General features: G+C 42.6%; 1 protein-coding gene and 1 long non-coding RNA gene across 3 annotated transcripts; one reads left to right on the top strand and one right to left on the bottom strand.

Annotated features, from left to right (window-relative positions):
• Positions 1-17,709: 17,709 nt before the first annotated feature.
• On the bottom strand, positions 17,710-46,035 carry LOC111925187 (uncharacterized). The gene is made up of 2 exons (XR_002862099.2): positions 45,600-46,035; positions 17,710-19,388 (listed from the first exon to the last, which is right to left on the bottom strand). It is a non-coding gene; the product is annotated as an uncharacterized LOC111925187 (long non-coding RNA).
• On the top strand, positions 34,035-37,768 carry LOC111925188 (uncharacterized). 2 transcript variants are annotated; one of them, XR_015283249.1, is made up of 3 exons: positions 34,035-34,644; positions 34,928-37,130; positions 37,482-37,768. XR_015283249.1 is itself a non-coding variant. In XM_086877207.1 (2 exons), exons 1-2 carry the CDS (start codon positions 34,423-34,425, stop codon positions 36,986-36,988), a joined length of 2,283 nt encoding a protein of 760 aa, XP_086733333.1. In that variant the 5' UTR covers positions 34,035-34,422; the 3' UTR covers positions 36,989-37,768. The 2 variants fall into 2 exon arrangements, 1 of the variants encoding a protein (XP_086733333.1); XM_086877207.1 differs by having other exon boundaries at positions 34,928-37,768.
• Positions 46,036-71,879: the final 25,844 nt, after the last annotated feature.

Here is a 71,879-nt window from a genome sequence, read left to right as displayed (position 1 = left end):
CAATATTTTGAAAGACAAGTGTGTTCTTTTTTTTTTCAAGTCAATCATTTATTGCATCTTATCTGGGTTTATTAATTCAGTTTTTACTACTCCATAAAATCCCTTAGATGCTGGAGAGGAAAGATGTCTGGTAGATTTGTCTAGGTAAGTGCAGAAAATAGAAATATTCCTGCTTTGTAAAGATGCCAAGCACAGTGCTGTTTTGTAATTTTACTCTTAGTTTTGCAATAGATGAGTTTTTTTCCTGATACATCCAACTCCTAGGACCCTCTAACCCATTCTCAGGCTTCATGATCAAAAATAAGTTCTAGCTGAGGAATACAAGGTGGAAATACAGCAGAAAGCCAAGGGTGAGAAACCAAGGTTGTTGGTGCTTCTGTTTTTGTTATTATTATTCATAAATATCAAATTCTCTTGTGGTTTTCAAGCAGGGCATATGGGTTTTAGGGCCTGACTCAGGATTTTTCAGTGTCTGGGGCTGACTGGAATGCCAGTCACCACAGTGGGAGCAGTGAGCACAACCAAGCACAGATTTTAGCTTCCATCAGTTAATTTCTTTCTTGGCACATAGGTTGATAAATATGACATTACTAATCATTAATAAAACATGCCAATTGTAGGGTTCATATAAATCTGAAAATTTTCTGCTGACATGGGTTTGTTTATGAACAGGAAGCCTTAAATAAGGCTGCTGCTTATTTCCAAAAGTATGAAAGATTTTCTATAAAATTAATTTTTCAATTAATTAAAGGCATTTAGCTGAAATTCTTGTATGTGCTACACCCCCATCAGGCAAATATACTTGGGATTCAGTGTACATGTCTGTCTTTCTGCTCTCTCCCTTCTGTGGTCTTCAGGTCTCTGATGCACAAATATCTGCCAAAATCCTGGAATAGCACATCTGCCTCCCTGAGGAAATCCAAGGCCAAGCAGGGAGACAGTTGTTTCATTTTTCTTGTAAATGACCCCTCTCTTTTCAGACCTGAATATCTTCATGGTACAGCCCCAGATCATGACTTTAGTCCTGAATCCTCTGATTTTACTTCATGGGGGTTTGTAAGGTCCTGTTTGTGCTGGTAAAGCCCAGGGAAAACAAGGAAGATGCGGAGCCATCCCACTGGAGAGCAGGCACACTCCTGGCTCCTCAAGAGATGGTGCTTCTCCAGCCTGGAAAACATCCTGTGTCTTTTGCTCCTTGTCCTCTCTCACCCATCCAAGCTTTTTGCTAGAGTTGAGGTCATTTTCCTGGTTTGTCCCAAGTTCTTTGGTATCTGCCTGTCCAGGGCTCGTCTGGGAAGAGGTCACGGCTCATGGCTGTGATGTGATGAATCCTGCCTGCTTTCACCCTCAGATAACACCACCATTCTACCTCTCTGAAATGTCAACATTCCCCTCTGGACAATCCTCCCTCTGTGCCTTCCCACATTTCCAAGGCCTTTGCTCCTTGCTGATGTCACTTTTTAGGAGCAGGGTCCTGATGGGGGCAGCCACATTTCATCTGCTGAGCAGGTGAGTTCGGACCAGGAGGATTGGAGGGAGCTGCTGCTGGGATGCTCTGCAGTGGATGAACACCTGGGAAGACCTGTTCTCTGGCTCTTTTCCCACTTCCAGATCTGTTGGGGGGAAAATATCACATTTCTGCCTTGAAAGTTTTCTTTTCTTGTGCATGAACAGAGATTGCATGTTTCCAAGCTGTCATTGTCCATGCAGACAAGTGCATTTACATGGGCAGTTAGTGATAGAACAAGGGAGACGGGTTTTAGACTGAAAGAGGAGAGATTTAGAATAGATGTTAGGAAGAAATTCTTTCCTGTGAGGGTCATTAAGTGCTGGCACAGGTTGCCCAGAGAAGCTGTGGCTGCCCCATCCCTGGAAGAGTTCCCTGGAAGGCCAGGTTGGACATGGCTTGGAACAACCTGGGATAGTGGGAGACGTCCCTGTCCAAGGGAGTGGGTTGGAAGGAAATGGTGTTTGAAGGTCCCTTCCAACCCAAACCATTCTTTGATTCTATGACTTTCAATAAGTAGTTTAGCCATTTGAGTGCTGTTGTTCAGACCTTCTGCAGTGGAATGTCTTTACCCCTGCCCTCTTCACTAGAAAGCCCCCAGATTAGGCTGATCTTCCCAATGACAAATTATGGTCCAAAAAAATTAATTTCTCTCAGAAAATCTCCCATAGAAATTGTTTTAATTGTGCAGAAGATACTTGCAGCTCCATAAAGGAGATGATCTGGGACTGAACACCTCACTGAGAAGAGGGTTTGGCCTGTCAGCCAAGGGATGGCAGCTGGTTCTGATCCCTCTCCAATGCAAAAAGGTCTCATTAAAGGACCTGTGCTGGAGGGAGGAATGAATTGGCATAATGCAGTTATCAGCTTATCAGGTTTCTTTAAACTCGTTTCTTTCTAGTCCATAAGCAGACAGAGGCTAAAAAACTATTTTTTGAAATGTTATATTGCAAAGTTATTCTGCAAAGTTATTCTGCAAGTCAGTATTTGTTTATTTTTCTCCTCCACTGTCCCAAAGACAACAGCCTGGTCTAGTGGAAGGTGTCCCTGCCCATGACAGAAGAGCTGGAATGAGATGACCTTTAAGGTCCCTTCCAACACAAACCTCTCTGATTCTGTAAATAATAACTAAAGTAATGTTTTTCTTACTGCAAAAGAAGCCTGCTTCTATCTGTTCAGATGGAATGGCTTTTATTGCTTTTATTTATATTTTACACATACATTTGGTTGTAGAGATAATCCTCAGACACAATCTGTTCAATTCTTTCTTGAATATTTCTTAGTTTTTATCAATAGGTTTCTCACAAGCTGCTGAATATAAATCAGAATTCCCTGGAGCACTTTTTTTTGTTATCTCCAAAAAGTAAGAAACAATCCCTTGACAGGGAAATCCATGTATCTTGTTAGAGATAAAGACAACCCTCAAAGAAATAATTTCCTTATTTATTTTAGGTGAAAAATAAGACAAAGAGAATAAAAAAACCCCAAAAAAACCCCAACTGTGTAGGACAGACAGGGTTTGGGCTATAAAATAGGATGCCAGTACTTAATTTTAAGTCTCATTTATGGGTTGCCCTAGTGACTCTGCATGGTGTTTTTTTGTCTCCACAGCCCTGTTTCAGAGGTGTAGTGGGGGTTTGCAGGTTATTTCTGGAGAGCTGCACGTCAGGCAAACTGAGGCTGTTTTCATGTGTGGGTGAAACCACAGGCCGGGGTTTTTCCCGCAGCAGGTTCAGGGATTCAGCAGTTCCAGCTGATGTGTTTTGGAAGGGGGACAGACTTTCACAGGCAGGCCCTGGCCCTGTGCCCAGGATTGGGGCTGGGTGGACGTCAGCAGTTTTGGTTCAGGGAGGAAGGTCGTGTGAAACTGCTCTGCCCACCCTCGCTGCTGTCTGCGGCCGAGCCCAAGGACTTGGAGCCAAGGGCAGAGCCTTGCCCGTGCCATGCCCGGGATTTACATCCTCCCCTGGGAGCCTGCTCCGTGCAGGGAGAGCTGTGGGCTGTGTGAGCTCTCACCCCACAGAGCACTGTCCCCTCTTTTAGGGGATATCCTTTGCTGAGAGCCTCTCTGGGGCACGGGGGATCTCAGGGTGATCCTGCACAGCCTTTGCCTTCCCCAGGAGGATCCCTCCTCTTCCATTTCACAATGTTGTGTGGGTGCTTGCTGGTTTGGTTTCCATTTTTACCTATTTTCCAGTAGGTTTCACTGCTGACCCAGCAGGCACAGCCTCCTTTTGCTCCTTTGCCAGGTGTTGGTGGTCATGGCTCAGAGCATTTCAGGGATGGAGAAAGGCACAGCAGCTGTAGGATGGATTTGATGAGTAGTGTACAGGGGATGCTTGATAACATTTTTCTGTGCTTGTGAAGCTTATTGAACATGTTCAAGAGAAGAAATATGGGAAGTGTGTAGACATCCATCATCCTTTGATGATGTTTGTCCAACAATCCTTTTGATGATGTCCAACATCCTTTGATGTTACCACCAGAAGTGCAGTCTTGCCTTTTTCTGAGATGAAGGTGGGAAGCTGAAAAAATACCATCTCTTTCCCCCATGATAGTTATTTTTTTATTAACTCACTACCCTAGTTTATTGCCCAATAAAAGAGTACTCTCCTTTTCCTCTTTTAATTAGCAAAATTAGCTTTATTTGCCAAATAAACTTTTGCAATGAAATCACAAACTAAGTTTGATATAGATTTCCACACCCAAAAGCTGATCTATGATCCAGTAAAAACCATACAAATGTTTTGTCAGTGTCATTATTGTTTTTGCCATGTAAGGGAAGATGTTTGGCATCTCTTGTTGGAGATAAAGAGTGGGAGACACCCAGATCAATCCCTCAAAGTGTGAGGTTGACCTAACTCTAGAATTCAGGTATCTCCATCCCTTCCCAGGCTGTTTTCCTGCTGTTGCAGTCAGCAGAGCTTGGGCAAACCTCAGCATCTGTCAGGATGGAGATATCAAACTCTGGGAGCTGGACCTCAGGGCTTGGAGATCTGGGCTGTTGTTCCTGTGTGGAGCAGTGGGGAGTCAGCTCAGGGGGGGCTGCTGGGGGACCCCACCCCACTGCTTAGCATCAGTGAGCCACACACAGTCAGGAATTTCCCTTCTCCCTCTTCTCCCTGGTCCCCACCTCCTCCATAAAAAATACTCTCATGTTTTGGCAGATTCATGTGGATGAGTGCTGGAGTTGTGGGGTCATCTCTGAAGATTGAGCTTTTATAGATGGCTTTTTTTATTTTTTTTTTGTCTCAGATGTCTGAGCTCTGTCCCCTCCTTGAGCTTTTTGATGAAGGATTCTTAACTGCTTTTCTTCTTTTTATTGGAACTGTAGTATATACCATAAGTTTCTGGGCCATGAGAGATTCACAGGCAAGCAGAAAAACTACCAGCCACAAACCCCTGAGCTCCAGCTCCTGCCCCTCTGAGCTCCCAGCAGTCCCTTTCCTTGCCACCATTTCTCTCTGTATATGATGGAGATAAGATTTTTTTTTCCTGGTAATTTTTTTACCTGTCATTAAAGTGGATTTTGGCATCACTACAGCCACAGAACTGATAATTTTTCACTTAGAAGACAAAATGATTTCCAGAGGGAGGGGTTAATTCATGTGCCAGTATATCGGAAAAACTTCTTTCCGCCTGGAATGGCTTTTTCCCAAGACAAAGAAATTCAACAGCACCAGACCTTTGGTTTCCAGTTGTTCTTTTTTTCATGTCCATCATCCAGCATTCCCTCAAGTTCACCTTAACCTCCAGCATAACCTGGCAATGACCTGGTTTTCATGTCACTGATGCCCATTTGATGCTGACTGTGCAAATCATGTACTCTTCTTTTCTAAGATAGAAGAGAAATGTGTTTTTTATGCTCTGACTTCTCCCCCACTGTGCTGGGAGGCCATGCTGGGTATCCTGAACTTCTCTGGGAAGCAAGGAAGTGAGAGCAATTACTTCAGCCATATGCTCGAGACTTGCCCACCCTTCTGAATCCTGAAGGCAGTTCCCAAACCCTTCCCTTCGAGGGTCTCCATCACTTGCTCTGCAGTTATTTCTGTCATATCAGAGCTCTGAACACTGCTCAGAAGAATGGTGGTTCAATAATATTTTTTGCTGGTGTAAAATATAATAGAGGATTTGTTTTAATTTTTAAATGAAGGTACACAGGTTCCTTGGGTAGTGATTCTCCTTAAATTGTAGAGGCAGGGTTGAAGAGGAAATGGCATATTGACTGACAAACCAGCTTATTGCCATTTTTTCTTTGCAAAATAATATTGTCATATTATTGTAAAATTGTAAAAATATTGTATTATTGTAAAATTATTGTAAAATAATTTCTGCTTTGTAAAATAATATCTTCAGTTTGCTCTGTAAGAACTAAAACAGCCTCATGTTCTCTGTAACCAGTTCCTCAAAACCAAAGTATCTCTCCACAGATCTTTAACAATGTGAGTAGTTTAATTTAGGCTTTTAAATATTTTTCAGCCCAGTCGTCCCCAGACTGCGCACGAGATTAACGTACAGTAATTAAAACCATTTCTTAGTCCTGCTTACTTCTTCTTACACTTTAGGATTTATTTAGCCTTCACAGAGGCTCTGCTTTCCCAGACACAGGAATTCCTGTTACAGGAATGGCCCAGATCCCTGTGTCCTTGTCCTCCTTGTCTTAATAGTTCTTTTAACATTCAGGAGTTTTACAAATGTGTTTTTTTAGGCAGCTGTAGCAGACACAAGGAGGTGGGGCCAGACAGGTGCTAAGTCAGGTACAAACACAGCACTGAAGGGAGGAAATAGGAAGGAAATGGCCACAAGGAGGTGAATAAGGCTGGTAAATGATATTTTAAATGATTTTGAAACCTTTGTACCACCTCTCTTCCTTCTCACTGCAGGGCAGGGAATGGATGCAAAAGGAAGGACATGAAAGACACTTTCAAAATTTGTATTTGAGACTCAAATTACTTTTGACAGTGTGAACACCAGAGAATCCATGGACAAAGATTTCACCTCAGGACAGGAGTCAGAAACTATCTGAGATACTGCAACAATTAAGGAAGGTCTTTATTCTGCAAAACTGAAACAAAATCTGACATCATAGTTTCCTCTAGCACAGTGATGCAAGTCTATCTTCAGATAAATATATTATTTCCCGCTTTAACCTTGCCAAGTGATGGAGCTAGTTCATATTTTATGCCATATCTAAGGGTCTGGGAATCCTCTGAGCAGGGCTCTGGTGCTTTATCAGTTCTCTGCTGAGAGGATGCCACATTGCTTTGTGGTGTGCAGAGGGTGTCCACACGAGCTTTGTAGCGGGGCTTGGATTGTCATGTCAGAGCAAGAAATGTCTTTAAATAACTTGCAACAGTTGAGAAATCTCCATTTACTCCTGGGAGAGTCTCATGTCTGCAAGTAGTTTCTAGTTTTATAGGTGTCACTCAGGATGATCATCTACACCACAGCACATTCCACAAAACACTGAGTTGATCACAGGCATCCCTGGCAGTGCTCAAGTCCATTTTGGATGGGGAATGGAGCAACCTGGGCTAGTGAAATGTGTCTTCTCCAGAAGCACAGGTCCTCTGTCCACCCCATGTTAGCGTGTAGCTACATCAGGTCTGTGAGGAACCTCAAAGGGGTCCCATTTCTGTTCCATTAAATTCAGTGCTGCCAGTGCTCAATTATGCACCTACATTATTCAGAACATGTGGCACCCTTCAAAACACATTATTAGAGCCCTGCTTTATCATTTTATGAAGATTCATTTTCAGAGGGTTATACAAACTCTATTTAAATTAGAAATCACATTCACTTTTTATGCCTGAGGATTCATAATAAGAACAACGAGAGCTCCCAGGCACAAATAAAGAAGTGAGTGAGTTTCTCATCATGAAATTACCACTGAGGTTATTACTGACTAGCTTTTGTTTTTTTCCTGATCATTAATATTGTTCTGCTTCTCTGGATGGCTTATTGGCAAGGAGCAGAGTGAGCATCCCATGCAGCAAACACAGGCAAGAGGCAATCTAAATGTAAAATTAGTTAAGTGCTGTGCTGCTATTTAATGAAATCTTGCAAGCTCAAAATGTCAGGTAGGAATTTTGCATAAAGAAAAGAAAAACTGACCCAAAAGGATGGGGTTTTTTTACCAGCCTTATACCTCATGAGATAATTTACAGTGACACTGGGTATGATTTCTTTTTGAAACCACATTTTTAGTTTTTTTGCTAGTACAAATTACGACACAGAGGTGGGATTCATTTGCCAAATGAAGATGCCCAGTGCTGTCTGACATGCCTGGCAGCATCCAAAAAAATCTCTATGGGCAAGACAGAAATAGGCCAGAACTTACAAGTGACTGACCTCTTCCCAGATCAATAGCTCAAAGGCGTCTGTGTTAGAGTGAATCTTTCTCCAGCTGACTCTGCTCACCACAGAAAGGACTTGATTTTCTGGACTTCTAGGGCAATTTCACATGGCCCATGATACCCAAACTGCCTGGGAGTGGCAGAGGGACACTGGGGATCTCTGTTCTAAGCATCTGAGTGCTGCCCGTGGTCTGCCTTGACTTTAATGGAAGATCAAACACTATCACACAGCCAACACCTACATGTGGATATCCTAAATACTGAGTTCTACCTGTGGTGTCAGCCTGGGGAGGCTCAAATCCAGCCTATATTTGATAGATTCTCATCCAAAACCATGTGCAGTCATCAAAGGTCTGTTCATATGGCTGAGACAGCACATGTGTGGGTCCAACCCCAAACACTCATCACTTACACAAATGCTGGAATACAAATGACAGGGGCTGAGGAGGATGTGAGGGAAAAGTGAAACCTGTGGGAAGGTACCTGAGCTTGGATTTCTGGAATCAAATCTGCTTTGTCTGGGCCACAGGCAGTCTGACAACCACCGATGTAGACTTGGTCGGATCATGTTGTCACGGATGGAGTGAGTAACTTAATCAGGCTTTAACCTCTGCCAGTTCCATTATTGGGTAAATCTGCAGCAGAACTGGAGTTTGTAACTGGGACTGGATGAGAAGCTGGAGGGAGGAAATTTTTTCATGAAGCAAGCAGGTGAAACTTCCAGGCTTTAGCTACCCATTAGTTTAATCATTAGGCGATAACAGTAGTTAAAAGGCATCACTATTAAGGAAGGTCTCATTAATCATTTTGATAAGAACAAGAAAGCATATTTATCTCAGTGGCAATGAGATGTAAATTAGAGGAATTCTCCTCTTCCACCCCACTCACAGACACTTGAGTTTTCCCTTAATTACTTGCAAATAGCAGCTTATTCAATTAAGCAGCAGAGCAGAACATAACCCCCTTTCTCGCCTTCTTAGGCTCTCTCTTGATTCTTCATGTGTGGTACCAGAGATAAGTGAAGACCTTTCTCCTACAACAGCATTCTGGGTCAGCAGCATTAGCTTCATTTTATAGAGGCAGATCTGAAAGACACAGAGAGATCAAAAAACATTCTCAGAGCTGTAGAGGGAATGGGAGGTGTCAGGAAGACCTGAACCTGCTTCTCAGAGGGCTGACACTGCTTGTCAAATCAACAGCAGGATTTTTGCTTCCTTTATAACCCACAAAGTGATGATAACAGGCTTCTCTGCATGGATGATTGGAAATTCCTGGAGGTGGCAGTGGTAGAAGCAGAGTTTTCCCTGTTTTTTTTGATTGAAAGGAAAATCAATGTCAGTGGTATAGGCTATAGAGTGATGTTGTGTAGGCTGTCTCACTCTTGTCCTACCCACTTAGTACCTCTATCATGGGCAGAGTTTCACTGCTCAGTGAGCATGCAGTAGCCAGGAATGCAGTGCAGATGACAGCAGCCTGCTTGTGTAACCCTGTCTGACTAAACCTGAACAAATCCACGTCGAGGTTTCTTTGTGAACCCCTGAGCTGCTTGCTGTGTGTCCTGGGGTTGAAAGAAGTTCACATCTTGGCATAGAACACTCTGTCCTTTGCTGTGGCTAGGTGGGAGTCTCAGTCCCCTGAGTGTGCCTCACCTATTCCTGAAAGAAGGAGCTGGAAGGACACTCCAGATATTGGGTGCACACTGTCATTCCAGGGTAGAATCCTCCCTGCAGCATATCAGGCTCTCAGTACTGCTGAGTGTTGAAAAATGTGAGTTTTCCACACGTATCTGGAGAGTTGGAAGTGCTCCAAGGGTAGTCCACAGGTAGGACAGGACAGAACCCCAAGCTTGCCAGAGTTCAAGGAGTGTTTGGACTATACTTTCAAGCTCATGGTGGGATTTTTGGGGCTGTCTTATGCAGGGCCAGGAGCTGGACTCAATGATCTTGTGGGACTCTTCCAACACAGGATATTCTATGATTTGATGACATCAGGGGCTGGGCTAACATCAGTTGTCTGGGCTGCAAAAGAGAGTCCCAGCAGCCACCCAGAGTGTTTGGGTTGTCCATCCTCTGCTGATCTCCTACAGTGTCTGAGGAGCCAGATAGCCTGGGAGGTCCTGGCAGCTCAGCTCTGCTGCAGGGGCAGGGATGTACAAGAGAGCCTTTTCTGGGTTGTGTGGGAACCAGCTGAAGCCTGGCAGCTGAAAGCTGGCCATGCCTGTCCTAACAATGCCTGTGCAAAGCTATTGTCTGCCAGGGCACACACCATCAAATCCTTCTTTCTATTTGCAGCTCTCTGGGTTCATGCCATGTGTTTGAAAATCATTTTCCCAGAGTAGGCTGACAAATATGAAAAGCCAAATGCCCTCCTGCTTGCAGAACAGGAGGGAAAGCCTAAAATCTTCCTTTCCTCTTCCTCGATATTCAGTGCAAGAGCAGATGGATGGAGTGTATAATTCCATAGGAATGCAGCTGTAATTTCATGTGAACTAATACCCAGTTGTTAAACCACCTACTAGAGAGGAAAAAGAATGTTTCAAGCTGGTTTTAACAGACACCTGGTCCCTCTGCTTTTGCTTGCTTTCCTGCTACCAAGATCCCTCACCACTTCTGCAAGTGCAATTCAAGATGAAAAGAGCATTGAGCATTTCCTGGCATGGTCTGGGTGGATGGATGTAGAAGAGCTATGGTAAGGCAGGATGTTCTTGGAGCTGGAGTTTTTCTTGGATGTGAGCCCAGGATTTTTTGGATTGGGGGCCAGTTTTAGTGAAAAGTTCATGAACTCTTGAGGTCTGGGCCCAGATTTCCTCTGTCAAAGCTCCACACAGCTCTGCTGGGACAGACTAGAGCATACCATAGCTTTAATCATTCCACGAGAAATTTTGGCCCTGCAGAGTTCAGCTTTGTTGTGTTTGGCCAAGATTTCTGCAGGTGAGATAGGAGGTCAGCACCCTGGGGAAAGGGGCTGCAGTGCTGAGTTTTTAATGGGTACTGGGTGCTTTATAGTGGGGCACTGTACACAGAGAAATTAGAAGGTTTGGGGTTTACATCCCATTATCTTCTGCGTTTCCTCAGCCATTTACTGCCATTCTTTCATCCCTTTCCCTATTCCCCTCATTGGTTATGCCCACCATTCCTGCACAGGGATCAAGAATTGTCTCCTCCAGAAGAGACCTTTTGCTTTTACATTGCTTTGGGCTCTGTGCCCTGGAGATGCAGAGCCAGGGGTGACGCTGTTGGAACACACTGTAAGGCAAGGAGAGCCAAACCTGGTGAAATCTCAAGTACTGCTCACTGAGAAAGGTTTTTTTTTACTAAAAACTATCCATGAGAAACTGTTTTGGGGAACACTGACTGCTTTATTGCAAAATAGCCTGGGACTGAACTGATGTTTACATGTCTGAGGATAATCAGGAATTAGGACCCTGCAGGTGACAGAGAAGCTAAGTTATATGATGGTAGGGACCTTACCAGTGAGGCCTGAGTCCAAATGTCTCTGCTTAGCCATCTTCACAGTTTTAGGGTTGCTTCAGGACTGACTTGAAAAGATAAAGGGCAACACTATGCACACCAGTCTCTTTTCTTCACTTCTCTTTGATTATCCTCCCCACTCTGCTGTCTTCTCCATATTTCCAGTTCTAGTTCCCAGTGCTCAGCTACGTTTCCTGCCATCCTTCAGGTGTAACTTGAAAGCTGACATAGAATCAGAGAATCACTTAGGTTGGAAAAAACCTCCAAGGTCATTAAGTCCAGTCTTTGTCCAATCACCACCTTGTCAGCTAAACCACAGCACTGAGCACTACATCCAGTCATTCCTCAAGCACCTCTGGGGATGGTGACTCCACCACCGCCCTGAGTAGCTCATTATTACAAAGTTTAACCACCCTTTCTGTGAAGAAATTCTTCCCCATGTTCAACCTGAAGCTCCCCTAGCACAGCTTGAGGCTGTGTCCTCTCATGCTATTGCTGGTTGCCTTTGAGATCCTTGTGGAGATGTCCCTGGTGGGCAGAGGCAGAGGAATTAGAGAAGGACAGGTAATTGCCTTGTACAGTAGCCCATAGCACACACCTTGAGATACTACAGGTAATCCTGGTGCCAGGGGGGAGGTGTTGTTCCTCCTGACCTCTGTCAGCTGGAGGTGGCCACATGCCCTGAGGCGTGCACTTTTCTCAGCTTTGACAAAACTCTGGAGATTCTGCTTTAAATCATAAATAAGAGAAGTCAGGATTTTCATGTTTCTCATGTAGAATGGGTTTCCAGAAGGCCTGAGGCTCTCTGGTTTATTGGCAGATCTGTAGCGTGTTCAATCACAGGTGAATCAGAAATGGATGTGGTTGTACAAGCTCTGTGAGGTCTGGATATCACAGCCAGAAGTCTTGTTCCAATCACACCTGTGCTCCTACTTCTCTGGATATATTTATTCTTGGATTAAAAAGTATTTTTCCCATGCACTGTTAATTGACAAATGGAGGAAATTAAGTTACAACATTCTGGGGAATAACAACCTCACTGCTCGATTTCCATCATATATAATGTACTTCATAATTTAGGCACATGCTGAAGTTCTTTGCCAAATTATAGCTTTTCTGAGCAAAGAAAGTGCAGTTTTCCACACTTTTGCTGTAATGAGCTTCCTTGCTGGTAATACTGCTTTGACAAATGCACCTTTCTACTTATACTGATTTGATTCATTTTACACTCAAGTTCTAACTGTGTTGGAAGAAATTGCTCATAATTTTGATAAACCTATCAAGGAATTTTCTTCCAATAGAGTTACATATTTAGACAACTTCAGGTGATCTATTGTCCTAAGTCCCCTGGACCCCCACCTTACTGGAGGGCAGTGGAATTTGAATAATTATATAATGTGTGTGGATGTACTTGCTGTGGAGCTGGCAGTAAATATCACTTTTCTACCCCATCTTTCTTTTCCTTCTTGGGAATAAAGAGATTTTTCTTAAATACATTATACCTTTTCCATGCTAACTTTTTGTTAATCAAGTAAGCCATTATATTTTGAACACGACTCAATGCCTTGCTAGGCTTGTGTCTACATGAAAGACCCATTTATCAAAAAAAAAAAGTGTCTTTGTGTGAGAGAGAGCTTTTTCACTGAAATGAAGATTATCCTATTGTTTGACAGATCACATTGAGATCATCTCCTGAACCTAATCGAGGACCTTAGTAATGATGTGAAATGGTAATAATAAGGCAAGGTTCTGTTTTCATGACTCAGCCAGGGGGATATAATTAAGTGAACATCAAAACTAATTTTAAAAGTGCTGTCTAATAATGTGGCCTATTTTGCTTTTACGGGCTCAGTTGTTTCCATTCTCTTATGGCTTGACATTTCAGTGTAAATGTTAGCATCTGAATTTAAAACAAAACTGGTGGGGTTTTTTCCAGTTTTCCCAGGCATGTACGTACTTTCTAGCTGATGCCAGGTTTTATGGGTTTTGTATTGTTTTTTGTTTTTGCTTTTGTTTTTTGTTTTCCCCTCAGGTAGTTACTTAGGATTAGAAACTCCATATATTGACATCATCCCAAGGGACTGCATTTTTGTTAAAGATTTGGGGTAATTTGGTGACAGGCTGGCTGTACAATGTCCTGTCCATGATACTTACTGCTCCAGTTCACCTGCAGCACTTCCCTGAGCACTGAGCGTGGGGATAACATATCCACCAGCCCTGTCTTGGATATATCCCTCTTCCTGCTTTATATTCCTCCACTTATGCTTGGATAGAGCTTTAAGCCAACTCTTATCAGGCGCTTGTTTTCATCCTCTATTGGCTGATGTCATTTTTTCTTGCTCAATAAACTCTTCTTTCAAAAGCCAATAAATATTGCATTAGTTGACTTTTGAAGGTCATCTTCTTTCAGCTTTTCTTCTCTGGAACTTTTTTATTGTCACATTTATGCCCATGTCCATGTTTGTGCAGCATCTATAGCCCCATCCTGGCCTTAGTCTCTCCTCTTGACTTGTGTGGAATGAGGATCAGCTGGTGGCTGTGTTAGTCAGCTGGGAATTATATCCAGAGAATCTTAGAATGGCTTGGGTTGTAAAGGACCTTAAAGATCATCTCATTTCAACCCCCTTCCATGGGCAGGGACCCCTTCCACTATCCCAGGCTGGTCCAAGCCCCATCCAGCCTGGTCTTGGACACTTGCAGGGATGGGGCAGTCACAGCTTCTCTGGGCAACCTGTGCCAGGGCCACCCCACACTCACAGGGAAGAATTCTTCCTAATATCTAACCTAAACCCCCTCTCCTTGAGCTGAAGACCACTACCCCTTGTCCTCTTACTATGGGATGGGGTAGTAAAAAGTCCCTCTCCAGCCTTCTTGTAAATAAATTCTTCTTGAAATTAAATTCTATCTTTTGCTGTCCCTATTATCTTTCTCAATATTTTTACCATGGCTTCATAGAGAAAATAAGTTATGAAGAATAGAAGGAAGTTGTGAGTATAAAACACATGTTGCAATGCATAAATTTTTGCCAGTCTGTTTTCACATGGTGAAAAGGTGATGTCCAAAGCAATCCAAGGGTTCAGTGATGTGTACAGCTCTCACAGTTGGGAGCAGTGAAGGAAGAGAAGAGAGAGGCAGTGGCTGCCCCATTCCTGGAAACTTTCAGGTTTAGGTTGGACAGGGCTCTGAGCAACTTAATATGGTTGAAGGTATCCCTGATCTTTGAGGGTTCGACTTGGTGACCTTTAAAATCCCTTCTAACCCAAAATATTCCATGATTCAGTGATTTATGGCTTGGCTGGCTGCATTACCATGGGATGGCCTGGCACCCCACCACAAGGAGTGAGTTAGAGGAAACCATTTGCTTTCCCTTCAGGAATAAAGCAAGTGAACCCACTAAAGTCAGCCCAAATCTGCTCTTACCTCTGATAGTTTTTAGTGGGAGAAAGCAGCTCCATTTCTGGTGCTTGGATGGCAAAGTAGCAGTTCATGCCCTTAGTGCTGGGCTTCTGTTTCAGCCCCAAGAAGGTTTTTGCTCTGCAGCACAGCAAGGTCATTAATCAACGTATCAGTAAAAGCACCATGAAATTACTTCACTGATGCCTGAAATGGAGAATTTTTGTAGGCAATAACATTGGCAGTGAGGTGTTTCCCAGGGACAGGGTTTGTGTGAAGGGACTGGCAGCAATGCCCTTTGCTGTTTTAGGTGGTCACAATCACCAACCTTTGCTGCTGCTGCGGGAGTGAGGAACATGGAGGGGCCATTTGGGATCTCCAAATTGAGCTCAGAAGCTCCATAAAGCAGTGGCTGCAATGCTGCAATGATTTCTCTGACCTCCTCCCACCACCTGAGCTCCTGAGAGTTAAGGAAGAAGGCAATACCACCCTTTAGTGCTTGGGTCAAGCTATAGAAGCATTTGAGTAGTGCTTCTTTTGTACAGCAATTGCCTCACAGCTGTTGTTTTTGTTTTTATTTTATTTTTTTTTTTTCCAGAACAGATACTCAGGAAGGGTTAATTCTGGTCTCTGCTGATACCCTGTATCACCTTGCTGCTTCTGCCACTTTGCTTCCATCAGGGATGCTCTGCTCTGGCAAGACTTGTCATAGGTACGAGGGAGCCTAAAATTTCCAGTTGGGCTCTGCAGTCCCCGGTTTGGGAGGTTTGAGAGGTTTCCTGGCTGAGCAGGAGAGGGCAGCAAAACATAGAGATTGAGAGAGAGAGGGAAGGAAATCCCCTCGCTGAGCGTGCAGGAGTTCAGATCAGTTTCAGGAAGGGTGCACTGGTGTAGGGTGGGATTTGGGGTTTTCGGTGGTTCCCATGGGGATGTTTCTGCAGCCCAGACAAGTTTGCTGGGGTGGGCAGTTTGCTGTAGCTCACACTCAGAGCAGGCTGAACAGGGAGAATCCCTGCTCCTTGGATGGTCAGAGAGGTGGAAAACTTGGTGACCTGCAGAGAATGATGTGTAAGAGCCCACTGCCTCAGAGAACAGCAATATTTTCTGTGAGAACTGTGAATGTGGGGCCTTGGAGGAGGAGTTACCTCTCTTCTTTCTTGCCCCATGCTGTGCAGCCAAAAGCTTCCAAACCACGGAGCAGGATGAAATTTCAACAACAACAACAAAAAAGATCGAGATCTTGGCAACGATGGGAACAAACACAGTCCATATAACAACTGATGTGGAACAAATAAGGAGTGTTGAGGAATGCAGTTACTGTGGCAACCTGGTAATAATAGATAACAGCAGTACAGAGGTGGAAATAGAAGTGAGAACAAGGAAAGCATCGAGAAGTACGAATATGTGAGTCAAATCTGCAGCAATAAAAATATTGTCAGAGAATTAAAGCTGAAGCTGTGCAACAGCATTGTTATGCTGCTGGTATTTAATTTGGCAGAAGTATGGCTAGAGACAACTGCCCCTGAATAAAACATCAGAGTTTTCATGCATGGTGAGTTTGGAGAATATTAAGATGTAAGTGGGGGAAAATGGTTATAAATCTGAAAGCACAGGAGAGATCAAATGGATACCAGGACATCCTGAAGTCACGTTCCAGAGCATTAGGAAGCACCAGTTGGGCTACAAAGAGTGGGAAAGGGGTTTATTGCATTGGGACAGTGTTAGGAATTAAGGGGTTCCCAGGGTTGTGTGGGGATATAGAATGGGACACAGTGTTATACACAGACCTGGCTTTGAGCTTAGTAATTTAGTTATTAGACTTCCAGGTGGAGACAAATCTTCAGCAAAGATCCTACTCCCATCTCACTGACTGCACAGATCTTCCCTAGCTGTAATTCCTGGGATTTGCTTGGATCAAAGGCTGGCATGAGATGATATCCTGGGGGTAAGGCTGGTGGAAACACTCTGCCATCGTCCATTAACACGCCAAGGATGCTGTTTGGAACCAAGGTTCCCAACTCTCTGGAGATACTCCTAGGTTTTCTGCACAGTCTCACAAGGATTAATATTCAACTTAACTTGATTACTGCCATGGTTTTTCACTGCATTGAATCAGGAATCAGAAAGTCTCTTTTCGTGGACACTGTAGAGGATTTCAGAATCATAGAGAGGTTTGGGTTGGAAGGAACTTAAATTACCACCTAGTTCCAACACCCTTCCATGGCCAAGGACACGTCCCAGTAGATCATTGTACCTGAAATAGCACCTTATTTCCCCAGCAAGGAGGCCAAATAACTTATTCCAATGCAAGGGGAAGGTTGTACAATGGGGGCCTGTAAATTGTGAGGAAAAAGGGCAGCCATGGCCAGGCAGTGGGAAATTAATTGTCATGGCAGCTGAATGTGATTTGACACTGTTAGTTAGCACATTAGTTTTGATGGTAAATAAATGTCCCCATCTGTGGGAAAAGGTGCCATTTTGAAAATTGCTTTTGCAGCAAAATGGAACTTTAGTGAAATGAGAAAAGAAAAAACCATCCAAAACATCAGCGATTGTACAAACATTATGTTGTGAAGTAATCAATACTACTCAGAGAAAAGATGAAATATACTCATTTTCTTTCATCTCAGCGTATTTTCAGATGGCCAAAGGAACTGTTACTATAATAGGCAAATACATAAACACAGTATTGGAAGGATGGTAATATAAAATTAGGGTGAAATAAAACAGAATAAGAAAGTCAAAACAAACCCTCTCTGCTTTACTGAAACAAAACACTTCAACACCAGAGTGAAATGAAGAAGTCAAAACAATCCAAATTTCCCATCAAATATTTCACCAAAATAAAAATATTTCAACCCAATGTCCCTGTTTCCAAGTGATGTTGTTTACAGGTGGAAAATTGTGTAACAAATGCTTCCAACTTATTGTAAAGCTGGTACACCTGAAGAATGACATTTTTATGGCCAACAGGGTTGGGCAACTTTGTTGGTTTTTTTTTTTTTTTTTTTTAGTTTAGGAAACTCCATCACAAGAATTCACTGAAAGGAGGAACATGTTCAGTAAAGCGGGGAGTTTCTGCTGTGGCTGATGTTGTTTTCCTGGTGTGCTCATTGGAAATTCAGCAAACATTCTCCTCTTCTCCATGGGCAAGCAGGGAGGGAAGGATTGCCACCTCAGCCTCAGTAACATGGAAGTGCTATGGTTATTAGTAACAATCTATATTTCAATACTGCTCAGAGGCCTCAAATAAGATTAGTGGCTCATTATGTTAAGCTACATGTAAATAAACAGGCACGGAGTGTTCTGTAAAGTAGTCTTTATCTACACCAACAAGAGGAAATAAGGGAGACCAAGAGGATTTTTTATGGCTCTGAATTTATAGAAGGGGAAAAAATTATGATTAGCTATGATTGTGAATAAAACTGGCAGTAAAAGATAGTTAAATTTTGTCTCTTTGAGGCCAAGGTGATGGGCTGTCTCATGAGAGTTTGATGTTTTGTAAGGGTTTCAATAATATTACCTTAGGATTGCCTGTCTGTCTCAGCCTTACTACTGAAAGCAACTTGAAATCAAGCTCTTCTGAGACTTCTGAATAACTGGGACATGTTATTCAGATGAAATTCCCACTGAGATGGTTAGATACTGCCACAGGAGTCAGTCTCTGGGCTATCACCCTTGTGGAAATCTCTAAGGTGAAATAGCAGAAGTCTGCTTGCTTTTATGGAATAAAAATAGAAAAACTGTTAATACAACAAAGTGTTCAATGGGGCCTTTTTTTAAACCTAACACAAAAGTATTGAGAACTACTTGTGTGCATTCTCCTCCAGCTGTAGCCAAATGATCCCAAAGCATTCTGAACTGTTTGAAATTTCTGTCCCCTCAGTTAAATGCTTGTAAATCCAGCCTGCGGCACAGTCAGAGTCTCTGCATGTTTTCTGTGTGCAGCACAAAATACTTACAAAAAATTAAAATCCAGAAAACAAAATCAAACCCACCCTTACATCCCTACTTGTTCAGCTCATGTGGTGACCCTGCACACATTGAGAGGTTCAATTTACACAATGAATTCTGAGGCAAGATTTTTGTCTTGGGAGCTTCCATATCAAATCCTTTATTACATTCCTGTCTCTTAACCCTTTCTGGCTTCCCACATGGTATTGAGGCTACCTAAAATAAAATCCTTTGGAGGTAGGGGAATTTCACACATCAGAGTGTCTCCTTACTTTGCAACTTCTTGGTTGTTGTACTATTACGTTTTTTTTTTTTGCTCTAGGAAATGTGAATTATTTTTCCTAGGAAAGCCAGCTAAATCAAAACTGCTGTGGTCTCAGAGGTCACTGATAGTTTTCCCAGATGGTCTTCTGTTCTCCATGTCCCAGAATGTCTGGGTTTTATGTGACACAGGGACTTGATCTGGAAAAGAGAACTGAGCCTCCTGTAAAATTAAGTTAGGACAAATCCATGTTAAAAGCCAGTTCACTCTGTGGAAAGGACAAACCAGCACTGCTGCTCCAAAAAGCCCTTAGATGAACAGGTGAAATGTTTCAGGGTGGACAGAGGGGAAATTCAGCAACTGATACTCATCAGAGCTTCATTTACTGCAAAAATTTATCTCTCTGCAGCTGTTCTTCCATTAAGAGAGAAATAGTCTTCAAGCATCTGCAAGAAGGAAGAAGTAGGAGTGGTTACTTCATAGTTAATTATTTTCTCCATTCATATTTGGAATGTTTTTTTAACTTGACCAAAATAACAACATCAACACCAGCCAATTCCCCTGTACCCACCCTGCTCCCCCAACAGCAAAAAAAAAAGCGCAAATTGAAATGGATGATTCTTGACTACTTTTCTGCCCTTTTTACATTACATAAATCTCAGGTTTAAAGCTTGAAGCTAGCAAAGCCTCAGAGATGCAGGAGACAAATGGAGGTGAGTGGCTGTTGGAAATGGGGTCTGCATGTGCTGAGGCTGCACAGATGCATCCTCCCTTTGGCAAATCCCATTCTGCTGCTGAAGGCTGCAGACCTGCCTCCAGCTTAAGGAATTCACTCCAGCTGCATTTATGGGATTACTGAGGCCTCCCAGGTGCCTTTCCCACCAAACCCCTTCCTTATCAGTGTTGGAAAACATGGCAGGATTCACAATCACATTTCCTCTGGAATCCTTCATGACTTGGGGCAGTGGTTTACTAGTTTTGATAGTCTCAAAGTCCTTTCTATGACATTTTGGCATTAAAAATGGCTCAAGGCTTCTTAGCAAGGGGTAGAACTGATCAGGGTCAGGAGCTGAGCTGCTCCTACTATGGGAGAGGAGGAGCAAGAAGATCTTGCATTGGGCAGCAGGATGGAGATTTGGGATGTAAAACTGTGAAAAATGGACTTGCTACATCACCACAGCAGCGAAGGATTTGGATTTATCCTGAGAAACTGCCAGAGATCTGAGCCTTCTCTCAGTTGTAAGAGGTATCCTTTTTTCCACAGCAAAAGAGGCAGCAGAGCTGTGGGGATGTCACAGGTTGTGTGGGGACAAGCACCCTTGTGCTGAAGGAGAAGGGGACACCTTTGTGTGTCCAGAAAAGGGCAAGGGAGCTGGGGAAGGGTCTGGACCACATCTGATGGGGAGTGGCTGAGGGAGCTGCAGGGGCTCAGCCTGGAGAAAAGGAGGCTCAGGTGGGATCCTGCTGCTCTCTACAACTCCCTGACAGGAGGGTATAGCCAGGTGAGGGGAAGATTTTTCTCCCAGGTGACAGGAGGAGATGAAATGGCCTCGAGTTGTACCAGAGGAGGTTTAGATTGGATATTAGGAAAACATTTTTTCACTGAAAGGGTGGTCAGTCAGTTGAGCAGACTGCCAAGGGAGGTGGTGGAATCACCAAAGGCTGTGTCCCTGGGGACAGGGTTAATGGTGGACCTGACAGTGCTGGGTTAACAGTTGAACTCAGTGATCTCTGAGGGCTTTTTGAACCATAATGATTTTATTCTATATGAAAAGCAGCAGCTTGGAAGGTAGAGCAGGATAAAATTTCCACAAATCCAATTTCTGATAAGTTCTCAAAAGCCATGTTCTTGATATGTACCTAGAAAATTAAATCAAATCACTTGCATCTTCCAAAACCACAGTTTAAAAAACTCAAAACTTTTGAGCTGTGAAGGCATGATGGATTCTTACAGGAAAAAAGAATCAAATTGTGTCACATTAGGTTGTTTATCCTTGATCCATGATGAAGGCAAACTTGTTCTTGAACTGTTCATAACTGAGGTTTTTTGGAATTCAAAATGCAGGGTGTAGGTAAATTAGTTGTCTTATTTTTACAGAAGCAAGAAATTATCTTGCTAGAAACCCAGAAAAATCTGGCTTCCAGTTCTGATATTTTTCTCTCTAATAAATGAGAGCAGATATTTTGTTTTCTTCTGGGCTTCGGGAACTGTTCAAAGTTAATTTAACTTCTGGGACAAAATTACAAGTTTATTCCTCAACAAACAAAACAAAATATTCAAGCTTATGGCTAGTAGCAATGGTTCAAGAGGGCTTGAGTCCTGGTATAGTCTCTGGAGACAAAATTTTTCAGAAGAAACAAAAAATAGAAACAGGCAAGAATTTCCTCTCTACAGAGAAACAACACTCAATCAGTTTTAGTAGATAAAATGTTTTCTTAACTCCTATGGCATTTCACAATTGATGAACGTTTCCAAAATAGAGATAGTTAAAATATTATCTCTTTCCCACAAGTCCTTTTGGTTTATATTTTGACTTTGTTACTGTTGTGGCCCAAGCTGTATAAATTTATAATCTCACCTCTCCACCATCTATGCTGGGATGACTAATTAATGTGGCTGCCATGTGTAATTGCAGTAATGGATATCTCGTACCCTCACATTGTGTTTTGATGTATTTTGCTATCATTTTGAACCAGGGATCCAAAAGAAGACAAATATCATTGTGCCAGTCAATGTTTTCGCTCATCTAAGGAAAAGAAATAAACAATCTCAGGGTCTCTTAGCTCTATCTGTTAATTAAAGCCATAGGAATGAGGCTGGATGCTTTTCTACCAGGTCACTGCTGCAAAAGTGTTTGTAGTTATTAAAGACCAGATGTTGGCACTAAAATTAGGAAGGTGGTCAGAAAAAAGGTGATCAGAAACTTGCTCCATTTTCCCCTTAATTTGTCTTCCAGAAAATGGACACAAACTCAGGAGTTTCTCTCATTATTTCTCAGAAGAAATAACTCCAAAGTTATTGCACAGAGGAATATTACAAAATGCATTTTGATGTCAAAACTCAGGTAGCAATGCATGAAATACCCTATTTTCTTTGAAGAATCTGTTTTCTTGAAAACTCTTGAAAACAGATTTTCCCAAATCCATGGCATCTGCAGTTACCAGAGCCAGGAATCTTCATCAGTGACAGAGTCTGTGAAAAAGCCCTCTGGCACAAGGACTTCAACTTAGATTCTCACCAACAGAACTTGTGCCTCACCTGTCTTGTTTCATTTATTATACTTCACATTATTTAAAACTAATTTGGAAGCATTGAATTTATAGTGGGAAAAGAAAAGTCATAGAGATGTCTAAAAGGAAAAGGAATCCTCCATATCTAAATGGCAGAGACTTTTTTTTTTTCTCCATTGCAAGAGAGGGAAGTTTAGCAGGAACCCCAAACATCAGTTTGAGTGTTGAGTTACTAGTGAGAAAATAAATGTGGAATGATGATGTGAACTGCCTGGAAATAATCTGGCAATCTAAAAGAATATTGTATATTTATACAAAAATGGATATTTATTTTAAAAAGACCAAAACAAACCAGAAATGAAAAAAGGGTGGAAGTGAAGCATTCATCCACCTGAATACTATGAAATAATTTAATCTGAGAGTCCTGGAAATGGTATTTATATTTAGATAGTTTAAGGTTTTACCACCACAATATTTTGAGAATTTACCTCTGTGTTTTCCAGAGGGGATGCCAGACCTTTATTGAGTGTGGGCTGTTTTCTCTCAGGGCTGAAGGTAGGACAGGCAGGTCAAGAGGTGAAAACACATCTGTCTCTGTGAGAAAAGTAGACATCCAGGGGAAAGAGGTTTTTGTGCTGTGAAGCTGTTAGGCATTATTGAGCTGATGTCTGCTGCCATTCCTTCTGGAGGAATTCCTCAATGTGTAAGCCCTATTTCTTTACACAATTAAAAAAAAAAATTATCTTTCTGTCATACTGAGCACCAGCACTGCTTCACCAGCACTTTCAATGCCTGGTCCTTGCCTGAATCCTGTCAGCTATTTCACTTTTCCTGGAGATACTCTGCAGGGTCCCTGCCCTATTTCTTCTTCAGTCTCTTCTTTTCCACCTTTTCCATGCTGACCACTGCAAGGTTGGGTTAGACATTGGAGCTGATGATCCTGGTAGGTCTCTTCCCAGCTGAGATGTTCACGAGGGTATCCAGTGATAGGACAAGGAGGAAGGACCTTAAGATGGAAGGAATGTTTATATTAAATATTAGAAAGAAACTCTTTACTGTGAGGATGGTGAGACCCTGGCTCAGGTTGCCCAGAGAAGCTGTGGCTGCCTCATCTCTAGAAGTGTCCAAGGCCAGGCTGGATGGGGCTCTGAGCAACCTGGGATAGTGGAAGGTGTCCCTGCCCATGGCAGGGGGGTTGGACTGGATGATCTTAAAGGTCCCTTCCAACCCAACCCATTCTATGATTCTGTGATTTCATTTAAACATGAGAATTAATTTTTTAAATTTTATTTTCCTTTTTTATTTTGTTTTCCAGGTGGACAAACAAAGCAGTTTGCCCAAAGATGTTGTGTCTCCTTCCTTGAAGATGTTCAAAACTCAGCCAAGCAAACTACTCTGGCTGACCCTGTTTTGATAAGAGGGTTGGAGTAGGTGTTTTCTGTTCTAAACTCAACAATTCTGTGATCTTCTCATGAAAACATCCTAAATTATTTCAAACTAGTCTCTTTATACCTGAAGATTAAAGCAGGGAAATGAAAAGAGGAAGACTGTTAAGTCTAAAGTTTTATCTAATACTCTTGAACTTCTAAAAGCTTTATTCTTTCTCTTTTTCTTTCTTAGTCAAATATTAATTAGGTCAGGACCATAGTTATATAATGATACTCTTGCTATTCCCCTGTGTACAGTGAATAGAAAGCACTTCATCCTCAGAGATAAATGATCCAAAGGCTTTTCCTTCTGTAAATCTGAGGCAGCTACAACCCTTCAGCCCCTGCAGGACTCTTCTTCTGTAGTCACAGCTAAATCTGTGTAAACATGGACTCTGCCTTACTACCCAGACTATTTTGGAACAGACCTGAAAAAGATTTTGAAATCTTTTCACCAGTAAACAAACAAAAATCCACACAGCTAGATTGTGTCCTTCCTTCTCTGCAAGGCTTTATATGCACATTCTTATTTAAATCTGTCTAAGTGTCTGAAAAGGTAACACTTCTCTTTGTTTGGAGAATCATATTCTAGTAAGTGATTTTATTTAGAAATAGGTAAGATTTAAGAACTGGATGCAGGTTTTCGGCTTTTGCATGTGTTTTTAATAATAACTTCCTTGATAATAACAGAATTACAGTGTTGTGGCAACATATGGAGGACAAAGGACTGTTGTTCTTCCTCCTCCTTTTTTTTTGATAACCTGAATTTATTTATCTGTGACAACAGAATTTTTCCCAGATAAATTTGGAGCCTAAGTGTCCTGCCATCCCTGTTGGTAAATGTACTGCCCTTGCTAGGCTTGAATCGCATCACACAACTACTTCCAGGGAATTATTGAGTCCAATAACCATCCATCACTCTGGCAAAATCTCAGCCCTCTCACATTTTTGTTAACTACAGGTGTTGCAGCCCTGCATAAGAGAAATGAGCTCACTGAGGAGGCTCATTTCATTTTTCTAAGGCCTTTAAAGATGATGGTGGGAGTCTAAAACCAGAATGAGCATTTGTGATACCAGGAATGAACAGAAAACACCGGTAGGAGTTGGTCTCAACAGATGTATTTTTTTTTTTTCAGCAGGAAGGTGGGATATTTTCAACCCAAATGGGCTGGAGATTGAGCACAACTCCTGGAAGCTGCTTCATGGGGAGGTGGAGGTGTCACTGTGATAATGCAATCACAAAGTCCTCCCTCTGCCTGGAGGAGAAGAGGAGCTGCAATGGGATGGTCACTGAGACTGCCCTTCCCATTTGCAAGAAATGAGGATCCACTTGATTTCATCTGCTCAGGAAACAAACCAATGATCTGACTCAGGCTTATTTTCTGACTACTCATAAAGTAAATCTGGTTGCTCTGAAATGATAACTGATGAAATGAGGAACTGATAATGCCTTTGCCCAGAGCAGGGAACAGAGAGGAATAAAACAGCTTTCCTGTGTCCCATACTTCCACTTTTATCCACTGCTTCCCATAGGATTGTTTTGTTAGCAGCACTCATCCAGCAAGCCCATGGATCTCTTGGATTTTCTGTTGTTAAATGTGTAGGATTAAATTATTTGGGTCCTATCCTCAAGTAGGAAAGTTCCTAAAGTCAATGAAATCACCAAACAAGATGATGGTAGGGTGTATCAGAGAAGAAGTATTTTCTCTAATAATCTGTCCTTATACCCCTCTATGTCTCCTCTGTGCTTGCCAAACCCTGGAGTAGGACACCAGGGCCTCTGATCTTGGCCTCTACAGAGGATCATCTCATTAGTCATCTCCAGCTTCTGGAGATCTTTCAAGGGTATAAACAAATGGCCAAGGGGGCTTGGATTCAATGTGCAGCGTTTGAGCTGTGTGTCCGACCTCCCGACGCCTCCTGCTTCCAAGAGGAACTTTATCTGCTCCAACATCATGGGAATCCATCTAAATGGATGGGAATCCAGCTAAAACAAAGGGATTTAGACTAAAACAACCAAACACAAAGGGATTTGGAAGCTCAGAGTTGGTGGAGCAATGGCAGTGAACAGTTTGTAATTAGGCCAGGTTGGTAATTAGGCCCTGAGCAAGTTGGTTTAGTGGAAGGTGTCTATGGAATGAGTTGTTCTTCAAGTTCCCTTCCAACCCAAACTGTTCCACAAAGCTGAAATCTCACTCACATGATATTCATCTAGTATCTAGCCTTTGAAGAATTTTAAATACAGCATGGTGTGTTCAATGTTTTATTAAACTCTAACCATGCCTAACATGGATGCCAGGCATTGGTAGAAATCTTTTCTGAAGAAATTATTCCCCACTTTAAATTCCAGCAGAAATGGAAAGATTTGGAGCCTGAGAGAGATATTTCCTTTTATGAAAATGCTGTTACTGGCAGTCCTTAAAGGTGGGATCAAGGGATTTAATAAATGTAATCTACTTTTTATTGCTGCTCAGAACTGGAGCTACTTTGGAGTGAAATGGGGATGTGCTGTGGGAAAGTGCTACCCTAAATCTGTCCCCATCAAACAAATCTGACCCAGAGGGGTACTTCAGGGCAGCGTTTTGAAACAGGAAGGGTAAATCTGCAAGAACCATGTGTGCCTGTGCCCTTTTGCTCCTTTAATCCATTCAATCACATCTGATTCTTGTGACTCAGAGACATTTGTCCAGCTGAATTGTCTGGGAACTATTCTCTCTGATATCTTTCTAAGAAAAGTTGATTAATTAGCACATTTATTGAGTGTTGCTCCTACGCTGCAATGGGTCTTCGCTTTGCAGAGGGAAGATAGGCCCTGTTCCAAGTCGTTCCTTCAAAGCAGCATCTCTAAATTTTAACTGTTAGCTAAAGGCTGCAATTCTCAGGCAGTCAAGAGTAGCTTTCTCCTTATTCATTCTCTGTTAAAAGATAATTTTTGCTATTTGTAAAACATAAGATCATCCAGAAAATTGTGTAGTTACTAAACTGAACACCTGGGAATACACTCCTCAAAGGAAATTTAAGTTAGCCAAAACCAGCATGAGGATTTTTCCTGCAGCAGGGCAGGATATAGCTTGAAACATCCCTCTGCCTGACAGGCAGCAATGAGTCTCTGGGAACCAAGAAATACAGCAGGAAATATTGAACTTGTAAGGAGAAGTGGTGGGGAAAATGCTGAGAAAAACACACCTGCTACCAAAATTGCTGATCTGTGTCATTTGCAACATCCTGAGGAAGGTTTTAGTGTCGTATTTCTTTCCCTTCAGCAAACTGCTCACAAGCCTGCTCGGTTTGCCTGCCAGCAGCATCCTGTATGGATTCTACCTGCCAGTAACTCACAGCCTCTGGAGTCTCCAGTGCTGGTGGCTGGGCAATGTCAGCCAGAAGACCAAGCTTCTATCCTCCTCTAGGGAAGAAACACTGGGGTTTCACTCTGAACTGCAACTGGTCCGCTTTTTGGAAAATTTAAGTTTCCCATGGTATCGATTTGGTCTTCTTAGACCTGTGCTTAACAGAGGTCAGTAGTGATCCATGAAATCACTGTGTCCAGCAGCTGGTCCAGCCACAGAATGGAAAACTGGGTCTGAAGTGTGGTAAGAGTACTCAGGCTAGATCCTTCCACTTCCAAACTTTTCCTGCCATCTTCTCACAAATTTAATACTTTTAATGGAAAAAAACCAACCCAAAAACCCAACAAAAAACAACCTAGGGAAGGGAGAGAGTCTCAGAAGAAAGCAGGATAGATCAAGGAAGTTTACATTGCCTCAGGTCCTGGAGTGCCTGGGCTGTAAACCCCTGTACGATCCTACGAGGTTAAGATTGATTAAATTTCCCTGAAGATCATATTTTGGGTAAATGTATCTGAACAGGAAGAGAAAGGGAAAGGAATTCTTTGAATGTCAACAGCAGTTTTACCTCAACTTTTAAGGATGCTTTAGAAAAATCCCTCTAAAGCTTTCTTTGCTTGAAGAGGGACTTCCCTCTTTGTCTGTCCAGAAAACAGATTCTTAGGCCACTTTTCCCTGAGATGCTGCAATGAAGCATCTGGTCTTTTGACAGTGAGAAAATCCAGAATGGGTAAAGACTGACAGAAGAATGGAGGGGATAAATGTTACACTGGAAGCATTTATCCTTTTCTGTGCTGCAGCTTGGCTACATCCTGCTGATTTCTGAATTATTTCTTAAATGAAAAACACACACCTGTCTGTAGAAGTCTAGTTAAAAGTCATCTGATTGGCACTGGTACTATATAACAAATTTTGTTTCAAGCTAACACTTGTAAGGGTTCGCTTCTTCAATAAGCTTGGATGCTGTAATGTATTAGTGCTTTGAATGGTAGATCCAGCAAAAGAATGAACAGATTCAAAGGCTTGGAGTGTGGAGAAACATGAACATTCCACATGATTTTATAATCTCATTCAGATTGCTGCTTAATGATCTATCACAACTCTTTTTTAGAAGAATATCCGACTTTGATTAAGGAGGTCAAACAGTGGAGATTTTCCCTTCTTCCCATCATAATCAGCTCCAATAATTACTTATTCTCTGTTAAAATAAGTATCTCATTTCCATTTCAAACTTTGTTGACTTTCAGATGGAAATTAATATCTAGATCTTTGTACAAATAAGAAAATTCCTGAAGTGAAAGCTTCTGACAGGGCAAAGGATTGCAGGTCATCAGAAAAGTTCTTTTTCCAAAATAGAAATGAAACGAAGTCTTGTCATCTCTTTCCTCAAGTGCAAAAGGTATCAGTATTGCACCTGGAAACTGGAAGTTAACTGGGCGATGATGGAAAATGAGCAGGTTGATGCCAATTTAACTGAGATGGGAAATCTTTGGGTTTATTGTCACCAACATGCAGAAATGTAGTTTGGGTGGGTGGCTTTCCCCTTTGTGCAGTGAGTTTGAAAAATGAAAGTGTTTCCTATTTTGAGAAATTCTATTTGTACAGGCACATAAACTAAGACAGCTGGCTCCAGAATTTTGTTATGTTATAAAAACAGGGCATGGACACAGAGATCTTTAACAATTTGCCTTAGGAAATGGGAATCCTTCTCTTTCTAAAAAGAGCTGGAAAGAGAAACTAATAAGCAATGAAGTGTCTCTTGCCCTAAACACTGCTGCATTTCTACAGTTGAGCAACTGGGAGCTCATAGGTTGTCAAAAAGAACATTCAGAAGTTTTACCATCTTTGTACCTTTTCTCTAATATATTCATTGCTGCCTTTAGGATAAGGATGTTGTCCTGGGGTGACTTTACCTTTAAGATAGCTTTGGGAGTTAGGGAAGTTGAAGCTGCTGGAGGCTGATGGGAGTTTTTTCTCCTGACCAATTATTGGCCATTTCTGAGAATTGGCGGCAATTTTAACCATTGAGAAGTGAGATCAACTTGTGAACAGCACCTTAAGATGTAAGGCCAGGGCTCTCTTGTTCTCTTTAGTTTCCAGCTTCTGAAGAGGTAACCAGGCTCTGTCTCGGCTTTCTCTCCCCTCTCCAGGCTGGACAAGGCCGCAGAGGGCGGGGGGAGAAACGGAGCTGGCCAGCCTGGCTTAGTTTGCAGTTTCTGCTGCTGAACTGAAACCTGATACCATGAACAACTGCAGCTTTCCAAGACTTGAACTCTTTTACTACCTGGATGAGATTTACAAATTACTCCTTTTTCCCAGAGAGAGGGGAAGAGAGAGAGAGAGAGAGATAATCAACATGAAGGAGACATCATAAAACCATTAAAGACAGCGAAGAAAAGAATTAAGTTTTAGATGGGGAAGAGAGAATAAGGAGATGCTTTTATAAGCTGAAATATTTTTCTGTCAAAGCTATGGAGATGGACAATAGTGTTCTGAAAAAAAACTCCTTTAATTCATGACAGAGTATATTGGGAGGAATAGAGAAGTTCAAAGTGTGGATTTTAAGCAAGAGGTGGAGTAGTTGTGATGCAGTGAGGTGCTGGAACAGAGGGCGGAGAAGTAATAGTTGAAGATTTGGGGCCTTGAGAGGCAAAGAGAAAACTTCTGTTTCCAGGGAGGCTCACAGAGACAGATGAAGAGAACTTTTGCCTTTGAATAACTCAGCCTTAAAAATGACATCCCTAGACTCATTGACCCATACACACCTCAGAGTGATGTGAAATGGGAGGAGTGAACTGATGACAGATTTCTGGGCAGCTGGCATCAGAGAAATAGAAAGCTATAACAGAAATAGTTTTCTTGGGAGAAACTCCTTAGATTAGCAGACAAAGACTTCTGTTTCTCTACAAAGACTGATGAAAAGACTATGGCAAGAATTGGGACTGTTGTAAACACCAAAGTTTTTTTGTCTCTATGTTGTCATGTGAACCAGGGAATGATTGGGTAGTGGGGGAGAAAAGGGCTTTCTGGAAGTTTTATTCTGGTTTTCTTGTAGTTTGGTTAATAAACTTTCTTTATTCCTTTAAAGTTTTAAGCCTGTTTTGCTCTTGTTCTAATCCATATCTCGCAGCAAGAAATAAGTAAGTTTTCTAGTGATTTTTTAGTTGCTGCTTTAAAACCACAACATTTATTTGGTGCGTTGGCTGGGAAACGAAATTGGCAAATCTAAACCACTATAGATGTGTTCAGATTACCCTTGCAGGCAGAGTGCCTTGTGGCAGGAGTGGGTGACTGGCACCACTCAGAGCTGAGCTGCCTCACTCTGCTGCAATCTTCCCTTGAGGTGGAATGATTCTGAAGTCAGAGGGACTTGTTTACCAGTGGCAGATCTTTGGTAATTGACTGATAGCTCGCATAACCTTGTAGTTTGGCAACTTCGACTTGTGCCTTGGCAGTTTAGAATCAATGTTCAAACAACTGTGCAAATCAGTAATAGAGTGACTCTTGACCTCAAAGTTTGTTAAGTCACGCTTTTGCAACCTTGTAATAAAACCATCTTTTGCTAATAGCTTTGACAGTGGTTCTTTAAGTGATCTAAATCACCCATTCACAGTATATTGGTGTAGCTGTCAGGATGGTGAGTAGTATCCCTGATTGCTTATTCCATGCAGCATGGAATAAATCTGAGTCCCAAATTCTCAGAAGAATGGGTTCACCATCGCTGTCATAACTGGAGTGAAACTGCAAAGCAAATTAAATTAGCAAGAGGAAATTCTGAAAATGGTAGAGGAGAAGGAATTCTGAAAATGGTAGAGGAGAAGATGTTAGGCAGCTGCCTAGAAGCCACCCGTGAGGACAGGAAAAAGCATCATATGGAGAGACAAGATCTGAGATAGGGAATAGAAATAAGGGGGCAGCTGAGTTACTGCGGTACAATAAAACTGAAGAGTTACAGAAACCATGATGGGGAGAAAAGGAGAAAACACAAAAGTTGGAAGAAAATATCTAGATAATGCTCATGTGGGCCCCACATATCCCTAACCTCATGCAAATTAGGAAAGCAGTGTTTAGGATAGTGATATTTGGGGTGATCGTGATGATTCTGAGGAGGGAAATGATGCCCAGAGGTTTCCCCCAGATTCCTCTGAATCTGAGACTATACCCATCATTAAAGTAGAATGAATCTGATTCCAGTTGGTCCTTGACAATATCAGCTGAAATTTCTAATAGGATTGGGAGCACAAATTCCAGCACTAACATGCTAGGATGCCAAGAAGCAGGATATGTGACTTGGGTTGAGGAGAGTTAAAGTCACCAGAGAAAACGGAGCAAGTGTTATTCACCAAACCATGGAAGTTAATTTATGGCACCCGGGCAAGAAGCACATTCATCTACTCACTTTGTGATTAAGAAGCACAACAAAAGTATTTTGGGGTTTGATGTTTTGACATGAAACAGGTTCCTGCCAGATGGCAGCATGTGGATCTTACATTAAGGCTTTTAATGGTTAACTTGACTGAATTCAAAGAGACAGGACAGAGACATTCCAAGTGGAGAAAGGGGCTTCCATCTTTAAAATGAGTGGTTAGGCAAGTTGAGCCACTATGGGGTGAACTGTCTGTAAAACTCCAATGAGACTTGTGTTGTTTTTGCCTTTGTAGGAATAATAGGGCAACAAAGCTGGTGGAGGGTTGGGAGAGTAAGACATATGAGGAGTAGCTGAGGGGTCTGTGGGTGTTTGGTTTGGAGAAAAGGAGGCTCAGGTGAGCCTTTAACACTCTCTACAACTCCCTGACAGGATGGTTGCAGCATGGTGGGGGTTTGACACTTCTCCCAGGCAACAAAACAAGTGGAAACAACAAAACAAGGTTTCAAGCTGTACCAGGGGAAGTTCAGGTTGGACATCCAAGAGAATTCCTTCACTGAAAAGGTGGTTAAGCACTGAAAAAATGGGTGGTTAAGCATTGGAATGGGGAGGTGGTGGAGTCACCATCCCTGAAGGTATTTAAGATTAATCTGGGCCTGGCACTCAGTGTTGTGGTTTAATTAACAAAGCGGTGATTGGCCAAAAGTTGGACTTGATGATCTTGGAGGTCTTTTCCAAACTTAATGATTCTGTGATATCTGTGATATCAGCAGTGATACCAACACATGTCCTCTGGAGATCAGGTTAGCCATTGGAGGATTGCTCATCTTTCTCAAAGGAGAACCCAAAATACACATCAACACAGCCTGACCCACAGGGTGAAGACCCTCACTTCTTTATTTTTGCTAATTGATATGGTAACTATAGTTAAATTTTATACCACATATCTTTCTCAGCTGTGGTTGCAATCTGCTGTAATAGCAATTAAAAAGGAAGGCAATGAAGACCCCTTCACCACTAATAAACAAAAAGTAATTTGGGATTATGACATTTACTTTGAAAGGGTTTCCAATCTTGGTGACACCTAGTTAATGACACTTATTACCCCACTGATGGTAAAGCCAGAGCTTATCTTTTAACCATACTCAATGCTTCAGTACATGCCTTATACCAAATTATTGTGCTGATAAAATCACAATGGAACTGTCCTCTATCTGTTAGAACACACAAGTATGAGCCCCAAATGGGAGCAAATAGCCAACTATGGATGTTGATGCCTGATTGGACAGGAACAGCAAGGATTTATTTGTGAAAATAATACTATTAAGGACCAAGACATTTGCCTTCATGCTTGACAAGATGTCAACATTGTGTTGAACCCCCTGAGACTGTACTTGCATATATCGGAAATAGATGTATCTCTGTAAGAACTCTGTGATTCTGTGTTTACAGAAAACACCACTCTAGAGACATATGATTGCTCTAATAGCTCTATATGTAGTTTTGCCAAACCTATGGGATATAGTTCTAACAATTCAGTTCCTTCACAACCCACCAATTGCTACAATCCAACTATGTTCTGTGTCAAGATTCATTGCCTGTCACTGCTGGAATGAATCTGGAATTGGCAAGAATGTTGCAATATGATGATCTGAGTCCACCACAAAAATGAATCATCACAACAGACAAAGAACCCACATTGCCACCCATTGTCATGCAGAGAAGGTACACCATGTCCTGAAAAGACTGAAGAAAGATAGAGAATATTGCTGGTAGGAAACAATTTTTGGATGGCCATCCACCGCAAGTAGAATTTTGAATTTAATGCTTCATCCCATTGTAGTTTTGTTATTTTTGCTTTATTGTGTTTACTGTTTATAACCATCCTGTATATACTGTAAGAAGAGATACCAAATTATATCCATACAACCTGTAAACCATCTACAATGAACTGATTACAGCAAATGTTATATAATTAACATTAATTCTGACTCATAAACTAGAAAACATACGAATTAATTGTACTCTTACCTCTGATCTGCAATGTGCCAGATATTTATGACAAAGAGGCAAAAGATAACTGTACTATCACTCAAAGAGTTGGTAATGTGGATTAAGTGTAATCACAGGGTGAAAGAACTAAAACATGGATGCAGGATATGAGGTGTGGCTGCACCAGTGCCCAGCACAGAGGGACAATCATAGCCCTGGTCCTTCTAGCCACATGATGGCCAACACAGAATTCTAGGATCCCACGGGCATATTCCTGACCAAGATCTGGCCCTCCTCTCCTGCCTGTCGTGGAATAAAGAATGAATATTCTCCTTAGCCTTCCTTTTTTATTAATAATTTTTAAAAACCACATTTTTTATAGTCTTTCACAATAGTGACCATATTAAATTCAAAGTGAGCTTTTGCCTTTCCGATGGTCATTCCACCTGAGGTGGAGGCCGAGGGCTTGTGACACATGGTGGGCTGTATGGGAAAGGCACTTTGGCATGGCACAGGGCATCTTTGGGGATGTTTAGGGAAGGAATACACAAGCTGGGACAAGAGAGAGCTGTAGGTCATTGGGAGAGGAACAAGCATAGGCAAAGTGGAGGGGCAAAGGCCTTAAAAAGGCCTTTGTGGACCAGGGGTGTCTTCATGGAAAATGCCAGGCCTCTGGTGTTGCACTATATTAGGAACGGCGAGAAGTACAACACAGACTCTCTCATGGGTTGTACAAGATAGCGAAGTTTATTATCTCTGATTTTCATTTATAGTCAGGTCTGAAAAGGTCTGAGAAGTAAAACTCTCATTGGTTGTTAAACTTACATGTCACTGTCATTGGTCAAGTGGAACATCACCCTTGATTGTTTCTTGCAAGTAAACAACAAGGATCCTAAACAACACCTGCAAAAGGATGCTGTCCTTCTTCAAGGACTGTTTGGATTGTTCCTTATGCTTCCTCAGGCCACAATGAGAATCATGTGAGACTCAGTTGCACACTGGTTCTTTGTTCTATTCTTGCTTTTTTCATTTAGCATTTCATTTAGTTCTGGGATAAGGTGTGGCCGTGCCCACCAGGCCTTTGTGACCCGCAGTGACATCGTGACCAGAGGCCATTGTGATGCAGGTCTGCGCAGTGACTGTGTGGGTAACAAATGCCTGGAGTGGCCACTCTCAGGAGAGCAGCTCTCTGAGGAGGCAGCAGCTTCTCTGGAGGCAGCAGCTCCCCTGGGTGATTGTGGCCAGTGTTCCTCAGAGCACTTCCACAATGGCAAGGAAGCAGGAGGCAAATGCCCACAACCAGCCCCGTGAGGGGCAGCCACTGCTGTACCTGAGGCGACAGGTGAGGGCCGGGGATGGGGGGAGAGGCTGCAGTGGGACCTGGGGGAAGCCCTGGGGCACAGACAGCCAGGCCTGGCACCGGTCCTGGATCTGCGGAAGGGCCGGTGCTGGGATGGCCCCGGCACAGCAATGTCCCAGAGACAGTGAGCACAGCTGGGATCCCAGCCCAGCCTGGCTGCTGAGGCCATGAGCTGCCTTGAGGCCAGGCCTGTGTTTGCTGACACATGGGGGACACCGTGCCCACACAGCCGCCTCCATCCCACTCCTCCTCCTGCTTCCCACAGGTGAGCCACAGGCAGCCAGAGGCAGCAGCACGGGTCACCTGGACGACCATCACATCCATCCCTGGGGACAGGCCGACTCTGTTGCCCAAACCCATCCGGTGCCAGAGCCCCACCAGGTCCTGCTCTCGCAGGCGCAGGCAGGAGGGCGGGCACTCAGTGCCCCACAGCAGTGTCACACGGCCACAGAGATTGTCGGTGTGTGACTTGCCGCCTCTCCATGGCCCTTACTTGACACTGGCACCTCCAAGCCAGCTCAGTGGTCACAGCTCAGGAGTGTCCACTGAGAGCGTGAACCTGCCCCCTCTGGCTGCAGCAGCAGCAGCAGCAGCAGCCACCTCTGGATCCTGTTCCAGAGGCACAGCACATGCTGTGGGAGCAGTCTGTGCCAGTGTCAAGCTGCCCCCTCTGCCAGCAGCAGCAGCAGCAGGAGCCTCTGTGTCTTTTTCCAGAGGCACAGCACTGTGTGCTGCAGGCCCCATGGCCAGGGGTCAGAGAGAGCCTGTGCCACCTTCTCCATGGGGCCCTGTGGCTGCAGGCAGAGCCCAGGGAACACCTTCCCTGGAGAGCAGAAAGGCAGGGCTCTGGCATGGGTCAGCGGCAAGGCAGGGCCATGGCCTGCGTCCTGTGCAAGCCGCACGCGGCCTGCCGCTCCGCACTGGGACCCAGCCGGCTCCTGGGAAGCACCTGGGGCACTCTGGGACACAGGAGCTTGTTGAGGTGCAGGAAGGGTATGGTGGCAACATCTACAGTGGACTTTTTGGAGGCCTGAGTCCATCCCTATCAGAAGACAGGTCCATCATGTCCACCTGCACCCAGGAGCTGCCCAGTGCTTCCAGCTCAACCAGAGGCTCCGCAGAAGAGACAGAAACGTGCTCTGAGCTCCTGTCTGCTGGCCAGTTGGCAGAACGGAGCTCTGTCTCTGAATACTCCCAGCCCTGGGACTCTTCCCTAAAGGAGCTAGAGGAAAAGCGGGAGGAGGAAGAGCTCCCAGCAACAAAGGCTGAAGGAGAGCGGGACAGCTCCCTGCAGAGTGTGTCACTTGCCCTGTTGAATGACAACGAGGTAGAGGCAGAAGCTTCTGCCCTGGCTGGAGATCCCGGGGATGAGGGGCACAGCAAGGTCTTCCTCACATCAGAGCCTGAGGAAACCTCAGGCTTCTCAGCTTCTCCTTCGTGTGGAGGTCCCTGTGAGGTGAGGGCAATTTGTCGGCCAGCTGAGCACGCTGCACTTCACAAGCAGCTGTGCCTGGGCCCTGACACTTTGCTGCACCTCATGCGGAAAAAGAGAGAGGAGCTGGAGAAGCTGGAGGAAGACAAAATGTATGCAGAGCTGTTTGGAGACATCTTCTCCTCCACGGACAATGAAGAAAGCTCCATGATGTCCAGCTGTGTCCTCAGGGATCCATCAAGTCCCACCCTGGAACCAGCTGCAGAGCCCTGGGTGCCGCAGAGCGCTTGCAGAGTGACTGGAGGCGCCGCAGCGGAGACACAAAACTCCTCAGAGCTTGTGTCTCCTGTCCCGTTGGCAGACTCGGGGTCTGACTCTGACGACTCGCTGCCCCTGGAGACTCTTCTGAACGAGCTCCTGGAGAAGTGGGAGCGAGAAGAAGCGGCGGGAGAGAGGGAAAGCGAGGTACACAGCCCGTTATCTCTCCCTCCACGAGACGAAGAGTTAGAGCCAGCACCTACTCCTCCAGACAGCGATGTCAGTGACGAGGAGCACAGTGAACCTCTCCCCACGGCACTGTCCGAAGAGGCAGACACGTCTGCGGTTTGCATCTCCGTGCCTGCCGTGGATGAGGCTGACGCAGCATGGATGGATGCTGGCTCTGCCCCGGCTGCCCCTTCCCAGGATGAGCTCTGCAGAGCTGAGGCACCGGCAGGGGATTGCCCGCTGCCTGCCCAGCCCCTGGCACGCAGCGCTCCTGCTTGCCCCGCCGGCAGCGCAGCCGTCCCGCAGCCCCCGGCCCCACGGCCATGGCGCTCCATCGCCAAGACGGCCCGGCGGGCTCTGCGCCGGCTCTTCTCCTTCAGCTGCCTCAGGGGACAGCGAGAGGACTGAGCCCAGAGCCAGAAGCAGGATGATGCCAAATGATGCCAGCTCCAAAGGGCAGGTCCAGGAGGCAGTGACACCAATGGGAGACAAACACTGGGTACACCCCAATGGATGGATGCATGGTGCTCAAGGCAACTAATTGCCAAAGGTAAGTCCTGCTGCCTTCCCCAGCCCCTCACATACCACCAGCAAAGCAGCCTTGGAGCACTTGGAGAGCTCTTCTCAGGGAGAGCTGTCTGAGGAATGAGGTCAGCGCTGCCTTGTAGAATCCCGCAGGAAGCTGACTTTAGGTCTGGGCTGTATTGTGGGGATGCATCCACACCCTGCCCCCAGGCTAGATTCAGAATTGAAAAATGCTCCTTGTGCCTTAACATTGCTGGTAAATGAAGGCAAACCCATCGTCCTTGCATATGGTAAATAGGAAAATGCCTCCCTGGATAGCTGCAACATGGGCTGGTGGAAGGTGTGTATTCACTGGATGATCTGCTTGGGTCCTCAGCTCCACAGGAACCACCGGAGCCCCCAGTGCGGAAGTGCACAGTGGCTAAGGACCAACAGGATGCCACTAGAGCCGAGTATCTTGGACAGTCCACTGTGTGACCTCTTCTCCACATTACTCCCACTCTTTCCTAGTCCTCCTCATTTCTGCTCTTCCCCACTGCAGCCTAGCCCAGCCCAACCCATCCCTGATATTCTCCCTCTTTACTTCTCACTCTCTCCTTTCCCATCCCTATCCCTCTACCCCACATTTCTTGTTAAATAAAATCCCCGTTGTTAACTTTTGTAGATGGTCTCTTTGGCACCTTCATTCCCACACAGGCATCTCTCATTTATCACACCTTACCAGGGGCACACACCTGCACACAGCACTTGAGGTGTGGCCTCCCCAGGCACAAAGGGACAATCACTGCCCTGGTCCTGCTGGCCACGCTGCTGCTGACACAGAAGGCCAGGAGGCCACTGGCCCCCTTACCCACCTGGGCACACGCGGCTCATGTTCAGCCACTGCCAGCCAGCAACCCCAGGGCCCTTCCTGCCTGGCAGCTTTCCAGCCACTCTGCCCCCAGCCTGGGGCACTGCCAGGGCTTTTTGGGACATGAGGGCAGGACTGAGGCCTTGCTACTCTTGAACCTCATCCTGCTGGCCTCACACCATCAATCCAGCCTTCCCACATCACCCCACAGAGCCTTCCTACCCACCAGCACATCAACACCTCCACCCAATTTGTTGTCAACTTCAAACTGACTGAGGGTGTCTCATCCAGATAATTGTCAGAGATATTATACAGAACCTGTCTATCTGTGATGATATTTGTGAAAACTGTGTGTATTGGATACCAGCATTTTGGTTGTGCTTTGGTCAGACTTGATGTGACAATGATACCTCTGCTCCTAAAACCTGTGTATAGAAGAGGTGCAAAAGCCAACTCTAAGTGTTCTGTAGAGCTCTGCATAAAACCAGTGGATTAATAAAGCTCTTTTGTGATTTGTGAAGCACTTCTTTCTGCTTTATGAGAGAAACTAAACTACTTGAGGTCAGAGCATTTTTAAGTGGCTATCTTTCCTTAGTTAAAAATATGGATGCTTCAGGGAATTGAAAAAATACACATAGTTTTCCCAACAGTGTTTTTTTTTCTTTTGTTGTTGTTGTTTTTTTTTTTTTTCTCTTCCCTGATATTGACATTTCAATTTATGCTAATTTATACCACTTGAAAAGCCCAAATAATCACTCGGGCGGAACTGAAGAGTGTGAGTGTAAGGAAATTAAAATTATGAAGTTGATGTCGGTTCTAAGATAGCACTTGAGATACAAAGCATTTGCAATCACTGTAGCATGCATCTAATCTGTATGATACTTAATTAGTCCTTCAACAAGTGGTGTGAATTCCTTTGAAAATTTGTGGACCTTTGTTTATTGCTAACCAGCCTCCTCATGTCCACACAATAAATGATCATAGAGCTGGGGACATCTGGAAACCTGAAAACAGGATGTTTTTCAAATTTTGATAAAGAAAGGTTAAAAAAATAAAAAACCAAGAAGGTATCAAAGCTTTTTCTCTTTTTTCCAGTTGTTCTGGATTGAGAAAAATTGTGGGTAGGTTTGATCCATTGACTTTTCTATGTTATCAAGAAAAAGTTTACATCAACTGGGAGAAAGGCTGAAGGATGTGAATTCCAGAATGCTGCCCATGAAGCCAAGTAAATATTCTGAAACTGGATCTGAGCAAGGAGTGACCATGAGAAATCAGTCTGAAAGCAGCCACAGACTCTGGAGCCAAAACTCCAGGAGGACTACTTTGAGATCTTAATAATAAGATACAAAGATACAATGCTATTCAAGTCCAGGCTATCCAGAAATTGTTCCAGAATGTGGAAACCCAGTGGTTAGAGAAAACTGGGATGAAATTTTATTGCCATAATTTCCTTGCTGTCATTGCTAATCCAGATACTGAAACAGGTTACTAAGAAAGTCTGTAGAGTTTCCATTCTTTGAGCTATTAATCAGATTTTTGGGACAAGACTCCAGGAATCAGATCTAATGTCAAAGGCCTTTTTATAGACCAGGGGTTTGGACAGGAGGATTTCTTGAGGCTCTTTCTGACTTAAATTTTGTTATGATTCTAGAAACTGTGTGCACCCTTCTTAAAAGAGGGTGAGCTACAGAAGGTACAGGGAAGGACAGCAGGGACAACAAAAATAAGACTCCATATGGAGAAAGTATTTTTAGGTCAGCCATGACCTGTTCTTGTCCCAGGTTGTTCAGAAATGTTTGCTAAACTCGAAGGTGACACACCATAATGAGCAATACTCATACACCATGTAATTGTTTGTATCTAGTGTGCTTGTACAGACACCTGCAGATTTAAGGACACATCAAACACTGGGACCAGCAGGAGATGCACTTCAGGGTGATGTACAGAGCTGTGGGAGATGAAGGAGTTGCCCTTTCCTGAGGCAACAAGTTGTCATTTAGCTGGTCAAGTGCCGGAGCTAACACATGCAGAGAGTCACTTTCCTCTCCAATCACCTGTTTTAATGAAGAGGGATGGCAAGACTGTCACCTTAATAGGAAACAGATAAACCAAAGCTGGAGAGGAAAGCTAAATGTGCTCAAATGTCTGTGAGGTCCTGGCTCCAAGGACAGCCACGTACAAGGACGTATCCACAGTGAGTGACACAGGAGAGTATTTGTCCAGCAGAAGAACAGAAAAGTCTACAGAAAATCAGGTGAAGAGAGGGACACAGAGAGTGAGAAATCTCAGTGTTTGCATATCAAACAACATTTTTCTTTAATTTCTGCACTCTTAAAAAAATAATATTTTTCATTTATTGTAACAGATAAGTGACAATGCCAGAAGTCTGGAGGCAGTAAAACAGACATGGATAAATTAAAAGTGGGGGGAAAAAATTATATCAAAAGCCATTAAATGTAAGGATCACACCTGTCAGAGGAAGTCCCTAATACAATTGTTACTGTGTGCCAAATAACTGATCTCTGTTTGTAATAGGTTTTGCTCACTACTTTTGCTCCCATAAGTGTTTAATACATAGTTTAATATATGGGTCTAGAACTGACCTGCTATAAAAGGCATTACTCATTTTAGACCATTTTCAGGTGGCCACATCACATCAGCACAACTCTGGAAACATTCCTCAGGAAAGCCTAGAGATGAGAGGTGATGGCAGAGCTCTTGTTCCAGCACAAGCCATGAATTTGTGGCAGAAATTTCCAACTGAGGAGATGTTCCCAGCACCCCAGGATCATTCAGTTCTAACCCCCTGCCATTGGCAGGGACACCTTCCACTAAACCCAGTTGTTCAAAGCCCCATCCAGCCTGGCATTGAACACTTCCAGAGTTGCAGCATCCACATCTCTGGGCAATCTGTTCCAGTGCCTCACGTCCCTCACAAGGAAAAAATTCTTCCTAATATTCTAATCTAAATCTACTCTCTTTCAGCTTAAAGCAATTCCCCTTGTTCTGTCACTACATGCCCTTATAAAATGTCTCCAGATTCCTTGAGAGACTCCTTCAGGTACTGAAAGGGGCTCCAAGGTCTCTGCAGAGCTTTCTCTTTTTCAGACTCAACAATCCCGGTTTTCTCAGCTTTTCAAGGAGCCTGGTTACATGAATATGGTTGCTTCCCTTATATATCTATGTATATGTGGGTACCTTCTGGAGCAGCTGTATGTCAGAGCACTGCAGAAAGAGCCTGAATTTCATCCTGAAGGAGCTGGAATGAAATCATCCCACTGACCAAACTGGAGCTGTATGGCATGAGTCCTTTCTCTTGGGTCAGTGGAATCACTGTGATGCCTTTCAATAATATTTCAGCACAAACCCTAACCCCTTTACATGGCTATTAATCTCACATGCCAGATCTGAGCGTGGTTGGAAGCCTTTAGCAGAGATAACACAGCCACAGAGGTTGCCCTGAGGGCAAAACCTGCTGCTGTGGAAATGAAATATTTGCATAACCTTTTCTTTCAGGAATTTATGTGGTGAGGAAATGCACTCATTCAGGCTGCTACCTGAGTGCTTCACTGAAGCTGCCAGGCAGGGGAGAAACAGTGCAGTGTATTTTTTGGAAAGAATATGATTATGAGCCCTAAATGGGCATGGTGGGGCTGTGATGGGAGTACAGGAAGTTGCCCTAGGGAGATACCTTTTAGAGGAGGCCACAACTGGGGATGAGCACATCCTGAATCCATCAACCAGTTCAATTGCTTGGTCTCTCTGGACACTCTGGGCACAGAGACTGTACATCAGGACTTGCTTTTCACTCTGCATGTGTCTGTAGATGTGTGAGATCCTTCTCAGATCTGGAGTAAAATGGATAGAGCCCACTCATTGTGCATCTTGGAAGATAAATGTATCTCTTGCAAGGCAACTGCTGTCCCAGCTCACCAGACCGAGGTCCAACTCAAGAAATTGCTCTGTAATTAAACTGAGGTTTAGGAAGCCTTTGTTTTGAATCCAGAACTTGCAGCTACTGCATTTGTCCTGAAAATGTGATCTGATTGCAGCCTTTCAATAACTGCTGGGGCTACAAGAAATCTGGAAAGAGGTTTCTGACAGGCTCATGGAGTGACAGGACAAGGGAGAATGGCTTTAAACTGAAAGAGGAGAGATTTAGATTAGCTTTGAGGAAGAAATTCTTTCCTGGGAGGGTGGTAAGGCCCTGGTGCAGGTTACTCAGAGAAGCTGTGGCTGCCCCATCCCTGAAAGTGTTCAGGGCCAGGTTGGATGGAACTTTAAGCAACCTGGTTTAGTGGAAGGTGTCCCTGCCCATGACAGGGGGTTGGAACTAGAGGATCTTTAAGGTCCCTTCCAACCCAACCCATTCAGTGCTCACATGGGACTTCCACACTACACTTTGTGGGGCTGCACTCCGGGTGTTACTGATCCTCAGATGCCTTTCTGGTGCTCAGAAAGACAGTAGTTGCTGACACTCCTGCTCTCAGACTACTCAGTTATTTGTTCTTTTCCTCTCAAACTGCCTGTTTCAGTTTTTCTAAGTTTCCTTTCAATGTGTTGTACATAACTGGAGAAAGCTACCAACAACATCTGCCCAGAGAGCGACTATTGGTGGATACAACTGTGCATTTATTGTTTCCTTCTTGTTTAAAACCAAACAAATGAATCTTTTCATTGCATTTAAGACTCTCTTATATTTTCAGAAAGAACATATTGTTCCCTCCTGATTTCATCTGACAAAACACACACTGGCTGATTTGAATTTATTTATTTTTCTTCCTTCCTGGAATTTTCAAAGCAGTGGAATCATCTCAGTCATATTTACTCTTCCGTTTGTTCAAGAGAATCAATAGTTATTGTGCCTTAAATGTACCAGAGATATTCTTAGGTGTGAGATAATCTTATCCCTGCCCAATGCTGCATGGAATGAATACAGGTTCCTAAAGAGATGCTTTTTATATAGAATTTGCTCTGACATGTGCCCTTTTTAAGAAAAGCATTTTTACAATTAGAAATTAAGACAACTACAAGAAATCTGACTACTACTAAGGAAAATATTCAACCCTCAGCATGCATGAAAGCTTTGTGCATAATAATGCTTTGAACACTACCAGATATAGTAATTGGCTTCTACTGGATGGTCTCAGAAGAGTCTGAGGATTGAGAAAGAGTTTCTGTGCAGTTGATGCACCTGGAAGATCAAATTCATAGTTCCCCTAGCAAGTTCTGAACCAGTCAAGTTACCAAGAAAGAAGTTTGTGAGTTTACTGCCAGATCAACGTGGAAACTTGAGTTGTGTGAGCAAGATCTGGAGCACTTAGGAGCTATAGATTCCTTTTTCACCAGCGTTTCAGACTGCTTTTCCTAGCTGAAACACTTCTTGCTCTGTAAAAATTTCCATTTCCTCAGCTGAGAGAGTCCAAGATGATTGGAAAAAGTTTTCTGCTCTGAGGTTTTCATATCCCAGCCTTTGGACCTGTTGAACACTGTAGGATCACCTCTAAATTATGAACAGAGGGAAAGTAGAGATGGGTGTTCACATCTCCCAGGATGACACAGTGCATCAGAAATGGATTGAAGTGCCACCTTTGAGTGACCAATGTAGAGGCACGTCCTCAGATGCTGCAAAGTGGTAATTTATTCCAGCAAAGGCTCTGCCTGTGGGGTTTTTATTTGCCATAAAGAGCAATGGTCACTCGCAGTGTCTGGCAAACTTCAGAGGAGTCCCCAGCAAAGAGGTGAAAAGCTGCTTGGTAAACCCAGTTTGTGTCAGCTTACATTCACCTCCACCGAACTGATGTGGAAAGGAGATGGGGAAAGGTCACCCTGGACTCCTGCAAGAAAAACAAGAAACCCCAGATGAAAGGGGAAATTCCTAAATCTGCATCCAACAGAGCAGGATTTCGCCCAGCTTTTTGGGTTGCCTCTGTTTGATTAACAAGTGAGACACATCTGAATGGATCTTGCAGCTTATTCCCAAGGACCACAGCTTCATGATTTTTCCTTTTGAAGCCTCTGCATCATTTCCCATCTGTTTGCTTACTTGTGGAGAGAAAAGGAATTAATTATTTACTTCTCTTCCTGAAATCCTGTTTGTGGGCTTGATTTCACATCTTTAAAGCTTCCCTTTATGTCCTGTAGAGCCCCAGACTGTTTTATTAATACACATTTTTGCATCTCTTCTGGAGCTTGATTCACAATTAAACGCTGGTCAAAAATGTCGAATTTATTAGATGATTATGACCACCAAAAAATCTAAAATTCCTACTAATGCAATTCCAGCCTTGCAGGAACAAATGTGTGAGTCATCCCACTGAAGTGTGGTCAGTACAGCTGCTCTTGCATCATGTTAGACAGGTGCATATGTCTGAATACAGGCAAAGAAGCCAAAAATCCACAGATCTGGCTAAAGAGACAAGTACCAATGGATTTTACTGTGAACTGCTCCTGCTCCTTGGCTGGAAAGTTGCATGACTGGAGAGAGCTGCCTGACTCACAGGGCTTTGTGTAACTTATGATGTATCTCATAAAATTTGCAGCAGTGGTGCACAGCCCATCTTCATATGTACAAGGGAGTTAGAACAGAACTGTATTGATCTCTTCCAAAGAAACCTCTGCCTTGATAAAGAAATCAAGAGATAAGATTTTTTTGTTGATGATGTCAGTATTCCCATTTTCTTGGTACCCTTCTTGTACTGCCCTCAGGCACTGCAGCCCTCCAGCAAAGGCTGGAGCCCAGGACTGGCCTTGTCAGAATCATTAACTCTTCCCAGGCTGGATTTCTTTCTTTTGCATGTTGCAATTCCACAGAGCCTTCTTTTTGAAGAACTCTGGAATTTTATTCCAGCCACTGCAGTGAAACAGAGGCAGTGTACTGAAATCTGTGCTCCCTCCTGGATTCAAAAAAACCTCTGTAGAAACCCTAAGCTCACGCTGGCTGGGGTTCATTCGGAAAATTAAAACTTCAATGAAGATATAAACATAAAGCCAAAAAAAGTCCAACATTTTTTCTCTCTAGAAAGCAGTGATATCTCACTAAACTAGCCTGTTTACCCAGCATGTAATTTGTGAACACTTGTTATCCTTTTTTTATTCTGCATGCTTGTGCAGCAGAAAGAGAACAGAAAGCAAACACTGGATATCTGTAGAAGTGTTGGACACGTGCTATGACCTGTCCTAGAAGGCCAGGATAACCCAGGTTCTTGTTTATAAATCCCTTGGGAGAGGTTAGAGTGAAACTACACTGAATGATCAGTGTTTGCAAATATACACATATAGGGTTTACTGTAGAACAATTTGTCACACAGAAAAATGGGTATGGACCCATTTTGGATGTTATCTATAGTAAAATGACAATATAAAAGCCTAAGGATACCACTTGCAAAAACATATAAAAAAGAGAAGGAAAATATAGAAGTAGAAAGATCTCATCAGCCGTAGGGCTCACAATAAAACTTGGTTATTGCAATTTCGAGTTCTGTTAATCAAAGTGATGATCACAGACCAGACTCATCAAGTATTGGGAGAAATCCCAGGAACAACAACTCTATTGGATTTATATCCACTCAGATCCAGATGGGGAATGCCCAGGTACCTCCCCTGAGGCAGGGAGTTTCAGCTGGATGTTGGTTTGCCTCTTACCTTGTTCAACATCATCTGTAGCCTGAGGTGGGCTGTGCTCATCCTCTGCATCTGGGCAGGTACTTTGCACATCAGCAGCTTCCTCCTGAATGTTTGAGCCATCAGCATTCCAGTATCTCTTCCAGTACCAGTGATGGACAAATTCTGCCCAGATCTGTGATGATTGGACAATAGTATCCTCTTTATCTCAAGCTTCTGTCATGGTCCTAATTCCAGTTGGAAGGTATATTTGGAGAGGGGTGGCCTTCGGTGGTCACAGATGAGCAGCTGTCTCTTTGCAGTTTGCTACAATGGACAAAAAGTCTTTAGATGTATGGAGGAAGAAGATCTGCTTATGGTTTTTTGTTCTTAATTTTCTCTCCAAAATATCACTGGGCTATAATATTCATCCCCAAATAAATTCAGCTGTGTTAAGAGTCTGGTTTCCATGTGAATGTTTTATGGACAAATAAGGGGCAGAGTCCATTCTTTGGTCTGGAGGACACAGCAGGTTGGCATGTGTATGATTAAACATCCTTACTTGGAAAGGGCAATTTGTTTTGCCTTTTGTGAGCAGTCCCTGGCTTGTGCTGCTCCTCAAATGATATTTAGACGTTGCCTGGGAAAGACCTCCATGAAAGGCTTGAAATTTGCTCCAGGATGGAAGTGGTCCAGTCAGTGATAAATCTGTGCCCAAGCCTGGGTGCTTCTTACTTTTCCAGTGCAGACCACAGTGGCCAAAGGCTTGGATGCAGAACAGGGATGCCTCTGCAGTCAGAGCATGCCAGGAAAGCTGTTAAACATGTTGTCAAGCTTGTGATGACAACCTCTGCAACCTCTGTGGATGATACTTGATCTGCATGTCCTGTACTCCCTCTCCTCACTCATGTCCTGTTAAATAAATATTCTGAGCATGGATCAGTGTGTGATCTTACCTCTGCCAGCAGGGTCTCACCTCCCTCTCCTGCCGCAGGGAAAACAGCACAGAGCCCTGAAATGTGACACAAATGAAAAGTAACCACTGTTTCTGCTCGTGAAAGTGCATTTCTCAGAGCCCTGTGACTTGGCAGTGCCCTGAGTGGCTGCTCTGCTGAGGCAGGTCTCAGATCGAGGTGAAAATTTAATTCATCGTTGTCCTATTAATCAGGGTCTCCTGCCTGTCCCCTCTTCTCTCCTAACACACACACACCTCCCTGTTGGAGTTTCAGGATCACAGAAACCTAATAAAGGGACATTTTCACAAAATGAAAAAAAAGAGCCATGCCCAGCAATGCTGCATGAAAAGGCAAATTTGCTGCTGTGGTGATGTTTGTCATCAGAGCAAACAATTTGTTATGAGCCTGCAGGAAGATGCTGAAACCCCAGGGTGGGACTGATGGAATTTCTGTGTTTGAATGGGCACTGGGTGTATATTACACCTCCCTTCTGACACAAGAGTTGAACCAATGGCATTTGTCAATCTTAGCCCTTGTACTGCCTCCAGACATGTTTGTCTGAGGAAGTGGGGGGTAAATCTGTGGGCAAGCAAAGCCCAAATAGTTTGCGAACTGTTAAATGAGATGCCCTAAGACAATCTGTAAATATTGCACTTTTTCCCTTTACACAAGATGCTTTTGGCCAACAACAGCCAAGACGGAGACAGTACAAGTTATTGGAAGCAATTATGTGTGATAGACATATGTTGGACTGAACTCATGCTGCTTCCTAAGAAAAGAACTCTTCCTTAGATAGATTTCTGTCTTTGACAGGGGTACAAGAGATTTTTTAGGTACTCATCATACATCACAACAAAAATAGCACTTTATCAAGCAAAAAAAGGCTTTAAAGGCATTTTTTCTGAGGGTATGTTGGCACTGGTGACTAGAAAAAAAAGTGTAAGCTAGGAGTAAAAAAACAGCCCAGACTTAAAAGTAGCAGAAAAGAAGACATCTTGCTGGTTTTGTGGATTTATTTAACTTACCCTTCTTTTCCCAAGTCACTTCTCCCTGCTTCTGCACCTTCCTTCCATCTCCCAAACCTGACTTTGGGAATCTGGGGTTCTTGGTGGGGGGCCTGAGGCAGAAAGAGTAAAGCATTACTGGGATTATTGCAGAGATGGTGTCACAGTCCCTGGAGACTGTGAGTCACTGAAAAGGGGTTGGAAGTATGGGGTCAATTTGAGAAGCAGAGTCTGAGGGACTGGCATGACACTGATGTTAAAGGTCAGTGGTTGGGATGGTATTGGTCCTACTTAAAAACCAAAGCTGCCTGTTGGAGGGAAGAGTTGCGTGTTTACTGAAGGGGAGATATTGTTTCCACGGAGTATGGGACAGGTCCTGGGATGACAGGACCTGAGAGAGGCTGTATTGGCTGTGTAGCCTCATGTCCTGTCTCTGGCAGTGCCCAGGGTGACACCAGGTATTATTACCAGTAAGGTAAACGTATTTTACTAAATTATTCTTTTGGCATCCAACCACTTGGTGTTCAGAGATTTCCTGAGCTGGAGTGGTTTCTGTGTATTTTGTGAAATCGGTGGCTCTCTTGAGGTGAACATACCCATGAAAACTCAACCCTTCACAGCACCTACAGCATCCTGTGGTGAAGAGTTCCCCAGCTTCCTGACAGACTCTCTTGGGCTTGCTTTGAACCTGCTCCATAGGAGAATTTGAAGCCCATTCTTATTCTCTTTCTCTGTTTTATCCCTAAATAATAAAGAATAAAGTACAGCAGTGGGAGAACTGTCTGATGGAACTAAGGAAGGATGTGTTCATCAAGTTCCAACAAGTCATAACAGAAGGGCAGGCCCAGCCAAGCCTTGTCCCTGTTGCTTTCCCTGTGAGGGATGAAGGGGTAGAGGGAGAGAGGAATGAAGGGATCGAGAGGCAGAAAAATGAAGGCATGGAAGTACCTATGGATGGAGCAAGCTCAGTGTCCTCTCTGTCCCCACTGTGCTCAAGCCATCAGTGAGACCCACAGACAGTGGCTCCCTGCAGACGCTGCAAGTTTAAAAGAGTTTAAATTTCTGGGGATACATTCAGTGGAAACAGGGCAGATGGCAATGCTGCTGATGGGCTTTATTGAAGGGGTCCTACTGGACACTGACCAGATAAGGACACTGCTTTCAGTGTCCTCAGGATTCTTTGGTTAAATAATGAAGGCATAGGAATTTTGGATTTTCCCCTCCTTTTGTTGTTTTTTTTTTTTTTTTCACTCTGTAATTGTTTTATTATGACCACATCCCTCTCCAGCTGCACATTAGCATTCTTCCTCTCTCCAAATCTTCCTCCCTCATTTCCTGCCCACACTGCTCCCTTCTCCCACTCTTCCCCAGAGCTGCTTGTCATCACACAGTGAAACAGGAGCAAATAAATGTGTGGATACCAGCGTGGAGACATCGCTCACCATTGCAGCACAGCACCAGCAGGACAGAGACAGCAAGATGGGCAGATTCCTCCTTTCTCCCTCTGCTCTGTGGCAGAGTTATCACGCTGCCATGGCCTTTTCCAGACTGATATTGCCTCATTTTCCTTTACCTGGTGGCAGAAGCATTTGCCAAGGTCTGTTGACTTGGGAAACAGCTCTGTGGATGGTGCATCAGAGATTTTCTGGGATGTGGATATAACAGGAATTTCTATCTGTAGTCTATGTTATGTTGCTTTCCTTTTGGCTCTGGAGATCTTACTGCCACACACATTTATGTGTAAGACAGTGCCTATAGCTTGATATAAAGACCTCTAAAGAATGTGGCTGGTCACAGAAAATTCATAAAACCAACATGTTTTCAGCAAGTGATGAGCTGATCTCTAATTGAGGGGATGGTGATGATAGAGCAGGAGTGTTGGTGGGGGCTCTCCTCTTTGTGCCCAAAAAGAGGTTGCACTGAGATGCTCAATGCAAATGCAGTTTAAATTGAGAAACTGGAAGTGATTTGAAGTGAAAGGAGAATAATTTGTTTTTCTCCCTTTGCTCACAGCACATTTTCCCCTCGAAATTAGCTGGCATGAGAGTACAGGCACTGGAAAAGGAGAAGGAAAAAAAAAAGGCCTGGGAGTTCATTTCTTTGTGTTTGATACAGGGCTGCATTTCAGCTAATAAAGCAGAAAGGAATCTGTTGTGTGAGAGAACAGAGCTCTGGCACTCACAGGCAGAGCTGAGGAAGCACAGGAGGTCACTCCCCGGGTGTGTGATGTGGGTGCACCCTTCACACATCAGTTCTGACCTCTCTTGGGAGGCACTCAAACAAACCCTCATGAGAGAGAGAAAGGGGTTTGTTTGCCAGGGAGTGTCTTGAAGATCAGACAAGCAGCAGCCTTCTGGGGTGTTTATCTCAGTGCAAGCCTGTGAGAAAATTCTGTCAGCATCAACCTTTTTGAAAGTAGTATCTGATTTTAGGGACTTTTTGGTCGTGTCTCACTACTCAATAGAAAAGATACCAAAAATTATGATGATGAAATTCTATGCATTTGCTGGACCTGATTCGGCAGAAGTTAGATAATAGTAGATATGAGAATAATGAAGCTTTTTTAAAGTCCTGCATTGTCTGACAAATAAAGAAATGCATCAGCATTCCCCTTCCCACAGGCACTGCCTTTCATTCAATACTTTTAAAACAAAGCCCAGACCTGAACATTGCTTGAGGGTACCGTGTCCTTTTAAAATGGAGCTCATAGATATTTATTCTCATGTCCTTCCCATTTCTTCTAATGTTCTTCTCATTTCTTCTCATAAAAGACATGATAATAGTTGATGTGAAAATCCAGTTTGGGACAGACTCCTGGCTAGGGATGGGCTCTGTAGTATTCACTGATATTTTTTGATATTGGGAGTACATAAAGGGGGCTGGAGAGCAACTTCAGGCAAGGGCATGTAGTGAGAGGACAGGGGAAAATGGCCTTTAGATGAGGGAGGGCAGGTTCAGATTAGATATTAGGAAAAAATTCTTTACAGTGAGGGTGTTGAGGCCCTGGCACAGGTTGTCCAGAGAGTTGTGTACTCCCCATTCCTGGAGGTGTTCAAGGCCAGGCTGGATGGGGCTCTGAGCACTTGGTTTAGAAAGTGTCCCTGCCAATGGCAGGGGGTTGGAACAAGCTGACCCTGGGATTCTGGGCACGGTTCTTCAGTTGGCAATTCCTGCCACAGATTCATTGCTGGTGCTGGAACAAGAGCTCTGCCATCACCTCTCATCTCTGGGCTTTCCTGGGGAATGCTTCCAGAGTTGTGCTGATGTGATGTGCCTGACAGAAAATGGTCTAAAGTGAGTAATGTGTTTCACAGCAGGTCAGTTCTAGACACTTACATTGATATTGGAAGAATATTGCTTATTTTTATTTATTATTATTTGCTATTATTAGTCCCATCCCTGGAGGTGTTCGAGGCCAGGGTCAACCTGGTCAAGTGGAAGGTGTCCCTGTCCATGGCAGGGCTTTGGAACTGGATGAACTTCAAGGTCCCTTACAAACCCAATCCATTGCATGATTTAATGATTTAATGTTTTTTTGTGATATTTAAATATAATCTACTCAGATAAGCACATGGCTGGACCATTGACTTTTTAACCATATCAACATATCTGTGTTTTTAGTAGGGCTGTTCAGCAACTTTTAGCACCTCCTTGTTTCACAAGAAACAGGAATATTGAAGCTGTCTCCTTATTCTATGGAAATGTTAACACAGCTGACACCTTACAGCAGCTCATTGAACCTATTTTTGAAAGCTCTTTTAGGGAGAGCTTACACCTTTCCCTGGGTGAGTTCCTCCAGTGTCTGGCTGCTTGGATAAACAGCTTGCAAACATCTTTCAAAATTTGCTGTTCCCTTTTCCGCAGGCTTATTCCAGACAAGAGACGTCAGGGCTTGATTTAACCTGAGGCAATCACCAATGTAAAGCATGAGGCTGACAATTAGTGTTGAAGGAGCAGCAGATGGGGGGACTCTGCTGCTGCCTGACCTTAGTCCCCACTCAGAGGACACCTGTCACCTGTGACAGTCCTGATCCTCCAGCAGTGCTGAGCTTCTTGCCTCTGCTAAATGGTCTTTACTTAGTCTTCTGTTCAGAGCAGTGTTTAGTTGGAAAATGTCCAATTTTGTGAGTAACAGCTGTTACTGTAGAAGTGACAGGCTCCATTAATCTAAAACAATCTCCAACCTGAGCTGTACAGCCAAGCAAAGGGACCTATCCCAGGGAAACTCTGTTGCTGCAGATATGTGATGCATTAAGGCTCTGAGAAAAGCAGAGAGCATTTGCAGTCTGTCAGGAAGACAGAACAGCTTATGGGAAAAAAACCTGCAGTACCAGCAGCATCCAGACAAGTCTTTTTGCATCATATTTTCTGTTGGGTTCAAACTTGGTCCTTAAGTGAAATAAAAAAGTAGACAATGGGCTTGTGATATCATTTGATATTGTTACCCTTTCTTCTATGACTTCAGGAAATTACCTTGGAACCAAATTTCATTGTGTCAGTATTTTAAATAGTTAAAATGATTGTGCTGGAGGCCCCCTCAGGAAGTGGAGTTACCAAGGCAAAGTGAGCTCACTCTGCACTGGCTGTACAGGTTATCACTCACAGGGACTTCTTCTGACATATAACAAGTGAGGAGAATTTTGTCAATGTAAACTTCCTCCATTTTTTTTTGTCAGTGAGTGACCTACAGCATGTGGAGCTGCAGTAACTCAGACCTGTGTCTCATTTCTTTTTTTTTCCTGGTAGAGTTGCATTCAGTCATGACAGAGCTGTCATAGAATCATAGAATGGTTTGAGTTGGAAGGGACATTAAAGCTCATCTAGTTCCAACCCCCTGTCAAGGTCAGAGACAGCTTCCATTAAAGTAGTACTTTGTATTTCTGTAGTTCCTCTTTCCCATGGACTTCATTACGGTTAAAATAAAGGAATGAAAATAACTTCACTTTACTCTTAATTGGAAGTTTTCTCCCCTTTTCAGGTTTCCAGGGACAAAAAACAAATCTGTTTTCATGTAACACATTTGCCTTCGTTTGCAGAGTGCCACGGATGAAAGTCACAGGGACTGGTGTTTGTTTTTGCAATAAAGGTTCAGGGAGTCTGAGAGCTGTGAGCCTACAGAGAGGTAATAGACACAAGAGAGCTTGAAAAACAGCAGCTCTTGCTTAAATTTAGCAGCTTCAAAGACCAGGCAAAGGCTGTGATGCAGAAAGCTTTGAGGATAGACAGAGGAGAGCCTGAATTACACATCTAAGCCCATCCACACGCAGACAAGGAGGCAAGAAAAGGGACCAGTTGTGGTAACATGTAGAGAAAACCTGTCCTGATGTCCAGCTGAGATTTTATGAGGCTTGGGTGGGGAGATGCCTGGCATGATTATAGGACACCAGCTAGTTTTTTTCACTCAGTCCTGGCTTGAAGAGGAAATCACAGAGTATAACACCTTGCACCTCTCCCAAGCTGTTCTCCAGAGACAAATTCCAGAGCCAAATTCAGAGGGGTCTCCCATGCTTATGTTGAGATTCTGTACGTCTCCATGTTCTTGGAGGCTTTCAGCTCTCACAAATTCAGCCATTTTTGTATTCCTGAAGGTATATAAAATTACTCTGAAAGGCTATTTCAATTGACTTCCAGCTCTGTGGAAATGTGAGCTGCAGAGATTTTGCTTAGGCCTGCCCTTGACTTTCCTAAACACCTTCCACACTTATCTGTGTTATAACTCTGTCCAAAAAATGATTATGGGCTCTTCTGCTGTCAGGACCTCCTATACTCTTCCCTCACTTGTTTACCTCCTTCTGATGCCCCAAGAGTGACTGGAATAAAATGGATAATACATGTGCTTATATTTGCATATGCACAGAGACCAGACACCCCTTCTACTCAAATTAATGATTTAGGAATCTATTTGTTAACATACAGATTCATTTAAAGAAAACAGCAGCATGGACAAGAGGCAAGCAATTCAGAAAAACAATCCTTCCCCTCCTCTAGATCCTGTTTCTACTGTCCCACCAGCATTGCCTTCAGCAGCCCTTTACTGTTGTACATGAATTTGGTCATTTTATGGCTTCCCTACCCTTTATGATGTTTTCTGCCACTTGCTGTGGTACAGCACAATCCCTCATTCTCTGCTCCTCAGGGGATCCATTAGTGTTTCATCCCTCTCTGGATCACAAACTGCTAGTCACAGAGAAGATGTCTTCACTTTCCTATCTTAGCTCTCAAAAAATTGCAGGTAGTGATGGTGGTAAAAAGGCAGGACTTGAAGACAAAAATAAATAAAAGCAGCTCATTTAGTCAATTGGCTGCACTTACAACAAAATTCAGAAAATGTACAGCACACCAAAAGGCAGGCACTTTAAGTCCCTAAATTTTGTTGAAAGGCAGCAAAAGTGTCTGAGAATTGTAAAAGTGCTTTTTGGTTTGTGGATAGCCTCTCAAGTCACTGCAATTTCCTGATGCTATAATAATAAAAGCCAGAAAGACTTCTCAGCCCAGTTTTTCAGATCAAATTGATTGACAGGAAGACTAATCCCATGGAAACCACAGAACGTGCCCCATTTTATTCTAAGACCCTCATGCATGACTGAGTCTCATTTACCTCTGCACAATTTAGTGTAATTACAGCTCTCTACTTTAAGTAGAACTTTTTTTTTCTTGGCAAAGATGTTTTGAAAGATGAGATTGAATGTCTCTGGCAACTGCACGGGGCTTTAGTCTCTGTGCTGTAGAAAAATACAAACTTCATTCTTCTGATTCCTCCACTGATTCAATCTCCTTCTCTGTGCATTTCCATGTGCAGTAGAAAAGGGATGTAATACCTATCTGGTACTGATTTTCACTCTCTGAATTCAGCTCCTCCTCAGACAGGCATTTTGTTCAAATCAATATTAGATCTTGTGGAAAATAATCAAGACTGTTTCTGCCAGCTGTACTGATTAAGGATAGGAAAGGGAAATTTGGGGTCAGGCAAGAGGAGATGTTGATTTTTTAGTAAATGCATGATAAGATGTTTTCAATGACAAGAATAATTGAAATGAACAGTAGAACAGACTCATGCACAATGAGATGTCTCGGATTTTTCCTGTCAACTTGGGAAGCAGCAAAATTTCTGTAGCTGTTTTGGTTTGTGAGGCAGATGCTGACAAAAATCTCTATTTTCCCTAATCTCTATGTGCTGAATGATATATAAATAATTATGAAAGAGCTCAATAACAGCTTCCAATTTTATCCCCAAGCTCTGTAAGGCAAGCCACAGGTGAGCACGGTGACACCAGCATGGTATCATCAAGAAAAATGGCTCATGTTTTGTCTTTACTTAATGTTTTGCTATTTTGGGAGAACTCCAGGCTCTCCTGGAGTCCTGATTGCCACCAGGGTCTAAGGCAGGTCACAGCCCCAGGACAGAGACGTCACAGATGTTTTCCCTGTGAAGAAAGTGGACCATAGAATCATTCAGGCTGTAAAAGACCCCTAAAATGTTCAAGTTGAACTGTTAACCCAGCACTGCCAAGCCCACCACTCAGCCATGGTTCCAAGCTCCTCACCCACACACACCTTTTGAACACTTCCAAGGACCACTTCCCACTCTAGGAATGTTCTTTCCCATTTTTTTCTTTTTTTTCCTGAGCAGAAATGGCCACTGCTGTGAGGTGCCCCTGCCCAGGGAGGCAAAGATTTAGTTTCAGTTAAGCATTGTTAAAGTGAGAGGAGTGGGTTTAAATACCGGGAAGAGTAAATTCCACCGTCTGCCATGGGGGATGTGCCCTGTGAGCCTGGGAAGAGCTGCTCCACCTCAGATCCTCGTGGGGTGGCAGCCCAGGGTGTTCTGGTTGGTTCTGTGCCCCTGTGTCCCTTGCTATGTTCTATTAGACCCCGACCTTAAACTCCACCCTGGTTCTGTCCCATAAACCCCCCACCCTGCCTCTGTTCAGGGCTGTCTGTCTCTGGAGCTAAGCTGAGTTTGTTTTTGTGTTGAATAAATGCTTTCCTGAGTTTAACCAAGCAGAGACCTGTCTCACTGACCATGTTGGTCACCAGAATCCATAACCTCCCTGGACTTGATCCTGCAGCTGTGGAATGCAGGACGCTGCCACAGAGGCTGGGCCAGTCCTCACATGGGCAAAGGTTTGGAGAGCAGGCTCTGAAAGCAAGCCAGGGGTTTGATGATGGATGAGCAGAGCTCCCAGTTGAGATGTCTACTGCAAACACTGCTGGGCAGCAGGTTCTGCCCTCCACACTTCAGAGCTTTTTCTGTGCTTGCTTCTCCTTCCCAAGCTTTTCCTGCTGTACGGAAGCGCTCCTGGAAATGATGAACGCTAATGGCACAGTGGCCAAGAGCAAAGCTGCCCAGCAGGAGGGGAGCTCTTGAGCCTTGCCTGAGGAATTTGCATCGCTGCAACACCAGGGATTCTCATGAGAGGGTCAGGACTCTGTTTGGTGGGGATCTGTAGGAATGAAAAATTGCAGAGCTCTCCATCGCAGGAATAAGGAATGTGCAACAGCATCTGAAACCAGGGAGAGAGAAAGTGTGAGAGTAAAGATAGAAAACTGCTCACTAGGGATAGATAAAGCCACTTGTGCTGCTTAGCCTCAGCCAAATCTTTGTGAAGGTCTACCTAGGCTTCATAAGCATGAAAATTACATACAAACATGACTTCATAAAAATGAAGAGATAATATTAACAATAACAATATTAATGAATGCTTAAGATGGTTTAATTTCTAAATAGACCATGTTAAAGGTGAAGCAGGATGTTTATTGGCCACCTCTGATAAGAACAAGGAGCTTGAACACAGTATTATCTTTTGGTTTAGGACCTGATTAAACACTTGAAACTCACTGCATGCCTAGTTTTGAGTGTAAATGTCTCAGGTCAGGATCTAACCCCATAAACCTGGACAACCAAGTGACCCCTTCTTAATTAAGGAGTAGCTTCAGGGGCAGGGAGGAGAAAGAGAAAGAAGAAAGAGATGCTGCTTGATGAATAGCTTATTTAACATTTTTAAAGTCTCTTGCTCTCTGTCTGGTTGTTGTTTAGGCCCTGACACAAGAGTTCCTCCATGTGCAGAAAATAACACAAAAAACATTATCTACTTTGTTTTAAAAAAAATAAAACCTGGTCTTTATCCCTAAAATCTTACATGAAGAGCAAAGCAAAAATCTTATTTTACAGCCTTCACACAACTCTTTTCCCTGTAGGAAAGTGCCTCTGTGGCATCTAATTCAGAAGTTCATGGTTACAGAGAAGAAATTTTGGATGACCCAAGGGCTAAGGCACAGCCACCTGTCCAGGCTGTGGGAGTGGCAGTCACCCAGCCCAGAACAGCTTGAGGATCTGAGCAATGGAAACAGAAGATGAAGCCACAGAAAACATCCTCTGCTGGTTCCTGCAGGTCTGACATGGAGAAATGCTCTGCTCAAAATCAGGCGTGCAAAATTCCCCTTGTGCAGCCTCAGCTTTTTTAATTGGCATAGGAGAGCTGAAGAGGATGAGAATGCTGCAGAGAACACTGGGTTAGAAAAGATTTTTGGTCAAGCCATTTCCTCAAGAGGGTATTGACTTCAGTTCAAACCATGCCAGTCTAACCTTTCCTTAAATATCTCTGCTGATGGAAATTTTCTAGCTTACCTGTTTGAAGGATTTCTGTAGAATTTTGCTTTTTTATTTCCTGATTTCTTTGTAAAATTAAATTATCTAAGAATTTTCTGTGTCTCTCTTAAGCCATCCATTCCCTTTTTTTTAAATTTTATTCAATGTTTTTCAATTTTTCTGTTTTGTTTGTATAGTTGCTTCTGCAGAAAGACCAAATTCTAGCTGTGGCTACAAGTAGATAATGTAGTTATGTGATGTGAACTTCTTTAAAAGACTTTCTTGTTTATCTAAAAATAGAAACAGTCAAAAAGACCTTTATTTAAAGTTTCTTTAATTATGACTTTTATCAGGTCCTTATATGAAAATTCATTTTCTAATCAGAGACTGTCATATTCCTTTAGGTAAATTTCAAAATAACACCTGGGGGACTTTCAGACATTAGACAGTTAATTGTAAAACTTCTGATCCAAAATCTGGGGAGCCTTGTGTTGCTAAGGAATGGTAGAAGATATGTTGCACTTCTTTATTAGGGAAATCTTAGATATCTGGTTGGGAATGGCACAGATTAGCAGAGTACTGTGACACTCTGTCAGAATTTCAGTCACACAGCAAGAACTACTGGCTTTTCTTTCTAGTTTCAAATAATCTTTCCTTCATGCTTGATTTCTCTCTAGAGCACAATGAAAGGACAGCCTTTAACAGATCAGGAGCCCCATCACAAAGTTCTCAAGGGCTTTTGGCATGAATTCTGACTTTGGTGAGTATCCCATGGTGGGTATTTGTAAGGAGAGCACTGATCAGGTGTTTTTGGCTCAAAGTTTTGACTCAACCTTGTCCTGCCTTCTCTCTCAGCATCTGCAATGACTCATGTTACCATCACAGTTGCTTGGATTACACTTCTTGAATGGATGAATAAAATGCTGGATAATCATAAAACCACAGAGCAATTTGGGTTGGAAAGGACATTAAAGATGACCTAGTTCCAACCCCCTGCTACAGGGGGTTGCTTCCACTAGACCAGGTTGCTCCAAGTCCTTCCAGCCTGGCTTTGAACACTTGCAGGGATGGCATCCACAGGAATTTGCTGTGCCAAAAAAAGCATTAGCAAGGCAGGGCTGTGGAAGGGGCTTGTAAGAAAGGACCTACAATGTTGTTTTGTGAGGGAATTCACATCCAGCTCAGTGCTCTGGACAAGTTTAAATGGGATTTATTGCTCAGCCAGGGAGCTTCTTTGTGAGGTTGGGGTCTGTACATCCATCTCCTGAACTGTGATCTGACTTCTGCAAGCAAACAGTTTCTCCAGGGCTTCATGGCTGACAAATACATTCTTGTGATTGCTATCCCTGAGGGCAGATCCTGGGCCAGGGTTAATGGAAACCAGTTCAGTTTAATTTTTTCCCCCAAACTTTCTGAGCAAGCAGCTCCCTGTCCTCTCTCTTGAAAACACAAACTCAGTGATGGACTTGCTCTGGTTTAATTTCTAAACACACCATGTTAAAGGTGAAGTGGGATGTTTACAAGCCACATCTGATAAGAACAAGGAGCTTGAGCACAGTTCACTGCTGTGGGTTGATAATTTTTAAAGCAGTGCTGATCTCTCTTGAGGTGTGTGGGAGTTCTCTTAGACCTCTGTTTTAACAGATTCCAATTACCAGTGCCCTTGTATCTTTATTTAACCCAGTAGCAGCACAGACAGTGGCCGAGGGGATGCGGCTGCTGAGGCTTTCAGTGAAATATCCAGGACCTGCAGAGTGTGTCTCACATTTTCTGTCTTGAAAATGTCTCAGTTCTGAAATCCTGTTCAAAGTCAAGTTCAGGAATTGACTCTGATGTGGAATTAGTTTGTCAGATATTTATGTCACCCTTTAACATGTTTTCCTTTAAACCTACGGGCGTCAGAGTAATTTCATGAATTAAAAGCGCAATGTTCTCCTGAGTGCAAAGACCACTTGAGCAATGTAAAAGCTGTTTTTTTCAAGTATTTGATCTTTTGATGCAAAAACTCGGTGTATTGATAAACCCCAAGTGAAGTCCAGGTTAAGTTATTGCCAATACCAGTTTCTGAAAAATGGCCTGAGGATGGTTCCAGTTGTGCTGTTATGCAGCCATGAAAACCTCTGAGGTATTGCCCAGAGAAGCTGTGGCTGTCTCACCCCTGGGATTGCCCAAACCCAGGCTGTTCAGGGCTTGCAGCAAGCTGGGATAGTGGAAGGTTTCCCTGCCCATGGAATGAAATGAGTTTTGAGACCCCTTCCAACCCAAACCATTCTGTGATTTTCACAAACCCAGAAAACCCAATGTCTCATCCTGTCACAGCTTCCACCTGCCTGTGGGTTATTGGGTGTTTGACCCTGCAGCTCTTTTCCTTCTAAATAAGATTTCTGTGACATTGATCAGGCTGAAAATCCAGAGGTGGCATTAATGTGGCATTAATTAGGTGGTGCCTTGCTCAGTGTTGGAAACACCAGGCTCACCTTACAGGCACTGCAAAGGAGAAGACATTATCCATCTGACTCATTTTTAACATCTGTGTTATACCCTAAGATGAACTATTTTTTTCCATTGACTCTAGAAGCACATTCATTTCTAGTTCAGGTGTAGACCTTTAGACCTTTTGAAGAGATGAACCCAAATCACACAAGATTTTGACTGAAGAATGTGATTTTATTTAGAAATGTTGTAAATTAATAATTTTAAATCTGAGGTGCTTTCTCTGAGGTGTCATTTCTTAAAAAAATAATATTTTCCTCTCTTCTACTTTTGGTTTTTTCTTTATTTTTTGGCTCTTGTTACTCCTTTTAATTTTTTTTTATCCAGCTATGACTGCATTATTTCCATCTTAAAGCAGTTTCCTAACTTTTTTTGCACTTTCTACTCAAAGTATAAGAAAGTTCAGGAAAAGTTAAGCATAGAATTACTTTCACATACTAATATTTCATAAGATGTCCAAGGAAGAATTTTAAAAATTGTTCAACAAAAGCTCATCTTACATTTTCAACAAAATGCTAACTTTTAACGAACTAAAGAGTGATGAACTCTAATTATAACAATGAACTCTAATTATACCATTTCATATTTTCATCAATACTCAGGCTGACTGCAAATGTTGGCACAATGAGGTCTCTTTTACTGACATATCCAGAAATAGTTTTATCTATAAAATTCCAATGACATTGACTAAAGAACAAGTTGTTCAATTCTTGGAAGAGCTTTTTACTTAAATGTTAGTCTTTTCTTTGACTGTAGAAAGGACAGATAGTTAAATGAATGAACAAAAATAACAAGAGACAATGGAGAGACCTGGAGAATAAATGGTATTCGTGGTTTGGAGTTAATCCAAATTCTCTATTGTGCTGTGATGATCTCAATAACAATAACTCTGATCTGCTTTTGATGAAAGGAGCTACAAGAAAGAAGGAGAGGGACTTTTCACAAGAGCATGGAGTGACAGTACAAGGGGAAATGGCTTCAAACTGAAGGAAAATATGTTTAGATCAGATATTTGGAAAAATTCTTCTCTGTGAGGGTGGGGAGGCACCAGCACAGGTTTCCCAGAGAAGCTGTGGACGCTCCGTTCCCAGAAGTGTTCAAGGTCAAGCTGGATGGGGCTCTGAACAACCTGGTCTAGTGGAAGGTGTCTCTGCCCATGGTAGGGGGACTGGAATCAGATGATCTTCAAGGTCCTTTTCCAATCCAAACCATTCTGTGATTCTATAATTTGCTGTGTATTGATACACAAGATGTGAACAGTTCAGAAAACCCAAAAAAAACCCCTCGGGTGCCATTTCAGGCATCACGGGGTGATAACAAGGGGTGTGAAGATGTGGGGTCCATGCTGGGACACCACCAGGGACAGCATGTGCAGTTCTGACATCTGAAAGATGCTGTTGGAGTTTAATAAGGCGAAACACAAGCAATTAAGGAATTTGGGCTTATCTGATGTCAGAGAGAAGCAGCTAATTGGATGTTCAGCCATTGAATGGGTGCACATGTTTTCTTTTTGAATACGAATTCCTCCTGGGCATAAATCCCTAGCAGGAGAAAAATTAGTGGAGGTACCTGGTGGTTTATGCTTAAACTGTAGAAAAATTGAACCTGGGTCTGTCCTCTTTCAGTTTTTTTTGTGCAGCAGCTGGTATAGGGGGATCACTGCTAAGCTGCAGTTATTGCTATTAATGAAACAGCATGTAAATTTTATCCTTTTCTCTCTAAGACCTGCAGAAACATTTTAATTTAAATAGTACACTTTTAAAAAAGTGTAAAAAAAAAGCTTATTTTGCATCCTTTTAATTAAAAAATAGCTAAACTCCTAAAAGGTGTCTGGGTATAAATCTAAAAAGAGATTTGAGCTCAGTGAGCCTCACAAAAATTTCTGCTTGGTAAATATGAGAATACCAAAGTGCTGTAGCACTCTATTAGAACATGATCTATTCTCTGGAAACTTATTGCTGCTTACTATGCTCATGGTAACTTTTTAATGGTGAGTTTGCACATTTTGGGGGGAATATTTGAAATGGGGGTGGGCGGGAAGACTGTGCAATCATCCTCCTTATCTCTAACTTCTCTTCCAATTTTCATTTTGGAAGTCTTTAATGGAGAAGCAAAGCATGTTTAATTGATTGCCATTAAAATCTTCAAAGGAACAAGCAAGATGAAAGTTGTTTCTAATTACTGCATTATGATGTAAGCTTAACGATACGACACTTCTCCAAATTGATTTTATTAGAATTTAAGATGAGGAATTAATTGAGTTGCTGTATTGATCCATTTTATTTTTCCCCCCATTTAACATGTCCAGCGGGGAAAAAAAAAAGCTATTGAGCTGTGGAATAGTAATGAGGACTTAAGAAGGAAAGTCGAATTGAAGATGGATTGGCCAATAAAAATAACTTATAAAAACCATGGTGTGATGGCAGAATATAGTGGCAAAGAGAAATTTATCTCTAGGTTAATTAGAGTAAATTAAGGTTAATTCTTTTGTCATTTAACTGCTATTTTTTGTCTTGCTTCATCCTACCTGTTTGTACTAGAATAACTACTTTCCTGGTAAAGCAATATTCTGAAAATCTCCATCCAGTTCTGCTAAATTTGCCTTTGAAGATCTCTTTAGAATTACTCCCAAAACCTAAAAAACACTTCCATGTATATGCTTGATCTTTCTTAAAGTTCTTCTGAAGGGTATTTAAGATTGTTTTATTGGTCTAATTCTCCTAGAATATGATTCCTGATCTTTTCCTTGTGTGTCAGTACAAGACAGATGCTGTTAAGAAATTTAGGTGCTCAGAAATATAATCCATGAAATTATTTTTGGCAGATAATTGTTTTTTGGGTTGTTCTGGGATAACTATCCATGACTTCACAGAGTCATCGAAAGGATGATATAGGGAGGGATTTTTGGGGATGATCTAGTACAACTCCCTCAAGCAGGTCTGGTGAAATCAGACTGCAGGGGACTGTGTCCCATTGGGTTTCAAGGATCTGCATGGATGGAGACTGTAGAAAGACCATTTCATTTATTTCTGAACTACAGATTTCAAAACTAAGTGAAAAATATTCTGAAGGCAAAATGCATCTCCAGAATTCTGTTGCTGCAACTGAGATTTGAGGAGTGCTGTTTTGGCTTTGGTGCTTGTATTGGGTAAATTAACTGTTCTATCTGAGATTTCAGAGTTCACACTGATGACTTCTCTGTCTTTTCTATTGATTATGCTAACTGGGATATTCTGTGTATACAGAGAGATTGCAGTGTAATTAAATACATGATTTATAATTGCATTTTAAGCTCTGATACAGTTTATGAGAAGCTGTTTCTATTTGAGCCTCCAAGCTGTAAATTCTCAGCTGACTTCTGCTAATGCTTAAAGCTGTAACACAGCTTAGAAAGAAATGAGAATGGACACACTTGGAGGTGTTAATTATAACCATGCCTGGGTTTCCTTGGAATTTGGAATTTTATCTCTTCATCAAACATTGATATCTTTCCTTGAAGGAAATCCCCACATTATTGATGTTCTCATTCCCTGTGCAGAGGGAAGAAAAAATGTAATGGAATGGTAACTTAAACAACAACAGCAGTAACAACAACAATTAAAAAAATAAAAAATTATCTGAAAAGAATAATCCTCTCTTCCATTGGAAAGACTCTGGGAAAGGAACAATGATGCCAACTTTCCAGCCAAGGGGGACTCTTTGAGAGAATTTGTCTCTTTTGCCACTAAATAATTTACACATGATGCTGATGCCTTAAGTTTTCATATTTTTCAGATTCTGTAGTGCATTAGTTTATAACTCTGAACTTCATATAAAGTGTTAGCAAGTTCTCTTCACAGTTCAGACAAAACAATCCTTTTCCAGCACGAGAACCAAGGACACCATTGCAGCTTCAAGCCCAAAAAGTACAAACAACAGCAAACTGAGGAGAGCAAATTGGGAGGATGGAACTTCATCACCTGAAGCTGTAATTGGACAATTAACCCCAATATGGAAATGGACCAAAATTTATAGAAGTGTGAAAACTCGTGACCCAGTGTCCATCTTGGGTGGAGCCATGGCCAGGCTCCTGTACTGCCCAAGGTGTGTCCTTTGAAGGCCTTTTAATAAATACCCACTTTATTCCTTTAACACTGTCCAGCCTCTGTTCTAGGTAACCTCTCCAGGCATCAATGCAGAGCCTGATCATTTGCAGGCATAGAGCAGAACCTTATCAAAGCTCTATTGATGTAGCTCCTTTGTTAAAACCAAGAATAGCCTCTTATTCCAAATAATCAGATCGTGGTTTTTCACACATTTGCTAATTAGTGCCATTAGCATTAATTGGCAAAGTGATTGCAGAAATAGGGTGTTGTATTCAGGAGCAATTTTAATGAACTTCTAGAGGATCAAAGACTCTTGGAAGTTCAGAAATTGTCCATTTCTGAAGTTCAAACTCAACTGAAGCTCCTGGCATTTGGAACATTGCACTACAGGAGAAAGGAAAGTGTGTTCAATAACAGCCCAGCAAGGGAAATACGAGTAAGCAGCAAATATATCAAAATGTGTCTTTTTTTCTTTTTTAATTCAGTTTTCAATTCAAACACCGGGTGTAAAGCCAAATAATTGTGTTAAGTTTGAAGTGAAATGTTGATTACAGAAATCCACAATGAAGAAACAGACCTGAGAGGCAGCCAGAAAACACTCATTAAACAAGGAATGATGGCTTGGTAGGGTAAGTAGGTAAACTTTAAAAAGCTTTCCCAGTGGTAAATTTCAAAATCCTTTACATTTAGAGGTTGCAGAAGTATGGTCTTCACTCCCAAATGGGCAGGTACCTGCTTCATCAAAGAGGCACAGAACAGCTGCTGAATGAACACAAGTATTACTTGATTGCTTAAAATGAAAAGTAAAATTAAGAGCTGGGAGTCTTTATAAACATGAAATGTAGCTCTGTCTCATTCACTCACTCTCTGCCTGAGGAAGGAAATCTGATTGAGCACAAGAGGGTTTGATTTACCCCTCCAATCTGCAGTGCCACTGACAAAAACTCCAGAAAAAACCTTGGAGGGCTGGCAGAAAACTTCAAGTGCCTTGATTGTATTTTGTTCCTAAGCTGTTGGTACTGACACCATGAAATTGTTATGAAATTTGCCATGAGTGCAAATGTGCCCACACACACAGACACACATTTGTGTGAGTTTCTTCTGAAAAAACCTCTGGAGGCCCGGAGGAGAACTATTTCTCTTCCAAAGAGTAACTGCTTTCATGGCTTGCATAGTCAAAAGGTCGAAATAAACCAGTATTTTATGAGTCCTAGAATAAATTGCTTCAATTTATTTCCTCCCTGAGCATTTGACCAAAGAATGGTGCTTAAGTGAGAGCTAATGAATTCACCAGGGAACGAAAACAAAGTAAATACATTTTGTGAAGGATCAATTAGGGGCTGCAGTCTCTGTCTCTGTGCCCATTTTCCTCACTTTCCCACTCGTTTGTGGATTTCATCTCTCTGCAGAGTAAATAAGGTTGGATCACTGCTCCTGAAACTGGTACATGCTTGGCTAATGAGCAGAGCAGGAGAATTATGCACTGTAGTGTCTGTCACTCTTGCAAATTTTTTTCCCAGATCTATTGGCATGGATCTGAGCAAGCACATGTATTAATCTGTGCTCACTTCACTGAATTATTCCTGTAATTAACTGTGATGTGCCTGTCAAAATAGAGGTGGGAAAGCCATTGAATTTAAGTAAATTAGGCTTGAGTGGTGCGCTTTACCAGAGGTAAAGTTCCTTTCACCAAACTTCAGCTTTTAAGCATCAATTGAAATCTAAACTGTTCAGGCTCCCTCAATAGCACTGGGAAAGTGATGGGAGAGCCTCCAGAGAGAGCTGGTGCTGAGTTAATAGTTGGACTCAATGATCTCAGAGGTATTTTCCAACCTTAATGATTCCACAAAATGGCTTCTTACACTATCTAAAATATTCTCTCCCTCCTTGCTCCTTCCAATTTATGTTTGTCCCTTGATATCAATGTCTCCTTTGCCATGGGAAAAAGTGCCCAAGTAATTCCTAAATATTTTTGATGACCTCTTTCTGTCAACACTTCTCTAGAGAGAACAGGAAGGAAGCATTGGGAATTCAGCACAAGAACAACACGATTACAATTCTGCTTTTTCTTCAGGGTGCTTAATATCCCTATTATCTTGTATGCATACATATTTAAATGCTACATGCTTCTTTTTAGCAATAGACTGCTGGTGGTTTGAAGTGCCCATAAAACTGCTGGAAAGTGACAGTGCCAATTAATCTGTTGACAGATTTGTTGTTTAAATATTAACGGGACATTAAACAAATGTTGGCTGCTGTACCAAGATCCTTCAGAGGGCCTTCCTCCAAAGAGCTGAGGATTTCCACACACTGAAAATGTCCTGGACACTGCAGGATGAGAAAGGCTAGCATAAATTTTCTGTCCCTTTTCCCCCACAGCTCCTAAACACATCATAAATACCATCTACCCCTGTGAAAAAATGACTTACAAAAGTCTTTTACAGAATGTAAACCCCTTACCGCAATAAACAATTGAGTTGTGAGTTTGTAGAGGGTATAGCAGGGAAGGGTTTAGCTCCTGACTGCTTCACCTGGGCAGTGGAATGAGAAGTGAAAGTGGGGTGCTGAATTTATCTTTCTGCTCAGTTGGTGATGTGGGAAACCTTGGAAAAGCCTCTGGAGAAGAAGGAGATTTTGGTGCAGGATAAAAGTGAGCTTGTGCTGTATCACCCATGAGTGCTGTGCCAAGGTGAATTTGGCTTCCTTGGGGCTCGTAGGGGCAGAGACTTAGAAACAGGAGGTCTGGCCCAGTCCTGTCCATGAAAAAAAACCATGAGGTACAAAATAAGGACATTAATTTCTTTGCTTTTGGTTTCCCTGGCCAAATACAGGGATCATAAAGAAGCCCTGGAGCACACAGAGACTGACAGACCATGTGAGCTTGGACATGAGATTGAGGCAGCAGCATCATGACAGTAAAGATGCCTCCTGATGTGCAATTTCAGACTGCTGCTTTTCCCATTTTCTTTTTCCATCAAGCTCATTTGTGGTTCTGAGCAGTTTCTTGTTGTCATTTCATCCTTTTACCTCTTTTATTCCAATGAGTTTCATATCTCCGAACCCATCCATCACATTTCAATTCAGTCTTGCATTGCTGCTGGAAGCCTCCCAATTTAATTTATATTATTTTAACACATTACATAATAGTATGAACATAATTTGTTGACTGTTTCAAACCACACATTTTTTTTTATTTAATGAAGGCTGTGATAAAGACTTCTTTGAAAATTTTGAAGTATCCTTATGGTAACCTTATTGCCCAGCAACCAGAATAATAAATATTTACTGATTTTGCCGGTTCAGGCCTAAATATTGGTCATTCATTTGGGTTGAACACTGCATTTTTTTCATTACAGCTTTAACAAAATAAAGAAGAAAAAAATATTATTTTTTTAATACTAACTGAAAATAATGACTCAGGAAAACCAGGTTAATAGCAAGTGGTCTGCTCTGAATTTCAAATTTTTCCGATTTTAAAAGGGTTTTTCACAGGGCTGTGAGCTCTCCCTGTCTGGAATACTGTTTACAGAAATCAGTATGGACAAAAGTTCAGTATTGCTCCACAGTTCATTTCTTGCAGCTGCTCCTCTTTCCTGAGTTACAGTTGAGCTGTAACAAACATTACCCATTTTATTTCAGTAAAAGGCATGGTACAGCCATGGCTGGAGGAGAAGAGGTGGTTAGAGCTTGAAATGAAGTCTCAGATCTCTCAAATCACAGCCAGATGAGAGCATTCAGGTCTTCTGGGTCCCTGTTGCTTCCACTACACAGACATTCCTCTACATCTGAAAATTCCATTTGTTTTGCTTCCTTTCAAAATAAATCGTGAGATTTGTTTTTTTTAACTTGAGATTAAATGAAAAGGGGGTAGATAGCCAGTGAGAAAAGGCTCACTAAAACAAGAAAATGTATAGGTGTCTCTGGAATAAAAGCTAATTTACCCCCCCAAAAAAATCCATAATAAGATATTGATTACAGTTTTTATTATGAGGTTGCTGTTCAGTCAGGGACAGCTCCAGTAAACAATACCAAAGATCTAAAATTTTCAAGCTTTGGTTTCACAGAAAAGGGTGATAATTACAGTCTGGAGCAGTTTAAACAGATTAATAACTTCTCTTAGAGAAATATAAACCATGGGGATGACATGTTCTTTTCTAGACATATGAGATTCGGATATTAAAAATAAAATTAGATGACATAAAAACTCATGTAATTTCCTTTCTTTTAAAAATTTTATTTATGTCCTTACCCATATTTTTTATTTTATTAGTTTTGTTTGGTTTTTGCTGTGCTCTGATATTCTGTTGCACAGAGAAGTGCTGACAAACCCACTGCTGGGTCTTTTGTTGTCAAGCTGTGGTTTCTCTGGTTATCCCTCATGCCTCTGATCTCTTTGTGTCATGTCCTCTCAGTTTGCAGGGGAGAATGCAAACCTAAACAAATGCAAGGTAAAATCAAACACCATGTTTTCTCTATTAATATAAATATGGTCAGCATGGTCCCATTTTTCCATGTGCCTGGTTGACTGTAAATTAATATTTCAGGCTCCACATACAGTTCTCTCATGCCCTTTCAGATGCTTTTGAGGATGTCTTGTGGCCTCCAGGTGTTTCTGCAGAAGGTTTTGCATCACCAGGAGGTTTTCTGCTGTCAGTGCTGGGCAGGCATCTCCTACACCAAGGTGTCTCAAATGGCACAAAGGGTTGGAGTGCAAAGGGGAGAGTGAAGACACAGGCAGTGCTCACAGGAAAGGTCACACTTAGCCCATTCAGGATGCTTCCACCTTATCAACACAGTGCACAGGTAATTTTCAGGCTGTTACTGCCCTTGGTTTGCCAGGTAAGCCTGTGCTACCTGCCTGGTGAATGCAGCACATTAACAAGGGAGGAACCAAGCAGCAAATGCAGAATAATGATTCCTAAAGGTGGGTGCTTTGTTTAAAGGGTGCTGTGGACTCTGCACTGCTGGGTGTTGGTAGACAAATGTCTGTTGCTGCCTACACATCAGTGCATCATGACATTTCTATTCACCTGAGTCATGAATATGCAAATGAGAAGTCTATTACTGAGCTGGTTTGGTGACCCTGGAAAGAAGGAGAAACAACAATGGCTGCACAGACAAAAAAATCCCTGTGGTTCTCACCACTGACATGGAGAAGGACTCAAATCCTTACCCAGCCATTCCATCAGGGTGGAGACAGCTCTTCACAGAAACATGGAGTGGCTTGGGTTGCAAGGGACCTCAAAGATAATCAAGTTCCAACCCCCTGCCATGGGCAGGGACATCTTCCACTATCCCAGGTTTCTCCAAGCCCCGTCCAACCTGGTCTTGAACACTTCCAGGAATGGGGCAGCCACAGCTTCCCCAGACAATCTCTTCTAGGACCTTCCCATGCTCACAGTGATTATTTTTTTTTTTCTAATAAGCAATCTAAACCTATTTTCTTCTAGTTTAAAGCCATTTCCCCTTATCCTGTCACTATATGCTCCTGCAAATAGTCTTTGTTTTATTCTGAAAAGCAGTTCTGGAGCTCAGTCTAAACCTGCTCTTGATTTGAGAGTCTTGCTGTTCATGTTCACTAAGCTGAAAAGGTTCCCCTAATCTTTGGGCCATGGCTGGTAAGTGCAGAATGTGCAAAATGTGTTAACAAGCATGGAAGTTCTTGTTATAACCTCAATAAACTTCTTTTTGTACATTTAACAAAGTTGGTTTTCAAATATCTTATATCTTTCCTTATTCCACCAGTACAGAATTCTCACTGTTTCAAGGGAGAACTTGGCCAGCAAACTTTGTAGCTTCTGTGGAAAAAGAGTGTTATATCACATTTTAATAGCTTCATCCAAAAAGAATTCGTTAATAGGCAGGGGTTTCCTGCCAGAAAAGCAAAAGAAAGATCAGAGTCCTTATTACTTCGGTGCTTTTAATTTTTTTAAAATTAATTTTCCAAGGCATTTCTCTTGAGCAAGACCTTCTTTCATCAGGCATATCTTGCTTTCCTCTTATTCTGCAGAGACACTAAAACCAGTCACGAGTGTTACAGTGAAATAAAGTTTTGAAATATTTTTTTTTCCTCAGAATGGAATTCTGCTATAGTTTCTTTCCATATATATTTTTGATGTTTTGTAGTGCCAAGAGCAGTTAACAAATATGAGGCAAGCATAATGGATTATCCTTATTAAACAGGGATTTGTGGTCTGGACTTTGACTTTTGCCAGCTTAATGGACCTTGACATGATTTTCACAATCACTCCTGATGGTGGTCCCCCATGGCTGGAAACCATCACCACTGCAAGAAAACAGGCTCTTTAAACCAGAAAGTTTTGGATTAATGAGAATTTGAACCTATAATAAATCAAACCACTGAAACAGGTGAATCCTTCTCTACATCAAACACCTGAAAAAGCAGAGTGTGGTACTTGTAGCTAATCACCAAACAATGGCAAATACAGATGGTGATTTCCCTCCAGGAAAACAAAACAGACAGTGCAAACTGACTTTTAGAGCCAAAGCTACAGATAAATGTCAAGCAGGAAGCAGTTGGGATAAGAACAGAACTTAGTTAATGTTAGGAGCTGAAAGCATGAAGAAAAAACATGATTTTCAGCCTCATTTTATCATGCAGCAACAGAAACATCTTAACCAGATACATCTGCAATGTTTTGGGAGATCTGTCTTTATAGAATTTGCAAAGTGGGTTCCTTGTGCTGGGCTGGTGAAATGAGGGTTTGCTGCCTGTGCCTGGCCCAGGGAGATCTGCAGGGCTGATCATTATTATATCCATATTAAAATCTAAGACTGGGCTTTCAGAATTTTTAGAGGGATTCAACTTAACTCATAGTGCCAGGACTTGAGCATGGGTAGGTAAAAATTAAAAATCTGATTTCCAGTCTGTAAGGACAGTAAAATCTATATTAAATGGCAGTGTCTGATGAATTTTTCTAGGCTTTTCCTTGTTTGGAGACTGTTTTTCCAGACCCATCAACTGTCCTAGAAATGGAATAAATGTAGCAGGCCAGACACTGGATGAAGGGCTGGACTTTCATCCTTACCTTTACCTTTCAGGGAGACAGAGAAGCTACATCATCTTGAAGGGTTTGACATAGTTTGAACATGGGAGAAAACATCTAAATCTTCATTTTGACTGCCACCAAACCACTCCACAGGTGCCAAGACCCCCCCCCATCTCATTCTTCTCATCTTTGAACTGGCCAGACATGTTTGTCCACAGAGAGGGCAAACACCTCATCAATGTATTTAAACATCCAGTGTGGAGGCACGAAGAAGATGTAGTCAGACTCTTCTCAATGGTGTCCAGTGACCAGGATGAGAATAAATTGTCATGAAGAGTAATATAGGAAATTCCTATAAATATAAGGAAAAATGTTATTTGTAGGGATGATGCTTGTTACCCTGATCAAAGCCAGCTGGTCTGTACCACTCTTAGCTAAAGCACAGTGACATTTATTAAACTTTTTCTGCTTTCATCCTCCTGCAGTCTGGAGATTATCAGCTTCATCACCAGAAGTGCTGGAACCCACCCTTAATAACAACCTCATTTAATGCTTGATATGGTGCTCAAGGATTAAATGCAAGAATAAACACGGGATTGTTTATTTACAAATGTGCTTTGATAGCAAAAGTTGAGTTTACTGAGCACTGAACAGCAACAAGAACAGCATAAAGATGGTGTTCACCCTAATATCGTACATTAGCTCATCAGGATGAATGTTACTTTAACAAATACTGGACAAATTAATGGGCATTATACTGTTGTGATTGGAAATGATGATCTGGATTTTTTGGCTGAGTGAAACTTCTGCATTTGATAAAAGAAGCTTGGCAATAAATATACCATCCCTGAATAAATCAGCTGCTGTGTCGTTGAGATGATCCTGGATGGGTAGGAGATGAAGTAGGTGGTTCTTCCAGTTATGGGAACATGGAGTTCTGTGCCTGCATTTGTTTTCTCAGATTTAGCAGTCCTAGATATAATGCTATAACATGCTGGGAGTGTTCCCAAAAACATGTAGCTGTGTTGCTTAGGGAAATGGTTTAATGTTGGACTTGACAGTGCTGGGTAAATGGTTGGACTCAATCTTAGGGGTCTTTTCCAACCTTTTCTGCAATTCTGTGCCATCTGCTTAGGTTAATTTGTTTTTATTTGCCCATCTTTGGAGGAAGCAAAAACTGTCTGT

This window comes from Cyanistes caeruleus, chromosome 1 (assembly GCF_971803275.1).
Source record: "Cyanistes caeruleus chromosome 1, bCyaCae1.hap1.1, whole genome shotgun sequence".
NCBI lineage: Eukaryota > Metazoa > Chordata > Aves > Passeriformes > Paridae > Cyanistes > Cyanistes caeruleus.
This window is presented reverse-complemented; position numbering and strand designations above follow the sequence as displayed.

Coding starts and splice junctions, on each gene's coding strand:
- LOC111925188 (XM_086877207.1), top strand. CDS start 34,423: ATGCAGGTCTGCGCAGTGACTGTGTGGGTAACAAATGCCTGGAGTGGC. Junction 34,645..34,927: donor TGCTGTACCTGAGGCGACAG/GTGAGGGCCGGG, acceptor TGCTTCCCACAG/GTGAGCCACAGGCAGCCAGA.